Genomic DNA, 72,089 nt, shown 5'->3' on the forward strand with positions numbered 1-72,089 from the left:
GATGTCGAAATGTAATTTTATACTATTTTTCTCATAAATATTACATTTTTAGATAATATCAGAGAAAATGGTCGAACAAATAATATGTAAAAAGGCACCTTTATTTAATCTAAACACAGCTTGTCTGAAAAAGAAAGTTTTATTCCCAAAATGTTACTAGTATGTGAGTATCTTTTTAACTTAGCAGTAGTACATAAACTTGTTTGTTCGAGTAAGTTTTCATTGTGTCTTGTTGCGTCCCACTGAAAAAGCTTAAGGAAAGCGCCTGAGGAAGCTTTTCACGCTGAAAATCCTGAAAGCCTTAGCCGTGTACCGGAAGTTGGTGGCGCTACTCACTAAACCCGACAAGAGACACGACTACACTTCCGGTTTGGTGACAGAACTAGCTTGTTATCAACACTGTTCCGGGAAGAACGGATATAATTAAATATAATGACTTATGGAAGGGGAGGATAAAAGAGGGAAGAAAAGTTGTTTTTAAAAAAAGTATAATATATTCACAAAACAGTATATCGGCTGATGCCGTTATGAAATATATTTTTTTGCTATGCAATGCGATTTATAAATAATATTGTTTTGAATAATATTCATGCCAAAATGTAGTGTAAACATTATTGTATTGATATCTCAACGTAGATGAAGAATAATCTAGAAGTCTGGGTATTTACAGGGCTAACGATCTGTCACAGACTGACTTAAGTTATTACTTTATCCACGTATAATACTGACCATTCTACAAATGATTGACCACCACACTTCTCAATTTTCAAGAACTTGTATAAATAACATATCTAATAATTGACACGTTCTTTCATATGTGACAGTTCGGTGGCATCTATGGTTGAGAGCAACAGGACAAATTACCGACACATACCTGCCAAAATTTATTTTTAAATGTTTTGACATAAATTTGCTTTGTGTTTTATATAATAATTAATTAATGAACTTCCATTGTAATACGACTACCAACATGAATTAAAATTATTAAAATTATTTTTCTGGTAGTTAAATAATAATAAAATGTGTACCAATTATTGTAGTATGAATTTTAATGATGCATTTATATAATACACATATCTTTAAAAATATTGTCAAGAGATAATCCAAGATAATTAAATTGTAATACCATATAACGTTATAATTATTAATGATAATATGTTAATGGAGTTCAATTGTAATATTAAATTGTTATACTTTCTTCCAAATAAAATATTTAATATACACAAGGTACGATTCATCTGTTTTATTTGACGAATTATTAAATAACATTAAATATAAACGGAAATAAACAAACTATTTTTTATTTATATTTGCTCATTTATATTTTAATTGAAAGAATACGTACGTATTTACTTAATCGTAGATATTCCAAGATAGTGAAATATGGAATCGATATAACGTTATAAGTTTGAATATTATGTAGGTATGCTGCATATTGCATAAGATATTTTTTGTCATTCTGATATCTTTGACTTGCATGATTAAATTGACGTACTATGTTAACACTTGTGCTTGAATTCAACATAAGTAAGTTGATAAAATTTAATTCTAATGAATGATATTATTTTATTGATTCGATTTCGATAACTTGTGAAGCACAGTTTTTTAATCAATCTTAAAATCGTTATCCTCAATTACTATCTTTAAATTAACAGTACCGAAGCCCGTTATTTAAAAAAATGTATCGTTTTTTTGTACTCTATTTTTATTTACGTGAAATAGATGTGGCTTCATGGTTTAGAATTTCACTATGTATTTATACATAATTAATATCAGAATACATATGTAGAATGAATTGATTCAGCAGTCGCTTTGTGGTAATTTCTATCTATAATTAATTAAGCTCCTACTCCTCTCTTCATCCATCAACGTCTCAAGGACACAACTTTAAAATTTATATATTTTAAATTTAAGTTTTACTTGGTAAATACCACTATTTCTTTAAATCTGTTGTGGTACTTCTTGTGTTTAATTCTGCAACATTTATACACGATTAAAAAACTATTAACTACCATTAAAATAGAAAGATTTTACCACAATGTGTCTGCCGAATCAATAAATTATATTTTTTAAATTTAGGCTGAGCTTCTGCATCGATACATGTGTCACAATGGATTTTAAGAAAAAGTTGTATTTACCAAGTTAAATTTAAAAATTAAATAAATTAACATTTGAACACTAACTAACTTTCACCAACTAATTTAATTGTTTTAGAACTTGAACAATTTTGAAAAATAGCTCTTGAAATTAAATTTACAATCAACATTCCGCGCTCTTTACGAAATTCAATTACCTTAAAAACTACTTACTCACAAAGTTTTCGTGTTGACAATAATTTTCGCTGAACGGGGATTATCCCGGTTTTTAAACTCCGTTCCGGCTCACGGGAGCACCCCTGTACGTGATCGGGCCGCAACCCCCCGGCTTTGTCACCCCCTGCGCTACTACCCCTAGCTGCGCCCTCAGCGCCCCCAGCGCCGTACTCGTGTTTGCCCAGGGGTTATCTCTTACTCTCAACTTGCACCGGTAATCCTTGTCTTTGGACTTTTCGTAACCTTGCCGTAAGATTATTTATGAAATGAACACACCCCTGTTGCCGAAAATAAAATACGGGTGGAATGGCACGATCCAGAACACTGATTTGCAAATTGAAAAAGGCAATTTTTATACTTAATTAATATCAGGATATTTATATATATATATATATATATATATATATATATATATATATATATATATATATATATATATATATATATATATATATATATATATATATATATATATATATATATGTGTATATATATATAAATATATATATATATATATATATATATATATATATATATATATATATATATATAAGCTGGTGCTCTCAGTTGAAAATTTGTGTCATTCGCTGGGTAAATAATCTATAATATATAAAATATGTATGATATATAATCTTTTTCATGTTGATTTTTTTTAATTGGTGATAAATAGAGTTTTTTCATGTAAAGATGACAAGTTTTCAGAACCATAGACGTTCCCATCAACAGATGAAATTACAAACTGTCAAAAACGCCCACCATCAATAAACTCATAGAACTGGTCATATACAAGTGTCTTATTTTTAAATTTGCATTTTCTGATAGTACCACCTACTCTATATTTCGTATATTATTTCATATTTAAATGATTTGGTATCGACAGCACAAAAAAATAGTCATCTTAAAATTTAGTTCATTTCTGTAAAGTACTCTTAAAAGGATATTTTATAAGGTACATAAACAATAATAAAACCCTTATCCGTACCCAAATGGTGCATAGGGCACTGTCATATAAACGGAGTGTTATCTTGATCGTTTATACATGAAGGAAAGGTGATCAGCCCTCCGCTTCAGGTACCAGTCCATGGTAATTTTGAATAAATATTACAGTGAAAAAATCACTAATATTTATTTTACCCCCCTTGGGAATCAAACCCGGAACCTCCAGAACGGTAGCCGAGCGTGCTGACCATTACACTACGGAGGCGGACGAAAGAATTTTTATTTTTTTATAAGGTACAAATGTAGTATATTTGATGTATGAATTACAGGAGTTAGAACTTAATTAAAATGTATTGCAAAAACGTACCGTCATGTATTATATATTTTAGTATTGTAAACAATAATAAGAAAGGTATAATTGCAAATATTTTTCGACAATACCATCCCAATCCGTCGTACAAACAAACACCGAAGTTCATGGAAGGCCACAAAGCGACCGCCTAGGACTATCGAAACAATACATTTGGCTATCCTACAAAGGCCGATGATAGGTTTACAAACATAACAGAACATTAGAAGCTCCCCCAACCTTCTTCCGGCCCGATCATCAAAAGAAACAAAACAATGCTCCATTGACACCAAAGGATGGAAAAATAAGCGGGTAGTGATTTGTGATACCCTTCTTGACGGATGACACGTGTTTGCATCTGGTTGAGATGTACCTAGGAGTATAATAGCACTCTAAACTTCAAACTATCAACTATCTACAGATGTCTTATTTTGCAAGAGAGTGGAATGCCAACGGATATGATACGAACTTCGTACAATAAAAACGAATTATCCATTAATTTCGTTAATTGATTCGGTAGCTACTTTGTGGTAATATTTTCTTCTTTTTTTCTGTGTATGCCATGTCAGGTCGACTATAACTTAAGAGTAATTTTCCTTGTCTTGGGCAGCTCTAAGCAGCATCTCCGTCTAATGTCATATATTCTGGAGCCAAGAGATTTGTCTTATGCCAACACCTGGTCGACCTTTTACCATTTTTTTCTTCAAAACCCTTATTCGCACTCGATGGTGCATAGGGCGCAGTATCAGTTATCAGTTAACAAATGAAGGAACGGTGACTAACCGTCCGCTTCAGGTACCAGTGCATACAAATTTTTATGCAAAAATTGTATGTGAAGCCAAGTCTATACTGAAAAATTGTGTCCTCCTTCAACATGCCAAAGAATAGGAGAACTAAAAACTAGGAGAGTCTAAACAAAAAGGCGTGATGACAACAGCAGAATAAATGTATATCATCTCTATTATTACGCTATATCATATTAAAGGTAATCTTATGGACATGTAGTCAATAGCTCGAATCATCATCCCCATTATGTTGTTAAAATTAAATACTTGCGCATGCTGCAGTACCGGTGGCTTAGTGGTCGGCACCAGCAAAGGAGGTTTTACGGTTATTGGTTCGCTATCCACAACAGGGCTGGCTACAATGGGCGGGCTGAGTACCGCCTCAAATAAAAACAACTCCCGACGTACCCGCTCGCCCTAATCGCTTACAGGGTTGCCAACAACTTTTGTCGTGCGTATTTTATGAGATCTTCTTTAAAATTAATGCTGTACATAATTGCAGATAATGGGCCAATATTTTATCAATTCTGACGGGAAAAAAATACTTTATATATACATTATTTTTTACATTTCATCAAAGATGAAGAAGAATATGGAAGTCTGGGCATTTACGGGGCTGACGACCGTCATAGGTTGATTTAAGTGATCACTTTACACACGTGTAACATTCACCAATTCTACCCATTCCCCCGAGCTTCCCAAAATAAGGACAATTACTATCAAATCAGCGTCAGGAGAATTCGACATGACACGAATAGAAGAAGAGAATATTACAAACTCTTAAAATGTATTCTGATTTAACCCGCTGAACCCACGTGGACCAAATTTTCTCAGATATTCATTGTAGCTGATACGCCGAGTTGAAGAGACGATAAAGCGGAGGATAGAGACGGATGGAGACTGACCATGAAAAAAGCACACCAATCATCACACAGATTGTAACCCATGAAGAAAAATTCTGATTTAAAATTCAATCCGCGTCATTTTCAAACACCGTATCATCGTATTCATCAAGAGGGAGATATTTAATTTATATATGTACCTATTTATTTAGTTATTTGTATCAGTGAGAACAAAGACAATAGAGAAGAGCATCATAAGTCATTTTCATATTGGTAATTATGGGTATAATATAATTTGTATTTTTATGAATTTCTATTTTTTCAAAATGTTACAGTTTATGAATTTTCGTTTTAATATTTTTATACGATCACAATAGATATTGGGAAAAAGTGGTATTTACCAAGTAAAATTTTAATTAAAATTGATAAATATTACCGAGGAAAACCTGGCACAATCAGGTATGGCAAATACTTAAAAGCGGCCGGGTCAGGAGTCGTAATAATCGTCAGGTATGTATGAGGAGATGCATGAATGTAGAAGACGCGAATAAGAGTTTGCAAAGACAGAGTGGTGTGGCGTTCGATTCTCTCTGCCTATCCCTGTGGCGAAGCGGTGTGATGGTTAGTTAGTTAGTTAGTTAAATATTACTACAAAGTGACTCCTGAATCGATTGATGAAATTAAAAAAATATAATATTGGTACCTTTTGGCAACCCTGACTTCGTGTAGGGCTAAAACCTTTTGTCTGCCCGGATTAAAACAGGCGTCTTCAACGTCACATTGTTGTTGTATAAGTAGTGTTAACCATTATGCCTAAATAACGAAGAGGAATGGAAACAAAAAAGCAGCAAGATGGCCGCCATCAAAGGCAGCGCCGACCGCCGTAAATCTTTTGTGAAAAGACTGTTTGGAATCGCTGTCGTCTGCTGTTTATTGCGCGAACCCTGTTTATTCTGGGTAAACTTCACTCATAGATTCCTCTGTAATCATTCATCTATTCTCTTCTAGCTCTGTTTGTATCCTTTTGTGGGCGATGCTGGCAAAGAGTATTGATTCTAGCGCTTTGCTGTCTCGTAATATCATTCTAGGAATGGCGGAGAAAAAATCTTCTTGTGCATAGCCGCTAATAAAAACATTCTTGAATTCGGCGATGTCTGATACTAATAACATTAGCAATAGGTTTACGTAATTCAATACTTGGAAATCACTTATAAAAGGAATAGAAATTTAAATGACGGAATAACTGCAATGGGCAAAGTGATCTTACCAGCTCGCAACCAGCGCACTAAATTTAGCGAGCGTGAGAGTGAGATGAGATTAAATAATGAGAGTGAGATGATGTTTAGAAAAAAAAACTAAAAACGCATTTGTTTCCTAAATCATATCTTCCATCATCTATTCCCCAATTCATTCACAGTGAAGCGCCCTTGAGGTAGTATTTTACGAAAATGGCGATATATATATATGTATATATATATATATATATATATATATATATATATATATATATATATATATATATATATATATATTATATATATATATATATATATATATATATATATATATATATATATATATATATATATATATATATATATATATATATATATATATATATATATATATATATATATATATATATACATATATATATATATATATATATATATATATATATATATATATATATATATATATATATATATATATATATATATATATGCAAATTTATTATTATTATCATTCCATGCATTATGAAAATTTAAACGCTAAATCACAATTCTTATATGTATACAAAGTATGTTCACAGTATTTTCAGTGTGTCCAAATACTTGTTCGCAAATTTGGGTTTATAAGTTATTTTTATATTTTTTGACATCTCAACATAGATGAAGAAGAATGTGGATTTTACAACATTTTGAGTGTGTCCAAATACTTGTCCACAAAATCTGGATTATCTCCAATTACCTACAGGAGTTATCTTCATATTATTTTTTGACATCTCATCAAAGATGAAGAAGAATATAGAAGTCTGGGTATTTACGGGGCTGACGACCGTCATAGGCTAGTTTAAGTGATCACTTTACACACGGGTAACATTCACCAATTCCACCCATTATTTACAACCACACTACTCAAATTCTTGGAGTTCTGTATATACGAACCAATTTTGAAACATTATTCTTGAATCACTAGAACTTCACCAGAGACATCTATTGGTGAGATGAAAATAAGCTTTTTATTGAGCCGAAACTCTTTTATTATAAAGAAATGCCTGAAGCATGATATTAATTTCTTTCACAATATTTTGAGTGTGTGTAATTACTTGTTAACAAATTTAGGTTTTATCCATATAGAAGTTATTTTTCCATGTACAGTGAGGCTGCCGATCATGGGTAGAATGGTGAATTTTATACGTGTATAAAATGACCACTTAAACCTGCCTATGATAGATTGTAAGCCCTGTAAATACCCAAAAAAATTATATACCTCTACATCTATGTCGAGATTTAAAAATTGTTACATAAGCCTAACAGAAAATAAATTTCAAACATCATTCATGTTCACATTCAATCAGTTAAGTACTACAATACAGGGTGGACTTGCTTTCAAGAAAGGTATAGTAATCTTAGGTAGAATTTCAGTAAATATTATCTTCACTCGTCCTTCTATTCTTGTTACCCATGACACGTGTTAATCTTAGCTAAGCTCTGACTAGACAAATCCTCCCTGAAAGCCAAACAGTTTATGACTTAAATATTCCGCCGAAACCTGAACCATCCCTTAGTCATTGCAGATATAATAAACTCCAGGTGAAAGCTAAGCTTTGCACCTTTTTATTTTATTATTATGAATAATGCCTGCAAACATTTGCCGCAAGTAAATTCTCAGATTATAAACTTTCATGGGAGAAAAAAAGGTTTTTAAATAAGGTAATTGATATTAGCGAAATATTTCCTAGAACTTTTCTTAAATATTAAATATATAATAGTGTGATAAATCGCTTTTACATATTTTGACCTCCCCCCCCTCTGGGAATCGAACCGGGACCACCAGCATCGTAATGATGATGCATCTGCAATTGAATTTACGAAATGAAAACAAACCAGTCGATAATAGGCATTTGAAGCGTTAATTTTGTTTTAAATTCACTTAATACTTTAGACTTTGAGTACCTTAGGTTATATAGAATTAGTATTTTCATTTATTGATTTGGCAGTCACTTTGTGGTAAAATCTATCCATTTTCATTTTAAGTTTCACTTATATTTTTCCATTTTCATATTTTAAGAAACATTGTAATTTACAATGTTTCTTAAAATATGTAATTACACATACGGTGTTTGAAAATGATGCGGAATGCATCAAAACAAGTGTCATGATAGATTTTAAGAAATAGTGGTATTTACTAAGTAAAACTTAAATATAAATAAAAGTAATATTAGCTCAAAATGTGTATATAAAAAAACAAGTACAGTTCGTTCCATTAAAAATCTAAAAACAGCCTTAATCCTGCGTAAGATATAATATATTGTTAGTCTGAAAGTCTAAACCGTATTTAGAAAACGCAAGTTGAGCTTTTTGAAGTATCTTTACTTAAGGGTGTAGAATTTCTTTATAGAATTGTTTTAATAGGTTTTTCTTTTTATAATACCGCTTATTTGTATCCAAAATATGAATGGAAAATATGGATACTTACATACACAGGGCCGTGGCAAGATTTGGAATAAGCTTATTTATTTTCAAAAATATTTGTACAATCGGCGTAAACTTAGTACATAATACAGATTTTTTTATTTAAATTTTACTTGGTAAAAACCTCTATTTCCTAAAATCTCTTATGACACGTGTTTCGATGCATTCCGCATAATTATCAAGCACCGTATGTTAAGCTAAGTTTTAATTTCAGAGTTGTGTCCTTAGAACGTTGAAGGATGAAGGAGTAGGAACTGTTTTTTATTAACATTTTTTATTATTTTTATATTTTTATCAGTGGAAACTTGGAATATAGGGGAGAGGCTTTAGTCAGTGTTTTATTTTTGATTGTGGGTTTATTTTTATTTATATTTTTTCAAAATGTTGTTGTTTATGCATTTTTGCGTTAGTAATTTTAATGTTTTCAACGATATTGCTGTTATATGTGAGATCGTTATTATTTCTTAAACGTAATTCATGTTCCATGGTTATTGTTGTTGAAATTTATTAATTTAAGTCATACCAACGTATGGATTTCCATAGTCAGTGAATTTTTTATTAAAAAGGCCTAGAAATGATCACAAAGTGACGATCGAATCTATGCGACGTGTATATATTTTAAAGTAAATAAAAAAATTCAAGTTATTTGTAGAATAAAATAACAACTTTTATTTTTATTCACATTAATTTTAGCAGACCAGCAACCGGGTTTCGTCGTAACCAACATCACCAGTCTGATGATATTTTATTCTATAAAATGCAGTTCCACCAAGAAATGTAATTAAAAAACTTAAATCTATATATCACTTTAATTTTCCACCTAAATATAAAGTTTTCTATTTATTGTTTCGGCATTAACTTTGTGGTAAGACATGTTACAATGATTAAAGAAAACACTTCGTTTTTTACCACTTGAGTTTTATTGTAGACTACATGTTTCAGAAGTTAAACTTCCATCATTCAGGTCTGTATAATAACATATTATATAGTTATTATACAGACCTGAATGATGGAAGTTTAACTTCTGAAACATGTAGTCTATAATAAAACTCAAGTGGTAAAAAACGAAGTGTTTTCTTAAATCGTTATAAAGTATTCTGTTATTAACGAAACATTTCCTTTCATTTTTTTATGTAAAAAGAGAAATATTTGTGTTTTTGTTATTTATACAAATATTTCATTTCATACTATTTCAGTGAGCCTAAGTGGCTTAGTATTAGAAATAGGTATCAAAAAGTATTAGAAACATGTATAAGAAATAGGTGTGGTGGAGTGGGCTCGAACCGAGAAACTCTGACTTAAGAGTCCGCGACACTAACCACAGAACCACAACCCGACACATTTCAACATTTTTTTACTGTATTACCTAAAGCCGCCCCTGACAGTGCGTGCAGCCAAATATAAAACTTTACGGAACGAGATATCGCCATTATTGCAATCCATGTTGACGAAAGCAACGCGCTCGCAAGGCACCAGTCTGAAGTCTGAATGGATTCGGTAGAGAAATCACCAGCCCGTATGATTCGAGCTTTTAAGCTTTGAGCGCGCGGCTTACTCAAATTGAATGCAACGTCTCAATGCACTGAAATCTTCCTCGGAGATTAGAGGCCTTTTGATGAGAGGCTTCGCAGAGATGTGACGAAAGATACACGGCTCCCTTTATGCGCCAGACTTGCTTTTAAAAGGGTTTTTAATGAGCCGCGAACTGCGGACGCTTCATACTTGAGCATGGACAAGATTTTAACATCAAACAGATTTGTGTTTATGACCATTTCACACGATGCGCGCTTTCATACTATGACTCCCTTTCCCTGTACCTTTTATCACATACAAATCACAAAACAATCCATTAACATTTTACAGCTTATTTTCTCGTTATAGTACTTCAACCCACAAAACACACTTTAAATAAGTTATGTTGTTTAAATATTTATTATACCTATGCATTTTCATTTTATTTTATTTGGGAATTTGTTCCTAGTTCCAACCCTTATGTATGGAAGTGAAGCATGGAGTTGGCAAAAGAAGGATGAAAGTAGGCTGAATACAGATTTTTTTAGATGGGTAAATGCATTTGTCCGCCTCCGTAGTGTAATGGTCAGCACGCTCGGCTACCGTTCTGGAGGTCCCGGGTTCGATTCCCAAGGGGGGTAAAATAAATATAAGTGATTTTTTCACTGTAATTTTTATTTAATACTACCCTGGACTGATACCTGAAGCGGAGGGCTGATCACCTTCCCTTCATGTGTAAACGATCAAGATAACACTGCGTTTATATGACGCAGTACCCTATGCACCATTGGGTGCGGATAAGGGTTTTATTATATTATATTATAATTGCATTTATTATTTACCTTGCTTTTTATGTACAAGGTTTATAGATCATTTAGTGGATTTTTGTTTATTCTAGCTAATTCAATATGTTTTCATTTGAATCTGTGTTGGGAGACTGAATACAGTTGAAATGCGATTCCTCAGACGAATGTTCGGCAAATGATGTATGCTATCATCATCTATACGCTCGAATATCTTTATGCTCGAATGGTGAAATAAGGAAAGGATGCAAGGCTGAGATAAGCATTATTGATGAAATTATGAAAGGTGTATTGAGATGGTTTGGACATGTGGAACGAATGAAGTTAGTGAATAGTTAAAATCAAGGAGTAGGGGAACCCGAGGAAAAAATTGGCATAATCGGGTATGTCAAACACTTGAATGTGGTCAGGTCAGAAGTCGACATAATCGGCGGGTATGGATGAGGAGATGCATGAATGTGGAAGAGGTGAAGAATGACATATCTTATCGTTCCAAGTTTTTTTTATGAATTACTTGAATACGAATTTGAAAAAACTTTTCAATTTGAAATCAGAAAATTAATAACCTGCTGTATAATAATTAATTAACAAATGTTTTGAGCTGTTTGAATGCAAATAGCGTGATCAAACTGATCAGTGATCAGTAATCATTCTCCTCATAAATAAACATGCCCGAGGCGATCGCATTAATTGAATTTTCGAACAGGATATTATGACGTCATTAATGCCCCTAAAATGGAAGGTGGTAACTAATCAACGCAATCAATTTCGATTTTACAGCCTCCGGGTGTATGGGGCCGAAATGCGAATACAACACACACAAGGTACCGACATGTTAGGTACTTACTTTTGCCGCCAGACCCACATACGTAGTATAATACATGTTTAAAAAAAGTAAAATAGGACTTATGTATTAATCTGTAATATATTTTTTTTAACAAAAATTTATGAAATGAAAATTCCGTAATCGACACGAGAACTCATTCATTTTGACATCTCATTCTGACAAGAAAGGGATTTTTTTTAAATTAACTAACGTCCAAGTGACTCTGAAATCTAGCTACGGCTTATGCAACACCGTTTATCATGTCCCTACTCAGGCTTCAACTTTATAAGTTTCATAGCCTATGCCTACTCGTGAGTGGGTTTACTCTTCATGTTTAAAGTTACTATAATTTCATGTAATTCATGAGTGAAAATTCTAGGCAAAAACACTCGCACAAGAAAAGTAATATGGAAGTCTCGGAATTTATAATATAAATACACAGATTTATAATATAGGCAGTTAGCCGAATAAATTTTATACAGCTCACGATCTATCGTATCAGGCTGGTTTAAGTGATCACTTTATTTATACACGTGGAACATTTATCATATTCTACACATGATTGACAACCACACTATTCAAATTTATAAAATATGGTTTGGGTATGTGAATCAAATGACTGAGAAAAATATATTTAAATTAATTTTTGAGACGAATCTGAGTAAAGAAATAAATTCTGTCGATGGTGTTTTGATTTAAACTGTTAAAAATGACACATCAATTAAATGAATTAAAATATAAAGAAAATGGAAAAATTACATTTTTTTTACTTTATTATAACTGGCAATAGAAGCAGAGAAAGACCGAGGAAAACCTTGTACGATCAATTATTTTAAATACTTGTGATGTAACTGAAGTGGTCAGATCAGGAGTCGTTATAATCGGCGGGTATGTATGAGGAGATGCAGGAATAATGGAGGGGCGAAGATTTTTTTCATAGACAGATGGCTGTGGCATTCTATTCTCTCTGCCTGCCCTGCGGTGAAGCGGCGTGAGGGTTAATTATCATATTTTATTTTACAGCATCTGAGCTTTTATACACTTTCTTTCAATTAATATATCTGTATTTATTATTTATTATAGCAGACACTGGATTATTCACCCTATGGATGAGATGTCAATATTAAAGGTATCTATCATGGAACATGGAAGTCTGGGCATTTATGGGGCTGACGACCGTCATAGGCTGGTTTATATGATCACTTTACACACCTGTAACATTCACCAATTGTACACATTACTGACAACCACACTACTCAAATTCTTGGAAGTTCTACATATATTTATGAAACAATTTTGAAACATTGTTCTTGAATCACTAGAACTTTACTGGAGACATATATTGTGTGTTCTTCATCATCTTTGATGAGATGTCAATAAAAAATAATAACAATATGAAGGATAACACCTTTAATATTAATATATCCTTATTAAACTGTAACTGACAGTGACTGCGTCTATATAGATTTTTCACTGACAATTCCAGTATAATTTACACTTCGAATATCAGATTTATGTATGTAGCAGTGGCGGTACTTCCCTAGAAGCCCAAAAGCCCGGCTTGCCTAACAACTCCAAATAAAAATGACTAAATCTAGACCAAATTATTAAAAATACATAATTAATGTATGACTGTTTTTAAATTATCGCGCGCTTATATGATTATTAAACACTATGCATGCCATTATATTGTGATGATTCTTATTGGTGATGGTTGATATCTGAGGAAGATATTTTATTAAAGTGAACATTTTCTTTCAAGGTGATGGCTATACCTTACAAAAGTTACATGTATGCATATTTTTACAATGATTACAATACATTGTTTATATTTATAATACTTTCTGGGTGCTTACTATACTGGGAATGATATGAGGTGAATAAATTATAGGTACATCATGTTTTCACGAATGTGAAAAATAATGGACTTGCCTTACTCGTAAACCCTTGGCACGCCACTGGTATGTAGGTATATCAAAACCGGGCCGACCCGCTTAGAATAAAACGTCGTAAATTACAAGAGTCAGTACCGATATAAATCATGTTTTTTCATCCGCAAAGGCCATGCTATGTGTTGATATCCCCCGGTTTCTGATGCCTTCGCGTGTTTAGGAGATATTAATATCGCTGTAGAATAATATTAACGAAATAGCGATTTATAATTGTCTCGAATTGCAAATTGATGGGTTCCCTACGCTTGCAGCTTTCATCTGCGTCAGTAATTGACTTATCGCTTTATAATAGCGACCCGATCTACATATTTTAAATATTAAATTCATATATTATATTGATTTATTTGTTTGCGGTCACTGTTGTTTTATTCGTGTTCTACGAAATAAATCATTGGTATTTTCCATATTGATTAACATGTTTTTATTTTGATTTAACCCTAGATAACTAAACATTCGTCCACGTGACGACGCCCTTCTCCGAAAAAGTCAAGTGCACTCACTTCCTTGCACCCCGCACGCACCAGACTTTATCACCGGAATACTGATTTATGTTAAATGTCTCTTACATTAATTCATAATAAACCAAACTTAAGTGTCATGTAACCAGTTACTATTTTAAATAAATACTTTTCATAATTTTTACTTTTTTAATTGCGTAGTCCGCCTGACGATTGTTCAGTTACTATGTATCTACAAATATAGTTTGGTTATCTAGGATTAAATAGAGAGCTACTACCCTCTTGTAGTAGTGATAACGTTATTATTGAATTTTTTTTCGTATTCATAAAATAAAATAGGCGGGTAGATTTTATTTTATGTAGGTAGTTCAAGATTTAACGATAGTGTGTGTCAAAATGCACAATATTCCAACTTGAAAAAATATTTATATATTTTTAAACATGAAATATTTTTGTAGTTGCATTAATTTAATTCAACATTTACTACGAACATTCAATGACATTTTAGTAATAAACCATTTACATCAAACAATTTTCAATTTAATAAAAATATATACTTATAGTAAAAAACCGCTTAGGTCATATGTATGTCCTAAAAACTTTAAAAAAACGCAGGGAAATGCAGTTTTATTTAACGAAATTTTTAACAAAAAAAAATAAAAAATAAATAACCACACCGCTTCACTGCAGGGGTAGGCACAGAGAATAGAACGCCACACCAATCTGTTTGTAAAAACAGATCGGTGTGCGTGTACAGCAGATCTTTTAGGTAAAACCTGAAGGTTTTTTCTCCATTTGAAAAATATTGGGTATGTTTAAAAAAATAATTAAACAACACATTTTCCTCAAAATGCAAAAATAACACTTTCTGCCCTGTAGCGAGTAAATATTATGTTAAAAATATGTCGCTTTTGCTGGGATATAGTACATTTTTTGGGCATTCCAACAACACACAAAACTAAAAAATTGACGATTTTTTATTTATGACGTTCTTGAAAGGAGTGAGCGATGTGAGTTCTATGCATCTCTCCAATACATCCGACAAAACAACAATGTTTTTACTGTCAATGCCTTTGTTGGAAACACGTTACAATATGTAAATTTACATGATGAACAACTGATGAAAAAATTGTAACACAGCGTTGAGTCAAAGAAATCATTATCTACTTGTATTATTAGCTGGAAACCTAATTATAAGCTATGCGAGAAATGTTTATAAGATAATTGTTAATTTAATGCAAGTATTTGAACATAAATACTTAATAACTGTCGTAAGGCTAGTATTTTCACGTCAATCATTGAACAATAGTAATTATTTATAATTGTACCAGATAGTTATAATAACATTCAAGCGACTGTGAGAACCATTTTCCTTGTGTATCTCACTATCGACTTCCAATCTGGAGCTAAGCACGAATAAATGCAGTGCCCTATGCACCATTATGCAAGAATAAGAGCCAAAATCTATTTTTATAAAAATATAAGTGTTCGTTTGCTTTAAATCTTATGTGTACCAAAGTAATTGACCGATTAATTGAAGTTGGTATTTAATTTCGTAAAGCGAATATCGAATTTTGATAAAACGCTACCCAGTTATATAATATTTACATACCAATTATGAATTCACTCATTTGTATTTTTTATTGAGAGTTTGAAATTTCGTTTTAATGCTATGAAATGGACACAAACCAAAAGTTTACTTATAATTTATTGATTTGGCATTAGTTTTATTGAATAATTCATATAATATATTGATTAAAATCTTAAAAATATACTTGTTTAAGACACAAAAACACAGTTTTTGAGTTTATTAATGTAAGCACAACTTATTTCAAGAGCTACAAATGTTCTCATAAACAGGAGAAAATACAAACTTATATTACAGTTTGTATTTTCACTCGTCGATAAGAACATTTTTAGTTCTCGAGACTAGTCGTGTTGTACAATGAACATTAATAAACTCAAAAAGTGGTAAAATACAAGTATTTTATTTTTATATTTGAAAATTGCTGTCGCCAAAATAATTGCCTAAAAAAATCAAATGGCATAGGTAAGTACTTAAGTATCTACCCATGACTTACGTTAGAATATGTATTGTTTTAATAAAAGAGAAATTATTTATCTGTATAATTTATTTTTGAATGAAAAATACTTTTAATTTCAGTGAATTATACTTTTTTAAACATATTTCATCTGGTTTTTTTGTAATTCTTTATCTGACCCTTTTCACATTCATTGGTACATGGGGCATTGCATCAGACAAAAACAATTTTCAGCAAAACATTGATTACATAAAGGAAAGGTGATCAGTCCTCCGCTTTCGCAGTCACCATCCACTGACATCAAATCGAAATTTATTTATTTTGATCCCTTGGGGAATCGAACCGAGGAACTCCATCAAGATAGCCAAACGCCTAACCACCACAGTATGGAACAGAATAGAAATTAACTTATTCAATATTCCCTGTTTACAACACACTTGCTACTTATTAGCATACTTTTTTTTTTAATTGATAATTTTCGTTTAATACATGGGTACACGTAAATTATTCCTTGGGTAATCAATTATTCTAATATCACTTCACGCGTAATTATTATTTATACGGAAAAATAAGATATTTTAAAAATGATTAAGGCTAAAGAATTGTAACTTTTAAAGATATTATCCTTTTATGATTTATTGCTGATTCTTCTGATATAATAACGACATACTGTATTTTTACAGTCAATAAAAAATCGTTAAGATCTTCAATTGCCCAATAGATTATTATCGAAAACTAAAATAGAATAGCACAGATATGATGGATAATGTACAAAAACAAATTATTTCTTTAAAATTTGACAATTAATTACTTATATCTACAAAAAAATATCTTAAAAATAATATCAATGTCGATTAAACGGTACTGATTTCAATAATGACCTCTCAGTTTTATTTTCAATGATCAAATCAATTTTAATTGGAAGAATTAATTAAGATTATATATGTATGTATATATATATACATATGTATATATATATATATATATATATATATATATATATATATATATATATATATATATATATATATATAAACTAACTAACTAACTAACCATCACGCCGCTACCCCGAAGGGGTAGGCAGAGAGAATCGAACGCCACACCACTCTGTCTTTGCAAACATTCTTTGCCTCTTCTACATTCATGCATCTCCTCATACATACCCGACGATTATTACGACTCCTGACCCGGCCGCTTTCAAGTATTTGACATACCTGATTGTGCCAAGTTTTCCTCGGTCGTCCTCTGCTTCTTTTTCCATATATATATATATATATAGATATATATATATATATATATATATATATATATATATATATATATATATATATATATATATATATATATATATATATATATATATATATATATATATATATATATATATATATATATATATATATATATATATATATATATATATATATATATATATATATATATATATATATATATATATATATATATATATATATATATATATATATATATATATATATATATATATATATACATATATATATATATATAAGTATATATATATATATATATATATATATATATATATATATATATATATATATATATATATATATATATATATATATATATATATATATATATATATATATTGTATATATATATATATATATATATATATATATATATATATATATATATATATATATATATTTATATATATGTATATATATGTGTTTGTGTGTGTGTGTAAATATATAAATAAATAAGTATAATAAAGAAATGAATGCAAGGAATAAAATAAATGGTGCTTAGAATAGAGTTATTGCAAATAAGAAGATATAAGAAAGGAATGTAAGGCTGAACTAGGGATGATTGAAAAGATAAAGAAAATTTATTCGAGGTGGTTTGGACATATGAAGCGAATGTATAACGAAAGAATGACTAAGACAGTATATTTGGCAAATGTGAACGGGAGAAGAGAACGAGGACGGCACCAAAAAACACTTGGCACTACCAGATCGATCAAAACCTAAAATCTAGTCCAGTCAAATGTTTACGTAACAGGAGAGCATGTATGACTAGATGTATGCATGTGATGTGATAAGAGTGTTTCGTAGAATAGACGTTGAGTGTGGCGTTATATCCTCTCTGCCTACCCCTGCAGCGTATTTATCGCAAAATATATCGGAAAACGGCGTGATGGTAGTAGCATTAGTAATATTTTTGTTTATTATAAAATATTATAAGTCTTTTGATAAAATTGTCCTATTATTATTTTATATTTTTTATTGATTCGGCATTAAGTTTTTAGAATGACATGTACATTTTTTTATTACACACTTGTGTAATATGTTTTACTCATCACCTGTCGATGAAAACAACTGTAGTTTTCGAAACTAGTCGTGTGTAATGAAATAAAACACCATCAGTGGTATTATACAAATGTTTAATTTTTTGATAAAAGTCGTGTATTTTTATAACGAATTCGCTTTAAAAGTTGTGAAGTAAATGTTTAGTACGTATTTTGTACACGTCAAGTGTAAACCCACCTCAGGAAAAACACATTCATGTTCTCTCTCGCGCACACACACGGCGACATATACGTATACGCGTGTTCACACACACATACCTGTGCGGTCCGACCGACAAACGGGGTGTCAAAAGGTGGCGGGGATCAGACACGACAGTCTTACGAAGTCTGAAATGCAAAAACACGATGTGGTGGGGATAAGTGTGAAAAGCCCCTGTCGAAAACTCGTCCGATAAACCGTGCGATCACACTCTAACATAAAAAGGGCAAAATATATCACTATCTATGCACTTTTCTTTTATATAGTCCTGAAATGGTTTTTTTACACGGGCTTCTTTTACTATCGTAAATTTAAGGTTGCGTCTGGACGAGATTCCAGAGTGGGGATAACAACTCGTGACGTCACAGCGAGCGGTCTGCTTTGAAGTCTGCAGTCAGTCGCCGTAGAACCTCTGTATTCGTTGGTCGCGTTCACGCCGTTCGTTCTGCCGAAACAATTACGTGAAAACATTATTTTATGTGTGTTTTTTAATGAACTGATTACTGTTGATTTATGGACTCGAATGTGTGTCGCTGAGCTTCAATTCAATGTGTACACAAGCGAAAGTGTTTAAACTGTGAATCAAGGTGTCTTTGTTACCGTCAAAATAAATAATGTTAATTATTTCAGTGTGTTGTGCAAGTCGAGATGAAAAGGTTTTCCCATAAAATCGTGTGATTTTCGTGACCTCATAATTCGGTCCATGTGCTTTATTATTTTGATTTAATCGTGCTACCAAAGGATTTTTTATAATGAATACCATGTTGACATCTAGCAACCAATACCTAAGGCCGGAATACCTGACTCCGCTTCCAACTACGGTAAGGATCTCAAAGATTATACGATTACACTAAAATTCAACCTGTATTGATAAATATTATATATATAATAACATAAAATTCAACCTTTATTAATAAATATTAAACAATCAAACTAAAATTCAACCTGTATTAATAAATACTATACAATTACACAACATTCAACTTGTATTAATAGATATTATACAAAAACTAAAATTCAACCTGTATTGATAAATATTAAACAATTACATGAAATTCAACCTGTATTAATAAATATGAAACAATCAAACTAAAATTCAACCTGTATTGATAAATATTATACAATTACACAACATTCAACTTGTATTAATAAATATTATACAAAAACTAAAATTCAACGTGTATTGAAATATGATACAATCAAACTAAAATTCAACCTGTATTAATACATATTATACAATAACACAAAATTCAATATGCATTAATTAATATTATACAATTACACAAGATTCAACCCGTATTAATAAATATTATACAATTAAACAAAGAATTCTACCTGTATTGATAAATATTATACAATTACATAAAAATCCAACTTTTATCAAGTTCCATTAAATATAACAATATAAACATAAAATTTAGATTTTATAAACGCTTATCCACTCTTATACTTATTTATCCTTTCGTAACATAAACATAAATAAAGAATTCAACAGAATTAAATTTTTAGACAAAACAGTATTTTTTCCCGTCGGCAGTTTTTATAACTTGACAGTAAAAGTTTTAAATGTAAGTAATATATTAAAGCTTGTCTAGACAAAGTCTGCCTCCTGGTCAGCACTTTTGACTACCTCTCTGGAGATCTCGGGTTCAATTCCCAGGGAGGTCAAAATAAATATAATAATTTATTACTCTAATATTTATTTGATATTGCTCGGACTTCGGGGCTAATCACCTTTCCTTCATGTATTGAAAGATCGAGATAACTGTATTTCACAATGCAGTGCCCTATACACCATTGAGTCCAAATAAGGGTTAGATGGTGAGTTGAAACATAACATTATAATGATACGTCAAATATAAAAATAATAAAATTCGATCAGAAAAACCACAACATTTAGTAATAAAGTAGCCGTTGGACAATTATTTTGTAAATGAAATTTTCCCCAATTTTAACCACCTTACCTTGTACTTTGAATTTCTTATCCAGGTCTTGTACATTTTATATTTTAATTGTTTTTTTCCTAATGCATAGTTTGAAAATTTTATCAAAATTAAATATTTCGGAAAAAATAGTAATTCTATTTTACTTTCTTAATTTTTGAAGAATACTTTATTCCTATAATATTTATTTTTTCAATAAATTGTATTTTAACATTAATGTTATTATTAATGTAACAATTTTTGGATTCAATAATGCTTATTTTCCATCGAAAACAATTATACTTTTATTGACAATTTTCATTTGAAATGTTGCAGATTTTACTATTTATTTTAAACGTAGATTGGTAAAAAATTAATAACAAAATTTGACTGATTCTCCTATAGAGAAATTAATTCACGTTATATTGTATTATATGAATTCCTAAATTATAAAATAAATTTGTTGAAAATTCATCGCCTTTCCTCCTGGCTTACCGTCAAGTATTTCGATTGATCGGACTTTATTACATTGGTACCAGTTCTGAATTTTCTCCAACATAAAAATTCCGTAAAAAAATCTGTAGAGTCACCGAAAGTTCTTGCAAAAAAATGTTCTTTCACACCGCGAATCCAACAGGCAACATGCAATATTTGAAGTTAGTGGTCTGTAATCTCCCAATTTATTACATCCTGTCTGACATTTTCCACGAACGTGTCCGCCACTGGAATTGAGCCATAAAAGCTTGACACGCGAAAAATAACCGATGTAATAGTTTTGTAAGTAAGCGGCAGTGGCGCCACGTAAGGTTTTGTGTCGAGCCGTGTTCCGTCATTAACATTTTCAGCACTACACGATATTTGTTTTAACATTTTACCCCGATTTATACTTTCTTGCTTTTCGCGAAGCTATAATTTACTCCTTCCTTAAATTTTTCATTTTTTTTTTATTTAAAAAGTGTTACTCCAATACAACAGCGTGCGACAGAGAAAAACCAATATGACGTTACGTCAGTTTGAGAAGGACTTTATAAATTTCTTGTTATTGTTGCTTTTTAAAACAAAGTCTTGTCGTTTCTTTGTTTTACAAAGCACCAGGAGTATTTTTAGTTTAGTATTATTAAACGAATTTTATATCATTATTTTTAATATGTATTTTGAGAATAATAGTACAACTTTAATGACTTATTATCTAACATTTAACATTTAATTTAAGAGATATAGATACTTACGATATTAAACTGTTAACCCGTTCGGGTAAATTCGTAAAAAAGGTGAAAAGAAAATTTATAAACAATTTAAAAAGTAAACATCTGATTTTCTTTAAAATATTTTTTTTTACGAAATAATTTTTTTTGAGTGATGGAAATATTAATTTGAGCCATTACATTTTTTTTTATTTTAAGTGGAAAAGATGAAATCCATCAAGTGGCTGCTGCCAGTATTGATACACATTTATGACCGTTTTATCAATTTGTTTATATACTGCAGCTGTCTAGTTCACAAATGTCAAATATGATATACCTACGGCGCCATTTGCAAGAAATATAGCATCTTTCGTTATGGTGATTAATTTTGCGCCACCCCGTATATGAGTACATCCTGCTAAACGTTTCGTAGTTTATGAGAGAGTAGGGTAAAAAATATTTAATGACCGATATTATGTGTCACAATTTAGATTGATTTATGGTACTGGTGCGATGGTAACATGCCATGATTCAATTTCTGCTCTATCGGCATGCCATCACATCTATCATTAGAATTGTACCGTGTATAGGTAGCATTAACAAACTTGCCCATTATATATGTACTAACGTGTTGTGTTTGGAAGATATTAATGGATCACGACCATGAAAACTAACAAATTAACAAATATTAGAGTAAATTCTGATTTATCGATTTGTGACATCACATATCGATTCCTTAGGGGACTCGTACATTGTCTAACGCATACAAATTTGTGCGAGTACGTGTATGCAATCCCATTGCTGCTGCTAGACTATGTACCTACTATACTATTCTACCTTCATTTCCTTAAAATCGCAATAGTAACATTATTTCACCTGAGCTTCTTTATTTTTTGTTACATTTTGTCTACATTCACTTCTCATCATTTCAATGTACTACTACTACTACTACTACTACCATCACGCCGTTTCCCCGCAGGGGTAGGCAGAGAGGATGGAACGCCACACTCTTCTGTCCTGACATACACTCCTAGCCTCCTTCACATCCATACATCTAGTCATACATGCCCTCCGATTACGCAGACTTTTGACACCGCCAGATTTTAGGTTCTGATTAATCTGATCGTGCCAAGTCTTTTTCGGTCGTCCACGTTCTGTTTTCCCTCTCACATTCGCCACATATATTTTCTTAGTCATTCTCTCGCTATCCATTCGCTCCACATGTCCATACCACCGCAAAGAGCTCTTTCTAATTTTTTCAATTATTCCTCGTTCAGCCTTACATTCCTTTCTTATATCGTCGTTTTTAATTCTGTCATACAATGATTTTCCACACATTCGTCTGAGGGAGCGCATTTCAACAGCATTCACTCTGCTTTCATCCTTCCTTTGCCAGTTCCATGTTTCGCTTCCATACATTAGTGTCGGTACTAGCACGCCGTTGTGAACCGCTAGCTTGGCTTCCATGGACATATTCTTATTCCCAATCACTCTGTTAAAAGCACCATTTATTCTATTCCCTGCATTCACTCTTCTCTCAATATCCTTATCCACTTTTCCATCCCTTGTGAACATGCTTCCTAGATATAAAAATTCTTGCACCTGTTCTAGGGATTCATTGTGCACGATAATCTTGCATTCTGTCAAATCTTTCTCTCTTTCAAACACCATGACCTTTGACTTACCTTCATTCATTGCCAGATCATTTTCCATACATACATCGTACATTCTTGACACTATTAGTTGCAAGTCCTCCGCGCTGCTCGCTAGCAGTACGGCGTCATCCGCATACAGCAAGCAACTAACAGTTATATTCATCATTTTCGCTCCGACTCCCATACTTTCAATCTCTTTCATACAATGGTCCATATAGAGATTAAACAACCATGGTGACATTACACATCCCTGCTTTACGCCTTTGGATATTGCAAACCATGATGTAATGTCCCCATTCACTCTTATACTAGCTGTGCTGCCCTCGTAGAGGGAAGCAACTGCTTGTATAAGTTTATTGTCTACTCCATATTTTTCCAGCACGCTCCATAATTTTATCCTATCAACCTTATCATACGCTTTCTGCAAATCCACGAAAGCACAGAAGAGTTTCTGATTTTTAGCCAAAAACTTTTCCGTCAGCATTCGTAGTGCAAAAATTTGATCTGTGCAACCTCTTCCACTCATAAAAGCACCTTGCACATCCCAAATCCGTTCTTTCGTCACCATTCTAACTTTTTCAATTATAATCTTACTATAGAGTTTACCGACAGAGCTTAGCAGGCTTATCGCCCTATAATTCCCACACTCTGCGCGAGATCCCTTTCCCTTGAATAGAGGCATGATTACTGCCCTTCTCCAATCCAGAGGTGTGTATCCTTCCTCAAGACACAGGTTAAATAGTCTGTGAATCCATGTGAGGGTGGTCAGTCCACCACATTTTACAAACTCTATAGCAATATTATCATACCCAACAGCCTTACCGTTCCGCATTAATTTTAAGGCATTCGTTATTTCTGACATACTTATCTCACATACCATACCGTCACTCACCCTTGCCTCTATGGGTGTCTCGGTGGAGACATTGCCGTTACTTTCATAAATTTCCATAAAGTATTCTTTCCATCTTTCTTTCACTTCACTTTCATTCGTCAATATTTTTCCATCATTTGATTTGATAACTTTCATACCTCCATTTTCAGTCTCATTTTTTGCGTTCTTTACCTCTTTCCAGAAAAGCTTAATGTTTTCTTGAAAGTGGGTTGACATTTTCATACCTTCTTCTCTCTTTAGACGATCTTTCCGTTCTTTTACTCCCATTTTCACTTTTCTCTTACATTCTTTATACCGATCTTTCATTATTTTAAAAAGTTCACTCTTAACATCGTTAACTGCTAACATATTTAGCCAAGCATTCTTCTTCTCAGAGACAAGTCCTTTCATGCCCTCATCCCACCATGCATCTCCTTTTTTTCTACCTTGGATCGCAACTCCACATACACTCTTTGCTGACTCATACATACACGATTTGATGTGCTCCCAGGTATCGTCTACATTCATATCCATAATCCTTACATTCAATCTTTCATTCACTTCCCTTTCATACGACTTACTTACATTCTCGACTTGTAGTTTTTCAATGTACAAACATTCATTTATTTATATTTAAAACATAAAATTAATATCTTCAATAAGCATAGTACGTGACTAAACAATATACACTAAATATAGTATAAAGCTGATTGTAATGTGTATTTTAAACGAGACAAATGGTTGAAAAAAAATCATTTAAAAATGAGAAAGACCGTAAAATTAAAATCAATATTAAAACGTAAGTAAGAAAATTATATAAAAAATTAATAATTTATTTCTCCCAGAAATTTATTTATGTACCGGACTACTCATCGGACAAGATAACTTTCACTTGCTGTATTTAAAAATCTTGGTGCCACGGTTATTTCCTTGCCTTTATGTAATCAACGATCAACGTAACGCCACGTCAATCTAATATGGTACCACTGGCTGCAGACTTAGTTTTCAGAATACAATAAAACGGATATTTTTTTTACTAGAAGATACTTATTACCAAACTTCTTATTAAAATAAATTATCTTTACCCGCGCTGATTATACTTGTCTGTTTGATTTCCTTCACAGTGTATACATATATTAATACAACGGAGCGAATAGCATATAAAATGTAAAATAAATATTTATTCGATGAGAACAATTAAAAATTTTAACTATTTATAATATCTCAAATAATGAAGACCTGTGTATATTATTTAAATTTATATAGAAAATCATACCTTCTTGGGATATCAAATTTTTTAATTTTTTTCAGTTTAGGTCATACCGTATGTCGAATACAGTATCAGAGTATTTATAAAACATCACACAAGTTTGACAGATGTTATTTAAAATATTTTTTGTCTTGGAAGATGTATTGGATAAAATATTCAAGATTTACCCCTCAAAGAGTTGCGTATCTTATATGTGTGTCTAACTGGACTAGAATCTACAGCAGTTGATTTTCATATAATTTTCACTAAATATTCAGATTGAAAACGGATGACCGAATAGTCCATATAAATGCAAACCGTTTGGCAAAGAAATTAGATTTTTTTTATGGAAGCACCTTCTTTATATTCTGCGTTCATATTACATACAATTCATTTGCTTTTAAGGCACATTTTAATACTAACTATAAATATTTATTTATTAATGCACAAAGTAAATTACATATTACATATCGCCCACTCCTTTCAACAACGTCATATACCAAAAAACATGATTTTTCAGGAGATCGTTTTTAAAGTTTAAGAATATAATAACATTATTAAAAATAAATATCAAGCCACTTATTGAACTTTTTACTGTGCAACAAATCTTGATAGGTAAAGTCTGAAGGTTTTTTCTCCATTTGAAAAACATTTAGTATATTTTATAAAAATAATTAAACAATACCTTTTCTTCAAAATGCAAAAACAACACTTTCTGTCCGGTAGCGGGTAGATATTAAGTTTAAAATATGCCACTTTTTCTGGGACATAGTACATATTTTGGGCATTCCAAAAACATGCACAACTGAAAATTGACGATTTTTGATTTATGACGTTGTTGAAAGGAGTGAGCGATATGTGTATTTTGGCTCGCTAAGTATAACCTGTGTTGAGCCGAAATATTTGCATGTAAAATTTAAATATTTGAGAAGATGCATGAATGTGGAGGCTAATATTGTTTAGTATCGTTATATTCTCTCTGCATACTCCTATGGTATCGTGGTGTTAGTTAGGAAGTGCTAGTGAAGTAAAGGCATATGTTCTAGATATAACAGAAGATAATCATTTTGTTACTTCATTGCCTATATTTGTTAAAACATATTAATATTTTGATAACAGCCTCAAATTTCATATGTAAAAGTGGCGTGGTAGATAGTTAGTTTGTTATGTATGAAAATTATTTGTTTTAAGCATAAGCTATAGTAACAAATAATTGAAGTAATATAATATAAAGAATAATGGAAAAATTGTCAGTAAGAAACAAAACGCAAAAGTTCAATGTAAAAATGCTATAAAATGTTTTAAAAAATACAGACTAAGAATTCGATCGTAGGTATTTCAAATATTAATTGTTATTCTTCTTTAAATGTAATTAAACCCATTCATACTGAGTGAAATTAATCTACATAAGCCCCTCTGTTCATTAATATGAAAACAAAAAAATAATTAATTAGTAAAAGTCAATGCAAGACTGACTCATTTTACTTCTTCATATCGGACGCATTCATTTTTTCTTTTCTTATTTTTCGTACACCTCCATTTCTATCATATCAAATAGATTAAAATGAAATTTTAAAGAAACGGTGTCAATAATATTATATTCAATTCACAATTTATTTAAAGCTCGTGAGAAAATTTTTTGCGATGGATTATTCTCACTGTAAAAATATGCGAGCATAAGGTATACAATTTTACAAATGATTACGGATTACGTAGAATTTCGTGGTTTTGACGTCTGTATTTACTTAAGTTGACGACATTGTGAAATGGCTCACCTAACTTGACTTAACACTTAAAAATGTTATAATGGTATCGTTTCAACATGTTTATCATTGCAAATGTACAAGTATCATTGTAATGATGAGACGTTATCACAGGATGTCTTCGTTTAGTGTGGGTGTGTCCAATTTTTTGAAAAAGAAATATTTAAATTGGAAACAGAATGTACAAAAGATGGTATTCAGTTAACAAAAATTGATGAGGCAATACAACATAAATAGCTATAGGATTTACTGGTGTCTTATTTATAAAATATGACTAGACGAATAAGACTAATTAATGAGCTATGTGACAAATCTTGATTGATTTAAGATATTGAATCCATTGTGTCTATTGTATTGTTGTATCTTTTATTTTATTTTTAGGTATCAACTTTATTAATTTATTTTGAATTATACACATCCACTATCATTTTAAAGACCTTTAAACTTAATGTACAATAAATCCTTATACATAAACTAAATCCCACTAATTTCAAATATCTGTACATGGTATAGTGCGGTGATAAGCGCGTTTTACTACCGTGCTGGTGGTCCCAAATTCGGTTCCCGGGGGGGTCAAAATAAATGTGTGTATTTCGTTTTTTTCTATAAATTTTTTAGGGCTTGTGCGTCATTTCCGTGATAATGGAATTAAAATCGTAAATCTAAAATCGTTATTGCATTAAAAAGCACTTGGAGATACGACAGTCTTTGTTAATAATACAGGTACATGAATACAGAAATAAAGTTTTAGGATAATATTTACATATTTTCATTCATTACTCGTATTGTGATTATATGTGTGCACTAATGCTCGAACATTTGATAGACTGTCGTTATGTTGTAGAAGTATACATATTTATTTTATTAAACTTATAATATAAATGTACAAATCTATAGCAATACATTTTTATTCACTAATCATTCATCTACGCTGTGTTAATTTGATCGTCCTGTGTTCAAAGTTCTTTTTAATGATTTTTTTTATGAGATTAAGATAATGTAAGTTATAAAGTTCAGGATAAAGGACAATACTGGTGCATGGGAACGAAAAAAGAAAAAGGACGGGCAGAAGGAACTCTAAAGGAACTGAGAGGAAAAAGATAATTTGATTTCATAAGTATTTCATGATATACGATTTTTTTTTATTTCTCGGTATGTTAAATGGCAAGTTACAGGTTTATGCCGGCGATGCTTGCTAAGCTTGTCTCAATTGAAATTTTGCAAAAATGTCAGGTACTACGACATTACTACGTCACAACGACACGTTACTACTTTACGGAGTTACGGAGTTACTACAAGAGCAACGACGATATGGACATTACCGAACATGTATAGTACCAAATTTCATAGAAACGTCGTACAGTGAAATATTGGTACAATAGTATATTGAAATACAAAATAAAAATATTTCAATACAGTTACGTAAATTTGTCGACTATAGAAATATTTTTAGTTGAAGTTTTTTAATTTCAATTTTTAATCATAAAACCTAGAAAAAAAAAAATTTTTGATCTGCTTGACAAAAAGATACATATGCATATACTCTTTTTTTTAATAACAACCTTTGGACTCCCCACTGGTGCATAAAGCACTGCACCCCATCTTGATAATTAATTACGTGAAAGCATGACTAAGAAAACACTCTGTATTTATAGTGAGTTTGTCCAAATACATGTTCACAAATCTGGGTTCCTTCACTTTATCGAGAAAGTTTTATGCAGAGATCCTTTTATTTTCTGCTAATTAAAAGCTTTCTCACTCCAACCATAGATGGTGAATCGTCATGAAATTGATTAAATATGCATGAGTTCCAAAAAAATTAGTGAAATATGTATGAGTTCTAAAAAGTGTTTTTGTCAATCATGGGTAGAATTCACGTCAGTAAAGTGATCACTTAACCATCCTATGACAGGACATAATCCCGTAAATGCTCTCTACGTTTATTTTAACCCTTCTGAGAATCGACATCGAGAGCACCAGCATGGTAACCAAAAGCACTATCACTATACTGCGGGGGCAAAATAACATATTCAGCAATAAATTAACTTAGTAAAATAATTTTGTGTATATTTTTGATGGTGGTATGTATGGCAGAATTAAAAACAAGGATATTAGAAAGGAATGTAAGGTTGATCAAGGTGAATAATTGAAAATATTAGGAAGAGTTTTTTACGGTGGTATGGACATGTGGAGCGAATGGATAACGAGTGAATGACTAAGAAAACATATGTGGCGAATGTGAGCGGGAAAACAGAACGAGAACGACCGAAAAACTCTTGGCACGATCAGATCAATCAGAACCTAAAATCTGGTGGTGTCAAAAGTCTGAGGGCATGTATGACTAGATGTTTGGATGTGAAGGAGGCGAAGAGTGTATATCAGGACAAAAGAGCGTGGCGTTCCATCCTTTCTGCCTACCCCTGCGGGGAAACGGCATGATGGTAGTATTAGTAGTAGTTTGATGATGGTAACTTCAGCAATTTATGGCGAGTAATTCCGTATTTTTAGTAGTATCCGTAGTTTCGTACGATACTTTAGTTTTAACTACCTCTTTAACATGTAAATCCTCTAAAGAACTTAGCCGGTAGCATTGTGACGTGATGTACCCCATAGCGTGAGATAAGGAGGCTTCACGGACATCATTTATCCTCCCTGCCGCCCCCAGGATCTGTCACACCCATCCACGTCACATTGTGTTCAAATTTTCCAACTGTCTGACTTATTTTTCATCCCGTCTCCCAGAGAGATTACATCATAATACACTAACGGCTCGAGCGAAATGTCAAACGAGTTTACGGTGACATATGTATGGGAGGAATATTTTTGAGGTAAAATCTCCGTGTCGTGTTTTAAAAAGCAGCGGTACGAAAACAGGAAAATATGTATTATATTTTATAAAGTTCAATGAAAATAAAAATAAATTTTAATATCTCTAATGGAATCTATTGCTCACATTAATATAATCAAAGAGTGTCTATGGTTTAAATAAATAAATAAAAAATAATTTAAAAAAAAGTATATTTCAATTATTTATACGTACATATATTTCAAAATATCAATGTCCAACATATCTTTCGTTAATCGAACACCAAAAAATATTATAAATTTAAAAGCATCAGTCAAGTATTCATTCATTCTGACCCTTATCCGCAACCCAATGGTGCATAGAGCACTGCCTAATATAAAAATATTGTTTCATAACATTTTTGGGGTGTGTTCAAATCCTTGTTCCCAAATCGGTTTTCTCAACTTATTATTTTAACATTATATTAATTTAATTTTTTCATTATCAGGCATCTCCCGGTATGTAGAATCTTGCATACATCTAATTAAAAGAGTCTCTGTTGCATAAAAGCTTTCTCAATTCAAACAAAGATGGTTCCCGTGTACTTAAACATAAAGCGTTGTGAGATGTACGATATATGTATAAGTTCTAAAAAAATAGTAGTGTGGTTCTCAATCATGTGTAGAATGGTAAATGTTACACTTGTATAAAGTTATTACTTAACCAGCCTATGACAAGCTTTGTATATACCCAGGTATATTCTTCTTCACCTATTTTTAGATGTCTAACTAACTAACCATCACGCCGCTTCCCCGCAGGGGTAGGCAGAGAGAATAGAGCGCCACACTACTCTGTCCTTGCAAACATTCTTCGTCTCTTCCACGTTCATGCATCCCCTCATACATACCCGCCGTATGTATGAGGAGATGTCCAAATTTATATATGTATATTCCAATGATTTTATTATTTGTCATTCAATTAACATTTTTGCTCAGACCATATCACCCGTTGATGATATTTTTAAGCCCCTATTTTACGTATTGATCAATGTCAGACGGAAAGGTTTCTCAATAATATTATGTGCGTAATCGTATTCACAACATTACGTGGATAATATATACACTACCGCCATCTGTTGCGCAGTAGTAACGGTACTCGTCAAAAGTGTATCATATACCTACTTTTATATAATATTATATTGCTGTATCTGCATAGTAGAACAGCACATAATTGAACTGTGATAAATCTTTAACTGAAATTAATGTTTGATGAAATTAAATTAAATTTTAAATAAATTATATCGAATTTCATTTCCGTATTTAATGTATGTGTTTGGTAGTATTTACAGTTCATTTTTTAAGCGTCATCGTCGACATCACGTCGCTTTTTCCGCAGGGGAAGCCTAAGAGAATAGAACGCCACACCTGTCTTTATATCAAACGATATTCATCCCTTCCCCATTCACGCATCTCCTCATACATACCTGCCGATTATTCCGACTCCTGACCTGACCACTTTCAAGTATTACTAATTTTCTTCGGTTTTCCTCTGCCTCTATTACCAACCACATTCGCTTCATGAATTTGTTTTACAGTTCTTTCTTTACTCATTCGATTCACATGGCCAAGCCATCTCAACACGCCTTTCTTGATTTTATCGATAATGCTTATCTCAGCCTTGAAATCTTTCCATAAGGATATAAATCAGCATTTGAACATGTATCATACATCGTTTTGCCGTGCATTCATCTGAGGTTGTTTTTTTGGTAATTTTCTTATCAAGAAACCGTTTTAACAGGAAATAAAATATGTTTTTAGTTTATATTTAAACCCATAGATAACATAGAAACATTAAATAATGAAATAAAATATAATTTAAATTTTTAGAACTAACTTTGTGATTTTTTTTATTTTATAATTAAAATGAAACTTTTTGTTTTAAAATAGTAAAACAAAGTTACATTTTATTTATAAAATGAAATAACATCATATTCTAAATTTAAGATTTGTATTAGACCACTAATTAGGTTTTTTTATTATCACCTTTCGATCAAAACATCTGCAGTTTTCGAAACTAGTAGTGAGAAATGAAAAAAAAAATCAATATATCATTTCACAATGTTTATGTCAAATAAATAAATGAAATAAAATATAACACTCTCCTTATCATTCATTGTTTACTTAAATAAATAATATAAGTTATAAAATATCATATACATATTTTTTTTGACATTTCAACATAACTCCTATAATTGGAGATAATCCAGAATTTAGACACATTAAAAATGTTGTATATATAATAATAATAAAAATATATCATTATTTTATTAATATATACCCTTCTTTCTAAACTGAATTCATAATTGCGTATCTGGTTTTAAATTTCTGTTTTCGAAGTGTGTCAGACGTTGGGTTATCATTTTCCAAATGTTGACGATCCCCGTCTACCCCATCTCAGATGTACCCATCCATCTGCCAACCCCTAGTAGACGTGTGGATAATGAAAATGTCTTCCGCGCGTGATTGGATCCCGTCAGGCACAGACTTTTAGCGATGCGGCGGTAGGGGGTTAATATTTCAAGACATATGAGCCAGGGATGGAAAACTACCAACGGCGTATTTGTTTATTTTAAAATGAAATATTGTACATTAAAGTAAACAAAGATATCAGAGATTAATGTTAAGATGAACTAGAGATAATTGAAAAGTGTCATTAATTGATTCGGTAGTGACAACAGGAACGTAGAAATCCCAAAAATAATTCAAACGGAAAGTCATAAACTGCAACAATAGAAATTAATATAAATAATAATACACCCATAATTAAAAATATGACAACGACTGAAGTCTCCCCCCCTATTGTCTATTTCACCACCGATGAGAAGTAAAAAAAAAAAAAAAATAAGATTAATAATTAAATAAAAATAAGGAACAGCTCTTACCCCCTCTTCAACCTTCATCGTCCCAAGGACAATGATTCGGAATGCATCGAAACACGTGTCACAATATACTCGTATTTTAAGAAATAGTGGTATTTAAGTCAAAATAATTGATAATATTAAGAAGAGTTATTTAAGGTGGTATGGACATGAGGAGCGAATGGATAGCGAGAGAATGACTATAAGATATTCCATGTGGTGAATGTGAGGACGGAATGTTTCTTCCCACGTTATATAATTAAATTAAATCAAATTAAAATTTAACAATTAAATCCAAAATCAATATGCGATTCTAAAAACTCTTTTAATTCAATGACGTTAATTGGGTCTTGCAATACTTAGTATATCTTTACATTAATTGATTCGTTAGTCACTTTGTGGTAATACCTATTAATTTATATTTTATTTGGTAAATACCACTTCATATTATTTTTTGACATCTCATCAAAGATGAAGAAGAATATGGAAGTCTGGGCATTTACGGGGTTGACGACCGTCATCGGCTGGTTTAAGTGATCACTTTACACAAGTGATCACTTAAACCAGCATGTAACATTCACCAATTCTACCCATTATTGACAACCACACTACTCAAATTCTTGGAAGTTCTTTATATATGAACCAATTTAGAAACCTTGTTCTTGAATCACTAGAACTTCACTAGAGACATCTATTGGTGAGATGTAAAGAAGCTTTTTACTAAGCAGAAACTCTTATATCAAATGCCCCGTAAATGCCCAGACTTCCATATTCTTCTTCATCTTTGATGAGATGTCAAAAAATAATATGAAAATAACTCCTGTAATTGGAGATAATCCAGATTTTGTGAACAAGTATTTGGATACACTCAAAATGTTTTAAATACCACTTCTTTTACCAACCTATTGTAGCACGTGTTTCGATTAATTCAGCGTTATTATCAAACACTGTATGTGAAAGAATGAAAACGGGTTAAAGCCGGGTGTAAGCTATTTCTAGAAATAATTAAAAAAAAACAAGGCATAACTCCAATATTTAAACTGAGCTTCACATAAGGAGTTTAATAATGATGCTGAACTCACCAAAATACGTCATTCATATTTCAATTCAATTCTTATTTCATTTCAAGTATGAAATATAACAAGATTTGTTGATTTGAGAACTTGCTTTAAAAAATACACAATATTACTCCAACTATTTTGTTGCTTAAGCCTAGATCTTGTGTGGCTTTAAAGATATTTTGTTTACTAACTCAAATTCATGTATTCTACGGATGTGTTTTTTTTTCATAATGAAAATGGATGATTTTTTTATTCATAGATTAAATCACATTTTCGAGATTACATTTTCCGTGCTGTCAGAACCATAAAATATACATACCATGCAGTAATGTAATTTTCTATAAACTCAACAGTTGACAAGTGCCTCGAGCCACGTGTCCTTGTAGGATATCAGCGTAATTTGTTTCTCGAATACTGTCATATGTACCATATTTCAAAAACTCATTTCTTATTACTTATTCGTCCCTGAAGCGACTCATTTTAATATCCATATCAAATATTATTAATTTTTGATTATGAAATTTATGTTTTGCATTTTATTATTTAATTGTCTAATTGAGTTTTTTCTTTCTTTTCAGTTGGATGCAAAGAAGAGTCCTCTAGCGCTGCTTGCGCAAACCTGCAGCGCCATCGGAGCTGACTCCCCGAACCCCAAACTCATCTCGGCCGCTGAGAAAGCGAGTCACAAATCTAGCCATAAACACTCCGCCGATAGCTCGAGGGACAAAACTTCTCCTTCTTCGTCCATCAGTAATAATTCTAATAGTGAAATACAAGTTAAAGCTAGCTTTAAACCTTACGAATCTTGTTTAACATCTAGAGATAAAACTAGGTCCCCCGAAGATATTGTACCTAGCAGTCAAAGAGTGAGAACGCCCGTTTCGTCAAAAGGGAGCTCCGCAAACACTCCGACCCAAGCGAGATGTTCTAGTAACCATAGCTCTTCGTCCCAGAGAACTTCGCCACCGCATCAGAGAAAGTCACCTTCCGAGAAATCCGGCGATAGAATTAGTCCGTCGCAGAACTCTCCCGTCAACTCGAGACAAAACGGAGATAGCTCAAATTCCAACGGATCCCTCCATAGTCCGACTGCCAAGATCGGTTATACTCCGAGCGTTCTGAGCTCCGCCAACGATCCGACCGTTAAGGATCTGCCATTAGGAACGTTCAAACCGGGACACGGACTTCCCATGACGTCTTCGGCCTTCATCGGAGCCCTCCCTTCCCCCGGGTACTCGCTACCCGCCGAGCTGATGCCGGGAGGACTTCTAGCCGCGCAACACCACGCCGCACTTAAAGCCGGAGCCTTGAATTCCTACATCAACTACGCCAGACTGAAGGCCGGACAGGCCGAAGCGTGCAGGGACCCCTACTGCACGGGGTGCTCGCTGAGCGCTCACCTCCTCTCGGGGTACAAGCCCGGCGCATGCCCGGCGGGCTGCGCGCAGTGCGACCACGCCAAGGCGCCCGTGTTCCCCCCGCCCGGCCACCCCGCGGCGGCCTACGCGCACGCCCAGCTGGCCGCCTTGGCCGCGGCCTCCCAGCTGCCCTACGTGTGCAGCTGGGTGGCGGGAGACTCTGCCTACTGCGGCAAACGGTTCGCGGGCTCCGAGGAGCTGCTGCAGCACCTGCGAGGCCATGCCGCCGCCCTCGGAGACGGGAGCTCAGGGCTGAGCTCCCTCGGCGGCCTGGGCGGCGGGGGCTCGCACCCCCTCCTGCCTCGGGCGTACCCGACCCCGCCGCTGAGCCCGCTGGCGCCGCGCTTCCACCCGTACAGCAAGCCCCCGCAGATGATGCAGCACCAGCTCCCGTTCCCGCTGCCGCCGCACCTGGCCGCCTACTTCCCGCCCTACCCGCTGTTCGGCCCCCGCGGCCTGCACCCTTGAGGCCCCAGCTCGCTCCGCCCCCCTGACCGCGGGAGCGCCGAGCGTTGACGAGCGTAACGCAAGCCAAATATGTGACTGTGGTATATAAACTCGACGAAACGCTGTACATATAAAAATTAATCAACTTTTCGGTTTTAGTAACGCGGCGCGCTTTCACAAAGCTGTAGATATACATATGCGAAGGTACCGTGTTGAAGCGTCGGCTTACAGACAAAATCTTATTCGAATAGTCGAGCCCGTATGGAAAATTGTTATATGTACCTTACCGTAATAAATTCTTAGTTCAGAAATAAGCGTCATTTTGTAAATATAGTCGTACGGAAGCGGCCTTATACCTTTCGATGGATCGAAGATAGACGCGCTTAGAAGATAGAAAAATGTGAAATGTGATACAAAATTAAGATCTAATGTAACTCAAACGTATAGATTTGTTCATCGGGCGTTGTATTAAGGTAACCTAAAGATTTTAAAGTTCAGTGTGTATAATCTATGATCTAAACATAACATAACTAAACCCGAATACATTCTGAATTCTTTCGTTCGAGGCATTTAAGTTTCAAAACAATTACATGTCGGTTCAAATAATAATGTATTTTATTTTGTATGTAAAATTTTCTAATTTTTTTCCTTTCACTATTCACATCTGCTAGTCCAAATAATAAATTATAAATTTGTATGTATTATTACATATCGCCCCCACGCTCATATCTGTTAAATGTAATTGTTAAACAATCCAATTTGTGGAATTTGTGTATAAAATATTTATAAGATTTCGGACTTTGCCTATCAAGAGTATTAAACTTCTACCCAGATTTGTTAAAAAACGTTTTGTTTGCCAAAAAAACCTGTTTAATCCAGCTATCGAGGCGTTCGAACTATAAAATAAATATTATCTAAATTATTTAACAAAAATATAAAATAGTTTTCAAAATATTATTCTGTTTAATTACAATTATTTTTATATTTAAAGTGGAATTAAAAAAAAAATGTAATGGTGAAATAAAAGATATATTAAAATCGAAAAAATGTAATTGAATTGTGGATAAGGAGCTTTTAACGAGTATTGAAGTTAAAATTAATAAGCATAATTATTATTTGCAATGCCATTTTTATTAAATAAATAAACTGATTCAATTTAATACACGAAGATATAAAAATATAATCTTTTTCGTAGGCAGTATAAATATTCCATAATTTTCAACGAAGATTTCATCTCATAACATCCATGAAATTTAAGTTCTTTTTTTCAATACATTAAGATCTTTGAGTGTTTTTCCTCCTCTAACAAGATGTGCCTATGATTTTCTGTATATTTTCTTAATTTTAAATATAAGACATTTTCATTTCTACATATCTGTTGTGTACATATTAATAAATCTAGAACTGCAATCGATTTGGTCAATCAACGTTTTTGCTAAGTACTGTTAATGCATCAAATGTCATGTACAATTGAATTGTTCTTACAAAATAAATTAATTATTTCACATAGTAATATTAATTTAATATAAATTTGTCGTCGGCTAGCTACATAAGCATATTTTATCGTTATACTTTTTAATTTATGGTTATACTATATATTATTATTATTTGTTGTCCAAAGTCATATTAATAAATGGAAATTTTTATTTGAATAACTTCTTGTTTTGATTACCACAATAATTAACCCACAAAAACCCTTATTAAAAAAATGCACATAAACATTTCAAGTGTGAAAAATTGAGGTTATGAGCCATAAAAAGTGAAATGCAATTTTTAAAGCAAAGGAGAAATATGTTGTAATCACAAAACAGGACATGATTACAATTTGTAATTCATTTTGGTTTTTCCTCATATTGACATCTTAACATAGATGAAGACGAACATGGAAGTCTTAGTATTTACAGACCTGTATATATATATATATATATATATATATATATATATATATATATATATATATATATATATATATATATATATATATATATATATATATAATATATATATATATATATATATATATATATATATATATATATATATATATATATATATATATATATATATATATATATATACATATATTTCACGTCTAATGTCCGTCGGTGGATAACAACTTTAGAGTCATATAAACTAAAGATTCATGGAAAACATACGTTAAGATGCACTATCCTGTCTGGCAGCGAGGATGATTCTTCTCCAGTGATCCATGTGATCCAGAGGCTGACAATGTGTCAGAGCCAGCTTGTGGAATTTCGGAGGCAAGCAAAGAAACAAGTTCGTCGAAGGCTTTAGTTTAGGTCCTACAATCTGAAGATGAGGAGAGCTGACCCCAAAGTCTACAATGATGGTAAGTTGAGATGGAGTCAGGAGAAAGAAGAAGATTCAGTATTCTGTAGAAGTTTAATTAGTAAATTATATTATCCTGAAAAACAGAACAATAGAAGCAAGCGCACGGATCTGACGCGAATAAATTGTTTCACTATTTCCGTCCAAATGTTCGTTAATGATGCACTGAAAACTAATGAACAATCATTAATTTTAACTGTTCCTTCTCTTACAGTTAGTAAACTATAAACCAAAATAGCCTCTTTGTCCTGTTTAACAGGCGATTTTAGAATTTAAATCTGAAATTATCTAATCTAATTTACGTTACGTTATGAACCAGGCTTTATATGGACGCTGCTCTTTTTTACTCTTGTTTATTGAAATTTGATTTTTTAGTAATTTTTTATTTAATATGACTCTGGACTGGTAGGAAACTGAAGTGGAAGGCAGATTACCTTTCCTTCGTGTATTTAACGATCAAGATAACACTGCTTCTATACGATGCAGTACCCTACGCACAATTGGGTGCGGATAAGCGTTATATAATAGAATAATTACATAAATTTAAAAATAAAACACCTGAAAAAGACTACTTTTAATTTATTAGCATAAACACGACAAATTTTGAGAACTACAGACATTCTCTTCAACAGGCGAAAATACAAACATCCATACATATTATCGCCCGTTGATGAAAACAACTGCAGTTCTCGGAATTGCAGTTCTCAAACGTGGTATAAGTAATAAAAGGGCGTCAATCGAAGCATAAATATAACTTACGAAATTTGAGTATGTGGTTGTCAATCATGGGTAGAATGGTGAATGTAACACGCTTATATAACATTATATGTATTGATATTGCGTTCAATAGACGGCGCTGCCATTGCGCGAAAATTAGTGAATAAAATAATGGGTCAAAATATTCAATCACGTTTTTAAAGCGTCTCTCATTATTTCACATACATTTCCATGCAGATCTCTTCTATATAAAAAATACTTACTCGACTCAACCGTAGATGGTGCCGCGAACTCACAAATAAAAGAATTTGTTAATTGAAGGATATATACAACATCCAAAATTTGAGTTGTGCTGTTGTCAATCATGAGTAGAATGATATATATAACACGCGTATAAAGAGATGACTTCAATCAGCCTTTGGCAGCTAAGCCCTGTAAATACCCAGTCTTTCTTATTTTTCTTCATCTATGTTGAGATATCAAAGAGAATAAATTGTTTACCCTGTTATTAAAATGTTTTATCTACGTAATTCTTTATTGTTTATGAGTTACAGCCTCATTGATCTAAAGCAACAAATTTCTAAATAGCAAAAAGCTGCTTTTCACACCTCTGTCTTTTTTGAGGTGAGTATTATAAAAACGTCAAATTTATTCCTGACATCATGTTTAAAGCCGACCGTTATAAAATACAAAGTAACTAAGATCTTCATAGATTATCTGCTTTTGGAAACCAAAATGCAAATTTTAATGTCGTTCTGAAAATAAGACGAGCCTATCTGATCGTTGGAATGGATATTAACGTGGTAACGGGGGAAAACCGCGCTTGGTAATCAAAATTAATTCTTAATTATTTTTGGTTGGATTAGCTTTTATCGGCCAAAACGGTTACTTTTTTATTATTTTTACAGCCAATTATTTAAGTATGCAAATTATACAAAGTGAAAATTGTATCATTAAGTGGAGGTGTTCTCACTTTATTACGGCTATAAATAATATTTAATTTTAATTCTTCTTGTAGCAAGGCATGATTTACAGGCGAGACCTTCCTACTTCATGACTTTCTTTGTTTTTGTGAATTTTTATTTAAACATGTTGCTGAAGTATACCTACCTGTTTTTACACAAAACACTCGCATGGTTTACATTTAAAGCAGGTTCAGGCATTCTCAAACATTTTTCAAAAAAAATATGAAATAATGATTTCTAAATGATCTACTAATGTTAATGTTCGTCCGCCTCCGTAGTGTAATGGTCAGCGTGCTCGGCTACCGTTCTGGAGTTCTCGGGTTCGAATCCCAGAAGGGAGTCTAATAAATATAAGTTTTCATTCCAATATTTATTCAATATTATCCTGGACTGGTACCTGAAGCGGAGGGCTGATCACCTTTCCTTCGTGTGTTAACGATCAAGATAACACTACGTTTATATGATGCAGTGCCCTATGCACCACTGGGGTGCGGATAAGGGTTCGAATGAATAAAATGATCTATTATGATGAAAACGATATTATGTTCAGAATGGTTTTAAAAAAGCGTTTTTTAAAGGCGCATTTTATTCCATCTCAAGAAAAATTTTATTTCTAAAATATTATTTAACTAACTACAACGCCGCTTCCCCACAGGGGTAGGCAGAGAGAATGAAATTAACTCACTGAAAAAGGAATACACAAAAGCAATTTCAATATTTTTTACATAATTTTAACCTTGTGTTACTTACATTTACGCCAATCGTTGATTTGGCATTGTCTTTGTGGAACAACACAATGATTTAAATATAAAACTAAGATTTAACTATGATTAAAGAAAACACTTGTTATTATACTAGTTATTATTCAGACCTGAATGATGGAAGTTTAACTTCTGAAACATGTAGTCTATAATAAAACTCAAGTGGTAAAAAACAAGTGTTTTCTTTAATCATTGTAACATGTCTTACCGCAAAGTTAATGCCGAAACAATAAATAAAAGATTTAACTATTGTATTGACAATTCTTGATAGAAATAATAGTTTCTTGAATGTTTTTCGCAGATACTTTGTGGTACATTTTATAAACTTTATAAAATAAAACAACTTTGTTTTAACCACTTTTTATTGATACACTTTATCCAACCGGTTTCGACCGGTCGGCGTATTCGCTACGCAATGCACACTAAAAACAACATTTAAGAGTTTAAAAAAGATCATATTTTTAAAAAATATTTTCATATGGTAATTAACTATGAGTATTTCAATGTTTTAGTACATAAACCCTGATGATGACAAGGTTCTTGTCGAAACCGATTCGATAATGTTAACTAATAAAATGCGGTTAAAACAAAGTGTTTTATTTGTATATAAATAATAGTACCTACAGAATACAAAATTATTTATTTATTTTTTAATTAGAATTAAGTTTCTAAAACTTAACTTCTACAAGAAAAGTGGGTGATTTTAGGTGAACAGATGAAAAGGTCATTTAATCTACCAAATGTCTATTTTCAAGTTGTTTGAGATCAACTAAAAATATGAAATTTAATAATAATAATAAAACCCTCATCCGCACCCCAATGGTGCATAGGGCACTGCTTCATATGAACACAGTGTTATCTTGATCGTTTACACACGAAGGAAAGGTGATCAGCCCTCCGCTTCAGGTACCAGTCCCGGGTAATATTGAATAAATATTACAGTGAAAAAATCACTTATATTTATTTGACCCCCCTGGGAATCGAACCCGGGACCTCCAGATATGAAATTAACTACTTTCAAAATTTGTATACGAATATCAATTGCTTAAATCATAATCCACCTTGCCAGGATGTTCAAATTATGGCACATAAATAAAGGATATAACGATAAGGATTTAAAAAAAGTGAAAAACGAAAATTAATCGATCATAAAATCGATTAAATGATGAAAATGTTAAAATGTTGAATTTCAACGCCAAACGTATAATAATGATTCATATGATGACTATTTAAAATTTAAATTAACTCTAATTTGTACAATTTCCTATAATAATCATGAATCAAGCAACAGTAATATGTTATCGTATACTTTATAACATAATACCTAACGTGTTATTATAATATGCGAAAATATTCAGAAAACAGCTATTGAACGTTCAAAATATGCAAATAAACTAGTCTAGAAACTTATGGTTGTTTTATGGGTGTAAACTTATAATTATAGTGATGACGTCACTCAAGCATCTAGAATCTAGATACTCCCATGCAACTGATTATAAATATGTAATTTAACACCGCGTATAATTATTAATAACTATAAAATGATTTATTCATTTTTAGCTGTGCATATTTTATATATATATATATATATATATATATATATATATATATATATATATATATATATATATATATATATATATATATATATATATATATATATATATATATTGTATATATATATATATATATATATATATACATATACATATATCTAGATTCACAGGGTGAGCTATACTTTAAGTCGATATGTAAAGATTGAATTACTTTGACATTTATCGACTTAAAATATATTTGAAATGCGTCGATTCAGTACAATTTAAATAATATAATAGCATATACAACTCAATTTATCATTTGTCTTCCTTATTATCATTAATTTGTAATTGTTTTAAATGTTTAAGTACTATCTACCTTCTGATTGCAAACAGCTATATAAATATTTTTATTATATTATATTAATATTATATTAAATATAACAGGTTTACCTTAGAACGTTCTATAGAACGTTTTGATTTTCTTTTTTTGGTTGGTTGGAAGATTTTGCTTTTTAGCAATAAGCCCTCTAATGCATTGTTATTTCTTTTCTGTACATGAAGTTTGAATAAATTAATAAATTCAATTAAATTATACGATTTTAAAAAAATTTAACCATCAATAGCAATTTATGTTCGCTTTGAGGAGTCCAACATATACACACTTTAAATAAATAAATAAAATGTTTGCCTTATTATTCCACTGAAAAATGTGTCTAAAATAGTCTTATTTCTTATGAAAACAATTAATGATTCGCCTCAACTGAGACACATATAATATAATAATATTAACATAAATTTATTAATCTTACACCAAGACACATTAATAAGTAAAATTAAAATTTTATTTTATTTTATTCTACATTAAAATTTATGAAAAAAGCACCCTGTAATATTTTTCTATGATTTAAACAAAAAACATAGAACACGCATTTATATAATCTCGGACCTGTGTAAAGGCTAAAATACCAGCTAAGCAAAAAACCGATTCAGCCAATATCTATTATAAATTATTTTGTACCTACTTACCTAAATATATTACATAATTCGCACGTTTTAGTTGATACTGAAAAGAAAAGAAAAAACTGCTCGGCATTTTATAAATGCCAACAAACACCGAATTTAATAACAGCGAAATCTTTCAATGCCTCCCATAAACGTGATACTGCTTAATAATTAATTAATATACTATAAAATATTGCTTTTGATACGTATATTTTGTACTGAAGGTGTATTGGGTAAGTGTCCGAACGCCTAATTCGATAGCATGGCAGGTGATAGGTATTTGTAGAAGGCGAAAAGTTGATCTAGTAATAGGGCGCAGTCAGTATTTTTATTTCGTAATATAATAAGTGGATTTTTTTTAGTACTTAGTAGACTCGAAAAATCTGTGTTTGATTTCAAATTAATACAAAAAAAAATACTGGATATGGAAGATGGCTCATTTATTTTGTGGTCGGAAAAAAATCCTGTCATTTAAAAAAAAAACGTCTGTTGAAGTGAATTATGTACACAATATACTTTAATAATAAAATTAAAAAAAAAAACCTTTAAATGAAGGGCTAAATAACAACAAAACAAGTTTAAAATATCAACTTCAAAGAATTTTTTAAAAATCTTTTACCATTCAATTTCGTTTATTTTTCGTTTATTTATTTCTTTTCATGCTTGCATTAAAAATATTTATTAGCAATGATAACAATTTCAAAATTATAAGATCATTGATAATCATTAGTAGATCATTCGTAATGAGTAGTGAAATCTTCCGAACCTTGATATACGACAAGAGATCTGTGTGATCCAACTCTTATGATTACTTCTTCATTTGTGACCCTATCCACCCAGGGAATTCTGCCGTGAAGCCACATTTCAAACGATTCATCGTATTCGTCTTTAGGGTCCAGGTCTCTGAGCTATATAGCAGTACGGACCACATATCGCTCACTCCTTTCAACAACGTCATATTTAAAAAAACTTGATTTTTTAGATCGTTTTTAAAGTTTAAAAATATAGTGTTATGTATAAAAAATACATTACATTATATTAGATGTCTTTAGTGAAGTTCTAGTGATTCAAGAACAAGGTTTCTAAATTGGTTCATATACAATATATACAGAACTTCCGAGAATTTCAGTAGTGTGGTTGTCAATAATGGGTAGAATTGGTGAATGTTACACGTGTGTAAAGTGTTCACTTAAACCAGCCTATGACGGTCGTCAGCCCCGTAAATGCCCAGACTTCCATATTCTTCTTCATCTTTGATGAGATGTCAAAAAATAATATTAAAAATAAATATCAAGCCACTTATTGAACTTTATACTGTGCAACAGATCTTTTTAGGTGTAACCTGAATATTTTTTCCGCATTTGCAAAATATTTAGTATATTTAAAAAATAATTAAAACAATACATTTCCTTCAAATGCAAAAAAAAACACTTTCTGCCCTGTAGCGGGTAAATATTATGTTAAAAATATGCCGCTTTTGCTGGGATATGGTACATTTTCTGGACATTCCGAAAACATTCACAACTAAAAATAGACGATTTTTGATATATGACGTTGTTGAAAGGAGTGAGCGATATAGCACTTCACGAGTCTATGTCGATGTTAAGGGTTAAGATTTTCATTGCAGAAGAGCAATCTCTTTTATTGAATGCAACTCGAACCGCTTCAATTCTGCGTTTTACTTCAGCATCTACTTCAGCATATTTTGTAGGTCAAGAGTATATCATTAACCCTTAATTGTATGATTTTCTTAATGTTTTTATTAAAATAAATCTCTGACAACAATAACTGGATGTCAAGAAAGTACGCACAGCGCCATCTAGTTATAAAAGGCTGACTTAATTCTAACATCCAGGTGTGTGATGAATATGCAACAGTAAGAATAATAACACTTCCAGGCGACTAAAGGATGTTTCAATGTGAAATTGTTTTACAGAATGGATCATTCTCATAATGCGTTATTATTGGCTAGTAAATTAATATGAAAAATCACAAGACTATCGGTAACATTATTCCTAAAATCTGTAGAGAAGTAAGGGAGATTTGAAGTTAAACATTAGATATTTTAATAAAACGAAAAACGGACACCACTATACGTCATCAAATTTTACGTCATCAGGTGTGTTATGGGGCGTTTATTTTTATGTATCTGCTTTATATAGCTATAATAGTAGAAGTGTAGATTCGTTTCTGCGACGGCAACGTTTTTACGAAGGCGAATTTCGCAAAATTAAATGATGAATGAAAATATTGATTATATCGGCTGTTATACACAAAATGAGTCATACACAATCCTTTATATGTAGGTTGAATATGTTAAATTAGATATACTCGTACCTCCTGAGTGATAATACCCTTATCTAAGGGTTAAAAATCTCAAATCATCCCCCTATTTCCTTTCGACACCGTTCCTTGGCGCTCGTCATATGGCCGATGGCCCATCCGTGGTCCACATTCAGAGAGAATGATAAAGTGCGCCATTCATTATTGACTGAAGGCGTTTTTATTGTGAGCCGACAGTCGGCCGGCTACTGTTAGCGGGAATTTACATTTATAATGTTCCGACATTATTTATGGGACGGCCTGCGCTCCGGAGCGGACTATTTTTCATTTGTTTTGGACGTATATTATTATTATTTTTTAATCCAACGGGCAGGTGATATATTCAGTGAAGAAGAGATTACAAATTAATTAAAATGAGCCATTAAAAAAACTTACCGATTAGTGCTTGTCTAATTTGTGAATAACATAAAAGAGAAATACTTATGAAATTATCGCTATATATGGCATTTATATACTCGTATATACATATATATATATATATATATATATATATATATATATATATATATATATATATATATATATATATATATATATATATATATATATATATATATATATATATATATATATATATATATATATATATATATATATATATATATATATATATATATATATAAATATATATATATATATATATATATATATATATATATATAAATATATATATATATATATATATATATATATATATATATATATATATATATATATATATATATATATATATATATATATATATATTTATATATATATATATATATATATATATATATATATATATATATATATATATATATATATATATATATATATATATATATATATATATATATATATATATATATATATATATATATATATATATATATATATATATATATATATATATATATATATACCTTTTTGACGGTCTGTCTTACCAGTCTAATGAATGAATGATAACACTGGTCAAATTAATCATATGTGGAAAAAATCATATACTTAACTCGAGTCAAATTTTGTTTTTTTGTTTTTCAAACACACAAAAGGTACAAAACTCAACCTTAGTCTATTTTTAGTTGGTTGGTTGGCTGGAAGACATTGCTTCATAGCTATAAGCTCGTTAATGTATTATACGAGATAACCCATCGTACGAGAAGTTTACATAATTTAATAATAAAAAAAATAAGTATGCTTATTAGATCGAATTGGGAATAAACAATAATGTTTTTTATTATATTTTTATTACTTAGTTAAACTTAGTAATTATGCACCTTATTTCGAGTCTGTGACGATGATATGTACGTTAAACACAGCACACCGTCGGTAACCCCACATTCGGGCGTCATTAAACATTTCGTTTTTTGTCGTATACGTTTTTTTTAATGGCATGTCGATTTACTACCTGGTATTCTGCATACAAATAGCATTTTAGTACACGTCCCATCCATACGAAAATATAATTTAACCTTGTTTACGACCTTAGGGCAATTTGGATAAAAACTGACGATGAAAAAAAATAAGTGCTCTATAATTTGTGGGGTTGTAAAGTTGAAAGTTATGTCCATCTAATCCGATATTTCTATCGGCCTTTAGACGGTCGTTCGGATACTGATTATGACACGGATTTTACGATTTGAAAAAATATGTTTCGGAACCAATTTATAAAACATGCAAGTAATGTTTCAGCGATTAGTTAAGATTTTTAATTATCTACCGTATGTTTTTAAACACCGGTGTTTGAAAATGATGCGGAATGCATCGTAACACGTGTCACAGTAGATTTTAAGAAATTATGGTATTTACTAAGCAAAACTTAAATTAAAAACGGTGTTTGAAAATGGTGCTGAATGCATCGTAACACGTGTCACAGTAGTTTTTAAGAAATAGTGGTATTTACTAATTAAAACATTAATTAAAAATGGATATATTTTACCACAAAGTGACTGCCAAATCAATTTATGAAATTAGTTATGATGCTGATTTGGACATTTTTAGTCAATTTTTGTCAAATTTCAGAGCTTTAAAAGTAAAAAATCCAAAATAAAATAACTATTGAATTTATTAGTTAAATTATTTGCTATACATATAACGTTATATGTCTAACAAATAATTTAAATACATGATTTAATGGTGATATAAAGAAAGAATGCAAGGCTGAGATAAGCATTATCGATAAAATTAATAAAGGTGCATTGAGATGGTTTGGGCTTGTGAAACGAATGAGTGTAGAAACGCTAGTAAAACTAATTTACGAGCCGAAAATGGTTGGTAATAGAAGCAAAGGAAGGCCGAAAAAACTTTTTCAAACTCTTGAAACTGGTCAGGTCAGGAGTGGAAATAATCGGTTATGTATGAGGAGATGCATGAAAGTAGAAGAGGCGAAGGATTGGTGTGGCGTCTGCTTACCCCCACGGAGAAGCACCGTGATGGTAAGTTGATTAGTTAGTTAGTTGGGGGAAAAATAGTCTTACTTTATCGTAATGGTATGTGTATCATTCTCCTTACATTCTACGAATGTTTCTTATTAAAAAAAGAAGAAAATCTACCTTGTATACAATATCGCGTTTTTGCTGGATATGAATTTTCTTTTCATTTCAGAGATGAATCCGTAATACAACACCATAAACTATAAACATCAAGCTACTTTTTGCAAAAGCTTCCTTTCGAAACGCGACCGATCTCGCGGAATAGATATCAAGTCATGGCCATAACTTTAGAACACAGATCCCGATACACGATTCCCATAAACATCTCGCAGCAAAGCTCGAATCGTAAAGTACAATAAAAAGTTACTCAATAATTTTACTTAAGAATTAGATACAGATTTACAAACTGGACAGCTAAACGAGCCCTAAGGTGGTTGTGTAATTCAAAGCTATGTAGATGTTTTATGGTGACTATCTATTGAAAATCTACAGCCATAAAAGTTGCCACCGAATACTTACGAATCCACAGATACTTTACCTTAGGACATACGAATCAAGCATAACAGGTATGCATATTATTTCTTGATATCTCAACATAGATGAAGAAGAATATGGAAGTCTGAGCATTTGCGGGGCTTATGACCGTCATAGGCTGGTTTAAGTGATCACTTTACACACGTACAGCATTTCTACATATTACAGACTTGTAAATAAATTATCTGGTCAAATTATAAGCTAAAATAATAAAACAAAAGGATATTTTCTAGCGTTATTCATATATGTGATGATAATCCAGGATTCGGACCTCACATACAAATGAAAGAATTTCTGCTCAATAAAATATTTTTTCATCTCACCATAGATATATGTCGTGAAATTCCAGTCAATTCAAGTAACATGTTTCAAATTTGAACAATATATAAATATAGAAGTTCCATGAATTTTAGTAGTGTGGTTGTCAATCATGGGTAGAATTGATGAATTTACATGTGTGTAAAGTGATCACTTAAACCTAGTAAGTAAGCCCAGACTTCTATATTCTTCTTCATTTATGTTGAGATGTCAAAAATAATTAAAAAGTTACTCAATAATTTTACTTAAGAATTAAATACAGATTTACAAACTGGACAGCAAAACGAGCCCTAAGGTGGTTGTGTAATTCAAAGCTATGGAGATATTTTATGGTGACTATCGATTGAAAATCTACAGCCATAAAAGTTGCCACCGAATCCACAGATACTTGCCCTAAGGGCGTACGAATCAAGCCTAACTAATGTCTAATGTTTCCATTTCTAGTACTTATAAGCTATAAAAGTTAACTTAACCGTAAGTACAATTCAAGAATGCAATTAATTTCATCGAATCCGAAATCGATCGTTAAACGACATCACTATTTTAAAGGTTTAAAAACCATGACATTCTTTAGTACGATAGTTACAAGTAAGTCTTCTGGTATTCGAAATGTAAAAGTTACAAGAATCGAAAACGATTTATTTTCGATAAACTATTTTATGAGAAATAAACTGTTTATAATACGCTATCATTTAATTGGATATTAATTAAGGTGACGCATTTTTAAAACAAATTTAGGAATAATGCGTCATTCGTACGAGTATGTATGTCCAAATATTGTAGAAAGAAAAATAAATCGTTTAAAGGAATCGTCACTTATATAAATCACAATAACTCATCAAGCATAAATTTATTTCTAACTTAACTTGATGGAACTGTATTGTATTGTAAAATAAAACAACAAACATATGCATAGTTTTTTGGATTTATTTTATTTGACCATTGACTGGGTTTCGTCGCTACCGATATTGTAGTGCCGCTATACCCAACCATACGTTGCTATGGCTCAGTGGGGTTAAATAGAAAGGAAAGAAGAAAAATATTACTCATATTAAATTTTTAGTTTCACAATCCTTGTAAAGCAATGGAAATATTAAAAACCTATGAAACAACGATACAATCAAACGCATTGAAAATGCTACATGACAGTAGCTACCAAAAAGTAGAATATACGCCATTAGCAATTTTTAGCATTGCGCCTGCTAGATTCAACAGATGGCGCAGCCATTACGTTAAAAAACTTGTTTTTGAAAAAAATGGTTTTAATCTATCTCAGGTATATAACAGCACGCGCGTATTCGAAAGCAAGCTTGTGTGAAAATTAAATTAAATTAAATTTTAAAGCTATCTGTGGATTAACTTTGAAAATGTACGATTTTGAACCAACGAACATTAAAATAGACTTTTAATCTGGTAATAAAATACTCGTTAGGTACTCGCATAATTAAAACACGGCACTAATGCAATATATTGTAATTTTTACTTCAGATTATAACTAATATTTAACGAAAATTTGGGGCGAGTGCTAGCCAAATATAAACACATCAAAACGCAATAGTGATTCTATAGGTGAACCCCATTCGAACGGCCGTGGTTTTATTGATTCATATGAAAGCCATTATTTATGTACGCCGGCGACGATGATAAATTATAATTTATTCTGAAATCAATACAGATGCCGAACAGTAGCTCATGGTCGTCAAGCGTCTTTCAACAAGTCAGCCATCACACCCTATATCAGTGGTCCAAAACCTCCGGTTCGCGGATAAATGGTACCAGGATACCTAAGCTCTGCTTGGAAATCAAAATTACGTAAAAAAAATCCTATTGACCGATCATGACATACGTCACAGAAACAAGAGCTGACACCGCGAGAGCAAAAAACCTTCTTAGAACGTTTTTTTTTATTAGATGGGGAAGAGAATGTAGACGTTTCTGAAGAAATCATGTGGGAAGAGCGAGTTCGGTTTGAGTGGTGAGGATAGCAGCATAAGAGGTAGCAGATCCCCAGGAAGACCACCTAAACGATGGAAAGATAGCTGGTTTTCCACCTCCTTGGAACGGACCAGAGAATGGCAGGACAAAGTCTTAAATAAAGAGGAAGATGGAGACAAACAATATACAATATCAACAATTAACGTCGTCGTTCCTCATTGGGCCGCGGTAAAATTATCAAACGCTGACTTGTCCACGGTGACAAAAAGTTGGGGACCACTGCCCTATATTACTAGCTCCATCCCCACTGATAACATCGTGTTACCGCCTCCTGGAACCGTATTCTCGAGTGTTTTCTATAATAAATTTGATAATAATCTTCCCATGAGATGCGCAATAAAATACTTCTCGCTACAGCATCACGCAGTTGCGCGGGCGTTACTTTATCTAACTTTATAATCTCTCGAGTGTCTTGTGCGTTGTGTGTATCATAAAGATTGTGTAGCGAAATTGTGCTAGGACAGTATGTTATCCTACCTACATGTGTCCGATATCCGCTGTCCGCTGTCCGCATCGCAAACAACTACTTTTTATTAGATTTAAGTTTTGTGGAGACATTTCTTGGTGGAACTGCATTTAAGATATTATAGTTACAATAATATACATATTTTTCCACATACATAAATTTTATTTGACCAGTGACCGAGTTTCATCATCACCGATATCATCAGACTGGCGAGATGTTAGAATGTTATTCACACAAATCTTCAAACCCTTATCCGTACCCCAATGGTGCATAAGCCACTGCATCATATAAACGCAGTGTTATCTTAATCGTTAACACATGAAGGAAAGGTGATCAGCCCTCCGCTTTAGGTACTAGTCCAGGGTAATATTAAATAAATATTAGGGTATAAAGTCACTAATATTTGTTTCCCCCCTCCCTGGGTACCCGGGACCTCCAGAACGGTAGCCGAGCGTGCTGACCATTACACTACGGAGGCGGACATTTACACAACAAGGCAGGGGTTAAAAAACATGAAAAAACTTAGTTTTTGAGAACGTTTTTAAAGTTTTTAAAAATATAATACGATATATAAAAAAATAAATATCAAGCCACTTATTAATCTTTTTATTGTGCAACCTCAAAGATCTTTTAAGGTAAAACCTGAAGGTTTTTTCTCCATTTGAAAAATATTTAATATTTTTTTTTTAAAAAATTAAACAATACCTTTTAAAATACAAAACCAACACTTTCTGCTGATTAAGTTTAAAGTATGCCACTTTTGCTGGGATATAGTACATTATCTGGGCATTCCGAAAACGTGCACAACTGAAAATTGACGATTTTTTATTTATGACGTTCTTGAAAGGAGTGAGCGATATTAGATCTATAACCGTGTATAAAATGAAGACAGCTCTAAAATATACAATCGACTTAATCCACATAGACAGGTGTCCTTATATATGGAAATCAAAATACGATGATAATCAATATTCAGGTTTTAATCGGAAACGTTTAACTTTTATGTGTCAATAAGAAGCGACTGTTCACTAATTATTAATATGATCAAAGTAGCTAACGAGCCAATCAGTACCGATGCTCCACGTCCCATTTCTCCCTGATACGAACTCATCGACGCCAACGTAGCTACCGACTCTTGTCGAACGATCGGCGATAGTAAATTTAATTTTATTCGACAATTAAATCAGCCGGCCTTTCGAGCCGGTCGTAAATACGCATTATCGTTAAAATGTCTTCGGCGGGCCGTAAACATTCGTGGCTAGTTCTCAGTCGGTCCGATGGCGGCGCGATGCAAATAGGACGCGATGTGTGGAAGTCGCTCTATCGAGATGTGCCGGAGCGCCCGAGAAGTGCCCCAGAAGTGCCTAGACTGAGAACACTAAAAGCTATCACCTCTCTTATCTATAATCACTGTATTTCAAAAACTTCACCCACATAAACTTTAGAGACTTGCACACTTTACCTCAAAGTTTGGTGTAAAGATAATAAGTAAATATAATAAGGTATGCGCATATGAAGATAATGGAACCATCCAGACTCCCCCATTGCAATGCGCGACTATCCCTAAGCTGGACGGCTACAATTGCAGACCACCAAAGAGATGGATTGACAGCTGGGAATTGTCGTCGCAGGAGGCTAATCCCTCTTTTAAAAAGGCCACATGGCCTACGCCATGAGGAAGAAGAAGATAATAAGTAATCTTGAATATATACAGATGGATACTTAGAGTACCAGTCTAGGGTTATATTAAATAACCCTTATAATACAATAAAAACATTTATTTTTCTTGCTCCCCCTAATAATCGAACCCGGGATCAGTATCTCAAGCACTGTAGCCAAATGCAACTACTACACTATGGAGGTGTGAAAACCATATAATAATTACGTAAATCAGTAATAATATGTAATATTCGGTTCAAAGACTCCAACAAATACGTACTAAAAACAAAAATAAAACTTTTTTGTTGTTTTATTATTACACTGAAAAATGTCTCTGAAACACCATCAAAACTTATATTTATCAACTTTATTATTCATCGGTGGTGGAGTTGGTCGTGTTGGGTTTGCAATGACTCGTATATTGTAAAGCTCTATACACTTTATAACTTCAGGCATCGTATAAAAACTTAGTATTTATGAAATCAATAGAGCGGTTAATTAATAAATCAGTCTCGTTACATTAACAGCCTCCCGGGAAGCCGTAAACTTTACTTCAAATGTTTTAAAGTCAATAATTTATATAAATTGCGTGTACGTTTTGACGTTTACGATACTGATTTCCACGGAAAGGTTATAGAAATATCTTTATGTATTTTGTTCTCACTTTCGAAAAAGTATTTTATAACAGTTCCTTTTTTCAGTAGTAATTTGTTTTATTTTTTATTTTTCACTTTTCAAGTTTTTATTGTTTGATTTTAATATTATCGTCTCGTAGTTTTATTGCCGCGATGGCATCGTAAAGAGACAAGAAGATCTGTTCGGTAGTTGATTTATCATTATTGTTTTCTGTCCAAAGTGGTATTAGGAGTATAATGAACGTGACAAAAATATCAAATACTACAGTCGGAAGTTTATCACTCACCACAGTGATTCTGAAACCTTTTTACAACTCTTTTGCAATACGTTGGGCCATAAAGAAGGGAACTGTATTGGAACATTTATCATATATTCTAGTACATACGCTGAACTCCCCATTTATACGGTGGACGCCTTTTACGAGATACCCCTAGTTACTGGTGTTTAGTTTTTTAGTTAAAAAAAATAAGTTGGACTGGTTACTTCGTATAAAAATCAATTATAAAGAAATAAAATTAACTATTGCTTATCGCATCTTAAGGCCTTACTTAATATATACATATTTGTAATTGTTAAAATGCATAAAACTTCCAGCTGCACTGAGAGCCGGACGTCATTTCATAACCGATTTTTTTAGTATATATATTGGATTTTTTATATTTTTTTAAGTTTGTATTGAATTTTCTTTTATTTTTAAACTCCTAACCTTTCAATAACTCTTTTCTATCCAAAACCCTACTCCGAATAAAATCTTGTTTTTCAATACACAAATGGTGTTTTAAGAAAATACGTCAAATTTTACCTGGGTTTAAATGAAATTAAGTTGCTATATAACGTATGGAGGGTCATTATTTTTTTTTCACCTAGCGCTCTTCTTGTTTGTCCATAGTATTGATTATAAGTACATGCATGGGATATAGAAAATTCCAAATTACTGTTAAGCATTGCTAAATTAATGTTGATTTTTTAATGTGCCCTGGGCACGGGAAAACTCAGTCAGGCACATTATTGTAATCTGTTATTTATAATTATGTACGTAATGAAGAAAAAATATATATTGACTAAACGAAAAATGTTATTTTTGGTCAGAAATAGTTGCTACATCAATCTCAGCCCCAAACGCTAATTCATCTACCATTAAAATGCTTTGTTAACGGTATTTTAAAAAAAAATTACAACAATCATACCGACACACTGACGAAACACGGATTTATCGAGATTTCGGTTAAAATATGATAAATCACGGACGATAAATCTAGACATATTGAGAAACTTTGGTAAATACAGCGGTGTGAGCAGCTATTTAGAGATATTCATATCTTGTCACATAAAATAATAAATAAAGCATAAAACTCAGGTCAAAAGTCATAAAAATGCTTAAAATTTCAGTTCAAGTACACAACATGAGCATGTTTACGATCACCGGGATTTAACTTCACTTTACATAATATTAACGAGTGAGTTTATTGATCGAGAGACCAAAAAACAACACGATAATGTTTCTCGTTTATATGTAATATTCCGTTTTTCCGGATTCATTTATTCGAAATGTCTTTATTGTGTTTTGCATTCACATATATTTTGTATGTGGGATGTCGAATGTTTATCGTAAAATCAAATAATCGAAAAATTAACATGAAACTTTGTGAATATTAATTTAAGAAAACTGATACAGTTTCTTGCTTGATATTTGCTTGACTCTTATTTTCATTTTATTTCAATACTTTATTTTATATAAAAATAAAAATGTATTTCACTGGCAAAATTACAAATCGTAATACATGCTAGTATAAAATTACGTACAGAAATTTATGAATATTATAAAGCGAAACTGGCGGCCTACAACGGAGTCCTTATACCAACAACTAAAAAGTAAAGTCAAAAGAGGGATGAAAGTGAACCTAATGGAGTCGAAATGCTATCACTCAGTCGAATGGGTGACAAAACGATTTATTGTCTTGGTCGATCTTTATACGATCGTTGTTTGAAATTTGACAAGGAAATAATGAAAGGCTGAGATCAACTTTTCCTATCAAATTCAGACAGGTGTTAGAGATGATTTGGTCATATGTGTAACGATTGATGAAAAAAAACGGTCAAACAAATATATAAAGCGAAAGTAGAAAGAAATTGATACTCAGGAAGAAGAAATTGTAAAATCACTAATATTTATTTTCACCCTCCCCCCTGGGAAGCGAAACCGGGACCTCCAGCACGGTAGCTACACACGCTAATCATTACACCGCGGAGGCAGACATTAAATCTAATATAATAGAACTAAGCGGTATGTATTATCAAGTAATTGGACGTTATTGATGACATTTTTATGTATATTTTTTTGTTGACATCAAAATGAACTAAATACTTTTTTCGCTCTCTATTATGAAAATTTATTTTGAAACTCCGAAATAATGTAAAGAATTTTCCTAAGCACTTTGTTTGCGCCAGTAAAGAATGGATGATTACTTAATCCTGACACTTCTTGCGGGAATCTCTGAAAGCTCAATAAATTCAACCGTATGAATTTTCTCGTGAAACTCGCTACCGACATATACTCGGACATTTTTCTTAATTTAAATATCAAATCACCTCCCTATATCTTCTATGCTCCTGGGTGGAAAAACAAAATGGTGTTTTGTTAAAGTGCGCAACGCTACGTGACATTTCTACATAAGTTCTTAACGAAATTTATTTGTTACATGTCTCTGGTTGTCGTTGTAAACATTGGACATGTTTTCAATTTTAAACAGCACTGAAAACGTTATAATCTACTTTTTTGTAGTTAAACAAGAATGGTTTTGTAATTAATGAGATGGTAGACCACGCGCATTCGGATCATGCGTTCAGCAAACACGTGGCAGACTAAACCATTTGTTTTTTCCATATAAAAAGCTAAGTTTTACAAATTATTTTAAACAATAAAATATAATTTTTACGGTGGGGAAAAAAAGCTCCTATAACTGGATTTACATTTATCCGAAATCAGTGATTTTTATCTATTTTAGATGTCCAAATCTTTCTTATATCCTAAAACACACACTTATCATATCGCTTACTCCTTTCAACAACGTTAAATATAAAAAACTTGATTTTTTACAAAAAACTTTGTTTTTAAAGTTCAAAAATAAAATAAAATGTATTATAAATAAATATCAAGCCACTTATTGAACGTTTTTTACTGTGCAACAGATCTTTTTAGGTAAAACCTGAATGTAATGGTATTCGCTACGCAATGCATAAAAAAACAACATTTAGGAGTTTTTTTAAATCATATTTTCATATGGTGTACGGAGTGCGTGGAAGTTTTTGGTAAGGGAAGGGTAATTAACTATGAGTATTTCAATGTTTTAGAATTAAGTACATAAACCCTGATGTTGACAAGGTTCTTGTCGAAACCGGTTGGATAAAGTGTACCAATAAAAAGTGGTTAAAAAAATATTATTTTATAAAACGAGAATGTTTTTTCTACATTTGAAAAATATTAAGTACATTTAAAAAAAAATAAACAATACCTTTTCTTCAAAATGCAAAAACCAACTCTTTTTGCTCTGTAGCGGGTAAATATTAAGTTTAAAATATGCCGCTTTTGCTGGAATATAGTAAATTTTCTGGGCATTCCAAAATGCTTTTATTCAGCGAATCCTTTTATTTAGATGTATACAAGCCTAGGAGATGCCTGAAAACATGATTTTCAATCATCTTATCCAGCTTATAATTTAACCAATTATTTTTTTCACAACATTTTGAGTGTGTTCAAATACTTTTTTTTTTATGATTACATTCGTAAAAAAATGTGCAAAAGTAAAAATTAGTCCTAAATGGAGAAATCTAGATTTGAACAAGTATTTGGACACACTCAATATGTTGTGAAAGTAAGATTTATCATTGTCGACCAGGCTTATTTGTGAACTCGCCTCTTAAATACTCCCACAGTAAAAGCACTCGCCTCGTGAAAAAATTCAGTATAAACAATTAATAAACTTCAGGAGATACGATTCAATTATTTAAGTCTGTTTGTAAATGATTATTATGTTTTGGCTTACAGAGACGCGGACATGCTCAATTCATTTATCTGACCGCCTGTGGTGGGACACACCTGCTTCCCATACATCTCGTCTGCCAGCCCAAATATTGGCCATCGGCCATACTTTTCAGGAAGCTTTCATTTCGTTTATTCAATACATCCAATGCTTATTATGATTTTTGTTCACAATGTTCAAAATTTGAGTGTGTCCAAATCATTGATCACAATGTTTTGAGTGTGTCCAAATCATTGTATACAATATATAAATTGTGTCCAATTCATTGTTAACTGTGTATTGAGTGTGTCCAAAGCCTTGTTATATTTGTTTTAACTGTGTCCAAATCATTGTTCACCATGTTTCGAGTGTGTCCAAATCATTGCATGCAAGATTTTAAGTGCGTCCAAATCACTGTTCACAATCTTTGAGTGTGTTCAAATAATTGTTCAAAATGTTTTGGGTGTGTCCAAACCATTGTTTACAATGTTTTGAGTATATCCAAATCATTGTTCACAATATATTCAGTGTGTACAAATCATTGTTCTTAATGTTTTGAGTGTGTCCAAATTATTAACCACAAAATTTGAAGTAAGATCAAATAATTATTCACAATATTTTGAGTGTCTCCAAATCATTGATCATAATGCATTGAGTGTTTCCATATCATTGTTCAAAATATACAAAAATAAATCTACCTAAAACTTTTTTTATGTTCTGAAATTCCATTTTTGAAATGAGATAATATTTTTCAATTCTATCTTGTAATCTATGCAAGCATAGATCTGAACTCAGTGGAGTTGCCACCCATAGATAAAAAAATAAACATAAATCTGTTAATTTTCGAGGTGAGGTATTCTATACGCGCCAGCGCAGACACCACGGACCACTCCTCATCACTCTCGACCCACACGCTCTCCTCTAAATAGCAGCCGCACAGTTATCGCATTTGTAAACTGAAAACGTTTTGTCACTTCAAATTACTTATTCGCCTGACTTGATTTAGCCCCACGGACCGACACGACGAACTCAGCCCAATTATTTATCGGAAACTGCGAGAAACACTCTTTTCATGTTTAATACTCGTAACGAAAGATGTATCCACGTTTCAAACGATTTTTAATGAAAATAAATAAGTTTTATCAAAGGATATTTGGCCTAGTGATTACGCCAGCAATAATTTACGTCAATTACTCAAAAATTCAAAAGAAAATGTGGATGTCTTTCGTCAAGGTTTTTACCATATTGAATATCGAGATCGTGAAGCAATTTTTACCGTTGAAATTAATAGAACTGTAATAAATATGTTATGAACTCGTTGACTCTATTAATAAGTGCAATGAGGGAACAGGAAAATAGATGGCTAAAAACAGAATGCCACATTAGTGTCAAGCAACATGTTGTCCGCCATGAAAAATGTTTTTTTTTTTTTTAAATTATTATTACGTGTATTGCTGTTACTTCCAAAGATGGAGCTGCTTTTTTGCCTTAAAAACAGTTTTTTCAACAAAAACAGAAATTGCCGTCATCTGTTACATTTTTATTAAAATAGGTTATTAAAATTCGAGTATCCATATGCAATATTCTGTCAAAATTTCAAAATCAAATGGTGAATAACTTAAGTAGATTTAAGACTTTGAACGAATGAAATCAACGAATTTATTGAAAAGAAATGGATTACAAATTAAAGTTTTTAAAATCAATTGATTATTTAATGATACAAAAATATGTAATTGAATCATCTTTATGAAATAACAATAAATGAATTGCTGTATTGAATAAGTAAATTGAAGAAAGAAAAAAAAATTACCCTTGTCGTGACGTAGGTATATAAATATATATATATATATATATATATATATATATATATATATATATATATATATATATATATATATATATATTTATAAATATATATATATATATATATATATATATATATATATATATATATATATATATATATACATATATATATATATATATATATATATATTCAATATTACCCTGGACTGGTACCTGAAGCGGAGGGTTGATCACCTTTCCATCATGTGTAAACGATCAAGATAACAATGCGTTTATATGACGCAGTGCCCTATGCACTATTGGGGTGCGGATAAGGGTTTTATCATTATTACTATTATTATTATAAATATTCATATATATATATGTATATATATATATATATATATATATATATATATATATATATATATATATATATACCTGCTGAGGTTTTAAAGAATGTAGACGAACGGACGAAGACAGCACTATATAACATCATAAGTGAGTGCTACGAAAAGGGAAAATTGCCCAACGACTTCGTAAAGAGTAAGTCTATAACAATACCTAAAAAGGGAAATGCAGCAGACTGCAACAACTATAGAACCATAACACTTCTATCCCACGCATCCAAAGTGCTCCTGAACACTATAAAGGGCAGGTTGAAAAAGAAAGTGGAGGAACAGCTTGGAGAGGATCAGTTTGGTTTTAGAAGTGGAGTGGGAACACGAGAGGCAATTTTGGCACTGAGACAGATACTGGAAAGACGACTGGATGTGAATCTTATAACATACACGACCTTTATAGACTTAGAGAAGGCTTTTGATAGAGTGGATTGGTACCTCTTGTTTAAAGTCATGAAGAAAAGAGGAATTGATTGGAAGGACAGAAGAATCATCCTCAAATTGTACAAGGACCAATCCACTCTCATAGATATTAATGGTTCCTCAAAAGAAGCCAAGATAAGAAAAGGTGTGAGACAGGGTTGTCCGCTGTCACCCTATCTATTCAATTTGTTCATAGAGGAGGCCATTGAAGAGTTGAAGGAAAAAACAAATGGAGTAAAAATAAACGGTCAACAAATACATTGTATAAGATTCGCTGATGACATCGCCCTGATAGCAGAGGACGAGAGTGACATGAACCACATGTTAAACACTCTCTCTAATGCTCTGGATAAGTTCCATTTGAAAATTAATGCCGCCAAAACAAAATCAATGATCGTTGAAAAAGAGCAATCTGACCTCCATCCAACAATACTTCTCGGAAATAGAGTAATTCAACAGTTGGATCAATTCTGTTATCTGGGTAGCACGCTAACATATAACAATAAATGTACCCTAGACATAAAAAAGAGGATAACGCTAGCCAAGCAAACTTTTATGAAAAAGTACAGCCTCCTATCAAACAAACATTTAAAAATTGAAGTAAGAAAAGGATTCATAAAGGCTTTTGTTTGGAGTGTTTTGTTGTATGGGTGTGAAACCTGGACCATCCAAAAGTACGAAAAAGACCGGTTTGAAGCATTTGAGATGTGGGTTTGGAGGAAGATGACCAAGACATCATGGGTTGTAAGGAAGTCCGAAACGAAAAGGTGTTGCAGGACGTAAAAGAAAGAAGAGAGCTTTTAAATCATATTTTGAAGAGGAAGGCCAAGCTAATAGGGCACTCAATTAGAAATAGCACCTTTCTTAGCAACATCTTCGAAGGAAGAATCTTGGGAAAACGAACAAGAGGCCGCCCAAGAACTTCATACTTCCAGGATTTGAAGCGGCTCATGGACGTCTCCTCCTATTCGCAGCTCAAGAGGATGGCGACTGACAGAGACAAGTGGCTGACACTACAAGGCGCTGCCTTTAGAAGATGATGATGATATATATATATATATATATATATATATATATATATATATATATATATATATATATATATATATATATATATATATATATACATATATATATATATATATATATATATATATATATATTTATATATATATATATATATATACATATGTGTATATGATGAATGATGATATTCAGTATGATGAAATTTTTAAAGAGATTTTTTGTAGAACATTATTATTACTGATGGTATTCAGTAATACAATGTTAAAAATCCTAGAAAGGGGTGAATTTTAAAATACTTATAATAAATGCAGTTATGTGACTCGCTTGCACATATTCATACATTCCATCTACAGACCCAATTAATGTTAGAACGATTGTATGTATGTATGTCCAACCTGCACCGTTCTTCAAACTTGACATACCACGCAATACAACATCCAATTATAACATATTTTAAATATTTTGTTATTTCTACATTTGTACAGGAAGCAAGACATTATAATTACATACAAGTCCACCGGAAACATAGCTCTGTGACTTCAGTTTTTCACTGCTAGAGAAATCTTGCAAGTGCTAGTTTTTTCATTTGATAGGTCTTTCAATTTACGGAGTAAAGAAAGACTACGTGTAGTTTATAGCAATTGTAACATTTATCGACCATATGATGTAATTACGGGGTATCTTCGTTCGCTTCCTTCGCTTTTTACACCGGCCCATATATAGCCGAAGTGCTAATTAGCTGTTGGGATATGTCAGCTATTTACATTTTAATTTGTGTTGCCGACTCGAAGACTGTAATTAATATTATGGTAAGAAATGACAGTGCTCGGTCCGATTAATACTCAATATGGGTTATACTGCACAACGTTCATGTTGGACGGTAAATTTAATTAGGGTAGATATCTTAATAAATTAAATTACATACTTACGACCTTTAATGTACTCATTTTATTTATCAGCATCAATTAGCTATTGGGTTTTAGTAATCAAAATTGGTTGCTGAACATCGCTAGTAAAACGACGAGAAGAAAAACTCACATTGTACCAAATATGTTAAGTGCCATATATTTTGTAAAAACATTAAAAAAATTCAAACCCTTATCCGCACCCCTATGGTGCATAGGGCACTGCATTATATAAACACAGTGTTATCTTGATCGTTGACACACAAAGGAAAGGTGATCAGCCCGCCGCTTCAGGTGCCAGTCCAGGGTAATATTGAATAAATATAAGAGTCAAAAAATCACTTATATTTATTTAAACCCCCCCCCCCCCTGGGAATCGAACCCGGTACCTCCAGAACGGTAGCCGAGCATGCTGACCATCACACTACGGAGGCGGACAACTATTTAAAATACCAAGATAAAATATCGGTAAAAAACTAAGATAAATGCTAGTTATCACTTCATTATAATGCATTTAAAAATGGGTGCATCACGTTTTTTGAGAACAATATAAAATATGAACATAAAATATTTCGGTAAAAAAACATATGAAAATACATGCTTGTTGTCGCTACATTATTTATGTGTTGCTTCGGTGCTCTTCACAGATTGAATTTCAATCGTAAATATTACGAAGTCCGTAGTCTAAGGTTAAAAAATAATGAAATACAAAGTAGTCATTTGAAATGTTGACTATCAATCATCACATCCATTATAAACACGAATAATAAAAAATGGATTTATATTATCCACTGACACTTCGTGATGGAATTGCATTTTTTAATTTATTATTAGATTAAAACCAATATTTTTAGCTTTTCCACTTTTTTATTTGACCAGCGACCGGGTTTCGTCGTTACCGACATCATCAGACTGGTGAGAGGCTATACAAATTGTTATGTTATATATAAAAGAAGGCAGGAGTTGATAACCATGATTTGATATAAATCTTTCTCATAAAATTATATCAAATCATGGTTATCAACTCCTGCCTTCTTTTATATGTAACATAACAATTTGTATAGCCTCTCACCAGTCTGATGATGTCGGTAACGACGAAACCAAATAAAAAAGTGGAAAAGCTAAAAATATTGGTTTTAATCTAATAATAAATTAATAAAAAATGTATTGATAACTCAACATAGATGAATAAAAATATGAATGTCTGGGTATTTACATTTTTTAATTTAAATTTTGAATGATGTATTTATCCTTCTTTTGACACCTTCTTTAACATACGAGTTTGCGGCATCATCTATGGTTGAGTTAAGTTACTTTTTTTATATGAAAATGTATGTAAGATTCTTTCCGAATTATTTTTACATTGACACTTTAAAAATAAAAATAAATTATACTTAACATTTATTTTGACAAATCATTTTATTCACAACATTGCATGCAATGGCAGAACAATCTGTTGTTCAGTATAAGTTTTTTTTTTAATAAATATGTTTACATTTGAATCGATTGGTTTTTTATCTTCCGAATAATGTATAATTAAATAACTCATGCTGAGAATTTTATCGTAATACATTAATTTTAAACGTGTATAAATTTAATAGTGCAGTAAATTCAGTTTTAAATTACCCAACTAAATTATCTTGTTAATTGTATTTGCGTATCTTTTATACGCGATCTTAATTTTCATCGGTTTCCAAAGTTTATTTAGTATTGCCAATAGACTTGTGCATATATGAAACGTGTAAAAAGCGTTGAGATTAAATAAAAATAATAATAATAAAAAATGTCATGCACAGATACATATTGGCTATTGTATCCCGATTTTACTATGAATTTACATTTAACCGCTTTTAATATCCCTATTACTACCAATCTAAATAAATAAATAATTTACTAACTAATCATATCACTGCTTCCCCGCAGGGGTAACTGGTCAAATTAAAAGCTGCATGAAAACTGAAAATTATGTTTTCAGGCGTCTACCAGTATGAAAAATAATCCAGGGTTCGGATCTTGCATATATCTAAATAAAAGGAAATCTGCTGAATTAAACCTTTCTCAATCCAACCATATAAAGCCGTTGTGAATTCAATGATGAATTGTCATGAGATTGATAATATATGTATGAGTTCCCGAACTTGATTAGTGTGGTTGTCAATACATGAGTAGAATGACAACCACACTAAACCAGCCTATGACAGAAGAAGAGGGAAAAAAATACGAAGGAGACGAAGCTCTCTCTCCTTCTCTCTCTTCTTTTTATACTCTTCTTCTTCTCTCTCTCGAAGAAAAAAAAGAAGAAGAAGACGAAAAAAACAAGCCCTGTAAATACCCAGACTTTTATGTTCTCTTTTATCTATGCTAAGATGTCAAAACATTTTTAAAAATATCTTTTTAATGAAATAATTAATTATCTCAAATTGTGATATTCCGAGTTCACTCCCGGGAATAAAACCAGAAGCCGATGTTATCTGCCCGTCATTTCCTTGTAATTGTAAGCTCTCCGCCTCGAACCCACCATGGGGTTCCTTGATAGAAAGCTCACATTAGCTTTTATTATAAGGCCACCAATACGATATCAATTAAAATCTTATTTTTTCTATGTGTTAATTAACTTTACAGAATCGCCGACGTCGGAATGCTTTAAGTATACCCCCGACACACCATACATTAACCTGCTGCCACGATGGCTATTAGCATATCATCACGAAGTGATATTGCCTTTGTGAGAAGACATTGACACTCGCAATGGGAAACAAATACTGGCTCTACGAGATGTCATTATCGTAAATACGTCGATTTCTTTCATGTTTCCGCGTCATAAATGTTTCGTTAAAAATATGATGGGAAATCAGACGTTTATATACTCTGTCAGATTTTATACGACCCACCGTGACCCTGTGACCTTTCAGGAAATTCATTTTATATGATACACACTCCGGATTCATGTTTGTCGCATAAGTGTTTGACAAAACACATATATTTAGTTTTTTTTTTGTTGATAGTTTATTGATGTGCCAACTCTTTTACTAATTTGAAAATTAACTTTAATTAATCGTGAGTATACTGGCAAAAAAAAATTTACTCCAAATCCCTGTTTGAATAATCCTTGTTCTTTAAAGCTTTTAGCCTGCATAAAATACCCGATATTACACTTTATATTTAATTTATTATATAAAAACACATGAATATGACATTTCACACTATTTGGTGTATTTTTCCAGTTTATAGAACGTTGAAAACCTTATAATTTGCATCATTTAGTCAAAATTTCATATTTTCGAGTTAACGTTTTTTGCCAGTATACCCACAATATGTGTGTGTGTGTGTGTAAATGTAAGTCTGTATATAACATATACGATTAAACAGTGCATCTCTGGTTGTAGTAAATGAGGAAATTTTGGAACAGGTAGACGATTTCGTATTTTTGGGAAGCATGTTTACTAGGAATGGAAAGATTGATACAGATATAGAAAGAATAATTGATGCTGGGAAAAGAGTCAATGGCGTACTGAAATCAGTTTCAGCAAATAAAAACCTATCAGCAAAAGCTAAACTGCCAGTAAACAAAGGAGTCCTTGTACTAACTCTCATCTATGGAAGTTGAGCATGTAGCTGGCAAAAGAAGGTAGAAATAGTAGACTTAATAGAGTTGAAATAAGATCTCTCAGACAACTGTGCAGTATAACGATGAATGATAAATATCCAAATGAGAAATTAAGGAAAGAATGTGAGACTGACATAAGCATTGTCGATAAAATTAAGAAAGGTGTGCCGAGATGGTTTTGATATGGGATATGAATGATTAAGAAAGAACAGTAAAACAAATTTATCATGCGAATGTAGTTGGAAACACGAGCAGAGAAAGACCGAGGAAAACTAAGCATGATCAAGTATTTAAAATACATGAAAGTGGTCGGGTTAGGAGTTAGAATAATCAGCTGGTATCCATGAGGAAATGCATGAATGTGGAATAGACTTAGATTGTTTGTTAAGAAAGATTAGGGTGGCGTTCTATTCTCTCTGCCTACCCATGAGGTGGTTTGTTAGATTTTTTTTTAAATTATACTTTCAACCCATATCCACACCCCAATAGTGCATAGTGTTATCTTGATCGTTAACACATGCAGGAAAGGTGATCAGCCCTCCGCTTCAGGTACTATTCCAGGATAGCATTGAATGAATATTAGAATGAAAAAATCACTTATATTTATTAGACCCTCCCTAGGAATCGAACCTGGGACCTCGAGCGTGCTGACCATTATTACACTACGGAGGCGGAATTTCAAATACTTTATTCTTCTTCTTTTTCTTTTTGTAGATCCTAGGGATCTGTTTGTGCCTCCGCATGTCGCTCTTGGGATGCTGACTCCCAGCTGTCTTTCCATCTTTTCGGAGGTCTGTTTGGGGGTCTGCGTCCTTCAGGGTTGCCTTGGAGGGCGATACGTGGAAGTCTGTCTTCTGATATTCTGTTTATATGTTCCTTCCAGTATCGCCTTCGTTGTCGTCCCCACCTCACGAATACTTTCTTAAAATAAATAATTCAAATCTGTTTATCCTAATGCCCCGTTTTATTAATCGTCCGTACAGATGTGATGGTATCAATGGTAGAAGTGATTTAGTGGCTGAAGAAACCATCGCAGGTGCAGAGTCGAGGGTAATTTATTTTAATTTACACATAAATTACTTCTCCACACTTAGACCGAGAGAGTTATAGGGTCTTCAAAAAGTCACTTTGTTAAAAGTTCTTTGTTTTCTAATTTTACAGCCATTCTTTTATTTTATAATTACCCATTAAGATTGTTATAAGAATACTGTTAACATGTACACACGTAGTTAATTGCATCAATTCTCTTATTATTTTTAATGAAGATGTCATTAGTATGAACTGAATTATAATTTCCTTATATTCTTACTATAGAAATTATTATACAATGCATTTTTGTATAGACACTATCTGCGGGAAGGGTAATTTTACTGTTTCACTCGACTAGTAATGTTCAGCAGGAAGGGTAATTTTTCCTTTTCACTCGATTCATCGTAAATTACGTGCAAGTTATTTTTACGCATAACTTTTGCGCCATCTTTTGAACTCATATCGATGTATACAGTATGGTTAAATGTTATCAATTCTTTTCAGAGATATTTATCTCTATTATGAGCGCAAATGTGCCCGCAGATAGTGTGAAATAACGTATTTGTTCAAGCTACCATTTTTATTTTTAATAATGTAAAGTTGTAGATGTTTGAATGGTGATATAAACAAGGAATTCTAGACTGAGATAAGCATAATCGTTTTTTTAAGGTGTGTTGGAATGGTTTGGGCATGTCAATCGAATTAGTGAAGAAAGAATAACAAATTAAATTTATGAGGTGAATGTGGTTGGTAATAGAAGCAGAGAATGTCCGAAGAAATTTTGGCATGATTAAGTATTCCAAATATTTGAAAGAGGTCAGGTCAGAAGTGTATGTTTGTATGAGGAGATATTTAAATGTGGAAGAGGCAAAGATTGTTTCTAAAAACAGTTTTCAGTACCTAAGTGTGATTTTTTTATATTATCAATGTTTACCCCGTGGGGAACCGGCGTGGTGGATAGCAACATAGTTACATAGAAAAAAAATCATTTTTAGTTACCTTACATTATATACAACAGTATTTAATTTTGATACAAATAATAAATAAGTTTATGGTAAAAACATTTAAATATTTTAAAACTGTTTTTTCTTGAATTCCACATTCAATTTTTCAAAAACAAATAAATAATACACTTTGTTTTTAACCACTTTTATTTTGGTACTTTTTTTCTAATCGATTTCATAAAATACCTTGCCTTCTTCAGGGACGCATCTTAACATATCCCAAACAATATATATATATATATATATATATATATATATATATATATATATATATATATATATATATATATATATATATTTATATATATATGTATATGTATACACATATATATATAAATATATATATATATATATATATATATATATATATATATATATATATATATATATAATATATACATAAATATATTTTAACATAAACTTTTGTTAAGTATATATCCATCTCTGAAGAAGACAAGGTTTTTGCCGAACCCGGTTGTCAATGTGGTACCATAATAAAAGATGTTTCTGATTTATTTATTTTCATAAACATTCATAGTATTATATATTATGCTGACAAGCAATACAAATGATTACATTGATTTATAATAAGTATTATATTAACATATAAAATACAGGTGAATGTTATCTAAGTATTTTTGTACTAATAATGCATAAATTAACCTGTCTCGTATACAGAAAGGCCGTAATTAAAACGTTGAATCTGATATTGTGTATGAGTTTCATTACTTAATATATGAATGTAATCGTTAAGTTCAGAAATCAAAATAAATTATCTTAATTATCTTAGCACGAAATATTACGGCGAGAACTTAATTATAGCCGAAATCAGTCGAGTAGTTTTTTTTTAAATAACACTTAACGCGTTTTCGGTATGATGGTTTCATAAACAAATAGTTGTTAGAAATAACATTAACTCACAAGCAAGCAAACAAGTTCAAAAGTTTTCGTAATGACTTTGCAAGTCTGATCATTGATCAATTGCTTAATCGTCCTCCTTATTCAATTTTTAATTTATTAAGAAAAAAATGTTTGAAAATGCCATAACTAGCCGAAACAACTGTCACAATATAAATTTTTATGTGTTTTTTTAACAATTAATACATAAATTCATTATTTTATTAAACTTCTTATAAGTGTAGATTAGCAGGGTTATGTTATGTTCCAATCAGAACTTACTAACTAACTAACCATCACGCCGCTTCACCGCAGGGGTAGGCAGAGAGAATCGAACGCCACACCACTCTGTCTTTGCAAACATTCTTAGCCTCTTCTACATTCATGCATCTCCTCATACATACCCGACGATTATTACGACTCCTGACCCGGCCGCTTTCAAGTAATTGACATACCTGATTGTGTCAAGTTTTCCTCGGTCGTCCTATGCTTCTTTTTCCAACTACATTCGCCTCATAAATTTGTTCAACCGTTCTTTCTTCACTCATACGTTCCACATGTCCAAACCATCTCAACACACCTTTCTTAATTTTATTTATAATGCTTATCTCTGCCTTACATTCTTTCCTTATTTCATTCGAAAATCTATCAAACGTCGTTTTGCCACACATTCGTCTGAGGGATCTAATCAGAAAGAAATTATTGTAAAAGCCCAGGTTTCCCACAAGAGAGACAATCTATAAATTTATTGTTTAAAAAATTGTGTACTTTTTTTTCGGCCAATATAGTGTAGTGGTCAGTGTGTTTGAAGCCTGTGCTCGATTTCCAGGGGGAGGGTCACAACAAATATTTGTCATATTCACAATTAAACATTGCATCAATTTAATGCAGTGACCTATACACCATTGGATGCGATTAAGGGTCAGTAGAGGTAGTAACTTGTTTAACTGATGAACATGATGTGCTCATGCCCAATAACGCCAATAACAGCAGATTAGTTCGTTATTTTGCCTCCATGTAAATGTATCAATTTTCATGTTTATTTTTTTTATATAAGTATAGTTGATTATATAATATTTCAATTTTACATTCTAGTTTTACGTATAAAAGAAATGTGTTACTCACCATTTTATTTCTGTCATACAACGATTTTCCACACATTCTCTCGAAGGAACGCATTCATCCTTTTTTGTTAATTACATATTTCGCTTCCATACATCAGTATTAATACGAACTCTCCATTATGAACTGCCAGTTTAGCTTGAATTGGACATATTTTTATTGTCAATCACTCCATTCAAAGCACCTCTTAAAAGATCGACATAAATACTATATTTCAACCTTTTTTCTTCTCCCTGTTCTTTTAAACCCAATAAACAATCACTGTTAGTCCCGAAATGTCTCGCTTTGAAGAGGAAAGGACATAAAGCACAGTTCACACCCGCCTAAGTTAATAAAAACGTAAGCCAAGAGAGAAACTGTTGACTGAAGTATTAGCGGGTTAATTTATGTGGCGGGAACACGCGGCCAGTTCATATTTCTATCATGCGCGGTCTTTACCGAACGGAGTAAATCTTTCCTCGCGCGGTATGCATGCAACGTTCCTCTTTCTATTAACGTCATAAGTACAGGGAGGTATTGAGCACTTACAGATATTTTAGTCATTTTTATGACGTGAACTAATTTTACTTACCGTAGGGCTACTTGAACTTTGATGTGTTACTTGAGCCCAGTACAAAAAAAATTTAGATCGTGGTATCGATCAAAGTATCGTGACAATAAGTGTCACCTGCCAGGGTAACAATGAATCATGTCGATACGTTCATTATTGTAGACGAAATACAGTTTTTTTTTGTACTGGGTTCAAGTAACACATCAAAATTCAAGTAGCCTCGTTCTACGGTACCAAACTTCCGCATTAATAAATAAAAACTTAATCAGATATTAATAATAACAATAAAAAATGGATAATTTACACAGCGCCATTTCTGTAAAATACTACCTTAAGGGTGGGCGCTTTACTATGCTTTAATTGGGAAAAAGGAAATTGTGGAAATGCTTTAGCAACAATAACGTTTTAAGTATTTTTAATTTCTAAAGATTTCACTCTCACTATTTCTATAGATGCTGGTGGGAGAGGATTCCATGCCATTGGTCCCCCAATGCCAAAGGAACGCTCGCCAAATTTAGTATTATTGTTGCAACCTGTTAAAATCAATTGACCTTTAGTAGTTGTTGTCGCTGATTGAAGCGTGAGATGTCTATGAAACCATTCACTTGGAATGCACAGCGATTTTACTCACGTAATAATCACTTAATAATTTTCAGTACTGAAAATGTTTCATTTATGATGTCATACCCATCCTGTTAATTATACGTGTTTATGAAGATTTTATGCACCTTAATTTAATAAAACCGTTTCGTATACACATTGGGCACGCTCTTTAAATAATAAAGTTTGCAAAAAGTTTGAAGTATGCAGACGTAAACAGTGTGGGTACGTATTTCCAGGTCAGTATCCACTATCCGAATACCGATTCCGACAGTTGGTAGTATAAATTTTTCAACACCCGGCGCGTAAATCAATCTCTCAGCATTCGCAACAGTGTAAAACATAATAAATCTGTACTCTATAATGTGTTTCAGCGCAGAGCTAATACTAGCGCTCCTTGCAGCAGTAGCAAACTAAACAGCTACGACAATCGTGTACATAAGTCGAGAGTCACTATGACATGCATCACATCACATTTTATATAAATGCCTCATTAACCATTTTTGGTAGATTTTTTTTATACATGTCGCTCACTCCTTTCAAGAACGTCACAAATCATGAATCGTCAATTTTCAGTTGTGCATGTTTTCGGAATGCCCAGAAAATGTATTATATCCCAGCAAAAGAGGCATATTTTTAACTTAATATTTACCCGCTACAGGGCGGAAAGTGTTGTTTTGCA

At 32.1% G+C, this 72,089-nt stretch overlaps 1 protein-coding gene across 1 annotated transcript; it reads left to right on the forward strand.

Annotated features, from left to right (window-relative positions):
• The first annotated feature begins 19,466 nt into the window (after positions 1-19,466).
• Positions 19,467-37,026, forward strand: elB (zinc finger protein elbow B). The gene is made up of 2 exons (XM_088271227.1): positions 19,467-19,891; positions 35,056-37,026. The coding sequence occupies exons 1-2, from the start codon at positions 19,823-19,825 to the stop codon at positions 36,361-36,363; spliced, it is 1,377 nt and encodes a 458-aa protein (XP_088127353.1). The 5' UTR covers positions 19,467-19,822; the 3' UTR covers positions 36,364-37,026.
• Positions 37,027-72,089: the final 35,063 nt, after the last annotated feature.

This window comes from Brachycentrus maculatus, unplaced genomic scaffold (assembly GCF_059751285.1).
Source record: "Brachycentrus maculatus isolate JH-2025_06_01 unplaced genomic scaffold, ASM5975128v1 h1tg000422l, whole genome shotgun sequence".
In the NCBI taxonomy this organism is placed as follows: Eukaryota; Metazoa; Arthropoda; class Insecta; order Trichoptera; family Brachycentridae; genus Brachycentrus; species Brachycentrus maculatus.

Excerpts from the sequence above, each read along its gene's own strand:
- elB (XM_088271227.1), top strand. The coding sequence starts at position 19,823 with ATGAATACCATGTTGACATCTAGCAACCAATACCTAAGGCCGGAATAC. Across the intron at positions 19,892-35,055 it reads TGACTCCGCTTCCAACTACG|TTGGATGCAAAGAAGAGTCC; the intron begins GTAAGGATCTCA and ends CTTTCTTTTCAG.